The sequence below is a fragment of the Taudactylus pleione genome, unplaced genomic scaffold (assembly GCF_031769625.1).
Source record: "Taudactylus pleione unplaced genomic scaffold, aTauple2 ptg000479l, whole genome shotgun sequence".
Taxonomy (NCBI): domain Eukaryota; kingdom Metazoa; phylum Chordata; class Amphibia; order Anura; family Myobatrachidae; genus Taudactylus; species Taudactylus pleione.
The window spans coordinates 8,074,644-8,129,656 of NW_028284881.1; the positions used below are offsets into that span (position 1 = coordinate 8,074,644).

Here is a 55,013-nt window from a genome sequence, read left to right on the forward strand (position 1 = left end):
ATCTCTTTAACATTGCAAAATGAGGCCGTCCTTGTCTTGTGAGACAGAGTTCCCTCTGCGGTGTGGAGAGAGGTTGGGGGAGGCCCCCTCTCACCCACTCACCCACTGCTCTGCTTAGCAGAGCCAGCGGTAAATAGATGCCATGCACACCTGCAAGGCAAGCAAAGGTCCCATTCCACAATTTTAGAGAGCCCCTGACAATGATGAACAAGTCTGGCAGCGGGATGTAAATGATGCCAGCTAACAGAATCCAGGTAAGTTGTGATGGTGATGAGGTACAGTATATCAAAAGTTCCCTGTCTCCTTGAGACTTATAATGCCCTCCTCAAGGTTGTGGTCCTTCCCCCCTTTATGTTGGAGGCTCTCATAGTTGTGCTTCCCAATCCCAGTAAGGACCCCCTTCATACAGGCTCATATAGGACTATTTCCTTGCTAAATACTGATTCTAAGATGTTAGCTATTCAACTAGCACACCCTGACCACACTGGTTTTATTCCAAGTAAGTCTACCGCCCAGTATCTTAGGCATCTATTTTACCACCTACAGTAGGGTTGCTATTTTTCTAAAATAAAAAACTGGGAAACATTTGTGGGAATTCCGCCGGTACAGTCAATCCGCACCGCACCCTATTATATAACCCTATAATATGGTCATTTTGTTGCCATGAAGGCAAAATAAAGGATGTCCATACTGTAGAATTTGGTTTTGTTTGGACATTTAACGTTCACAATTTATCCTGACTATGGGCCTGAATCAGAGTTATAAGCTAATGCAAAAACATTTACAAATTTTGCCACTTAGAAATTGCTAAATTATGCTAATGCATCAGCTGGCAGAATTTGTAGCTGTCTGCAACTGCGTACATAAACGCAGCATCAGACGCAGATACTCAAAACATCGACTCCTCGAGTGAGTTTATGGTCACTTAGAATGGACCCTGGGGCTTTGTTCTCTGCATGCGCAATAGCAGATGCTGACTAGTACATGCCCAGGAAATGGCCACGACACGTCCGCATTTTGGCCGGTACTCCCTGTAGCCACCTACAAAACAGTCTTTTCCTGTCAATCAATTGTGAGCGTGATCACAATTCATTTGCAAGGCATTTGCAAAGCAGCTATGATGCATGCGCAAACCACCGATAATCGCTCAACTGCGTATAGTGTAATTGCAAAGGATCGTGCCTTGTGATCCAGGAAACAAACATTTGCAGGGAAATGTGAGCGTTGCTGCTGTGACATAAGCTTAATTGTTGAGAAGAGGTCACATTTTCTGCTGTAATTCTGGCATCAAGGGCTAAATGTAATAGAGTGCGAGCCGATGCCTCTGTGGGAATACATGCGAGTATTTCTGTATTTTTAAAGCAACAAGCATGTTAAAGGCTAAACCAAGCTGGTTTAGCCTTTAACATGCTTGCTGCTTTAAAAATACAGGCATACTTGCATGTATTCCTGCAGTGGCCAGGGGCGCAGAGAGGGGGAGAAGTGGGTACTAAATACCCGGGCCTGGGCTTGCTGTAAGGGCCCAAGTCTAGCGCCGCCCCTCACCCTCTTACCTTACAGTAGCCCAGCACACGTTGTTGTGTGCTGGGCTGCAGTGGGAGACTGCTCCTGGTGGCTGAGCAGCAGCCACAGCAGTCTCCTATGCCTGTGGGGAGGAGAGATTACACTAACTGCGCCCTCCTTGGCTTTGCGTTGGGCTGAAGGGCTCACAGCACCCCCATCCCCGTCGCGCAGCAAAAATTATTATTATTATTTTTGTCCAAAGGGGCGTGGCCACACATCCCTCGATTAGGTAATGCCCCTTCCACCCAGGCCCAGCGTGGCTGTCATAGATAAGGACACGACAGGAATGTGTGAGAAATGATGTAATAACAGGAAGATGGGTGAATGGATCGAGTGAGTCCACCCTACAAACTAATAGCATTATAGTGTAATCATAGTGATGATGACCGGGGACATGTGATGTGAAACAGGGACATGTTCGGAGGGATGTTAAGCTGGATAAACACCTGGCCGACGGGTCGACTGCTCACCCAACCAGCAAATCTATCAATCGGCAAGTGCATACAACGTCGTACACACCCGCTGATGCACTACAGATATATTTCCCGTTCAATGGAATATGCCATATATCTGTCAGCTTAACATAGATGGGCAGACGAGTGAGTCCATCCTGGATAAACGACATCCAGAGTGGCCAATTCTGCAGCATTAGAAAAATTCTACAGATACCAATGTTTTTATGGGTCACTGGGAGCATCATAACATTTGGAACAACAACCCATATCATGCGAACCTGGTCCTATGCAATTGTTACATAGACAATATAATGTATATTAGGAAAGCAGAAGCAGATGTTTTAGATTAATTTTCATCTTACATCATTATGAATGATCTTAATTTGACATTTGTGTCCAAGACTGACAAAGAGAAAGTGACATTGTTAGACTTGGATTTATATATAGAAGATGAAATCAAAACCAAAACTCACTTAAAAACTGTAGACACCGATAACTACTAATTGCCCATGAGGCATCACCACACCTTATAGATAAACAACATTCCGAAAAGCCAGTTCTGCAGAATTAGAAAACAATTGCACAGAAAGGGGATATTCTGATAATTTGATCAAAAAATGTGTAGAAGAAGCAAAAGCACATTGATCAAAATCAGCTCATTGTCAGAAAAAAAACATCCAGAACGCTCTCAAAAACTTTCCTTTTATTACTGAATTTAATGATCAATCTAAAAGCATAAAAAAAGTCAGTGATGTTCGATCAGGTGAGACACGTGAGGCAGAGCCTTTCCTGTCATACTTCAGTATACTCCAGAGTTTTGACTATAAAATGTATAAGAAAAAAAAATATTATAAATATCTTCTTTGTATTATTCTAATCATTTTTATAGTCAAAACTTGAGTAAAAAGTGTATGGCAGGTGAGGCACTGCCTCCCCTGTCTACCTTTTCTGCACATCCCTGATCAAAACGCACCAAATATCCAGCTCTATATACTGCTGCACCTTTGTATAATGCCCACATGAACCCTGGGTTCATATATGTATCTGTAAATCTGGTTCTGATACTAGCCAGAGCCTCCCCAGTCATTTATCTCACCGCACGTCACTGAAAAAAGGTATCGTGAAATGTCCCTGTTCTTTTTTACCCTAAATATTTTCTTCTTCCTCTGGGTCTCCCAGTATTATCCAGACACCAAAAAAAGTTAATGCGCCATGTTGTTTCTGCTATGACTTGCCAAATTGCAGCTGACTGGAAGATGCCCACACCATCGCCTATGCAGTCAGTCCTTTTACGCATTTGGTATACTTATAAGATGGAGTGCATGACTAGTATAAGTAATATTTCAGCCAAATCATTTGATAAAGACTGGGGTTCTGGTTTGGCCTCCCAAAACGCCCCATCCCCGTTTAGCAGATAATTGCTCATATCTACCTCTACTTTATGTAGCTCCCAGCTGCAGGCCTCACCCCATTGGTTCCCTTTCTCAAACCTGTTCTCTTTCTTTCTTCCTATTTTCTGCCTTTTTCTTAATGGTTCACCACACCGTTACATTTGTTATACTTAAAATTTGATAATTTTTTAGCTTATACTAGATATGACCAGGTACATGCTGTGTGCATTCATTTTGTTCTTTTTTCATTTCCGTATGTTTTGGTTGTACAATAAACAGTATTTAAAAAAAAACTTATCATAAAACATTGGCCCATTTTAAAGAATGACCTTATTTTAAAACCTCTGCTTCTGGATCAACCACAGGTCGTATTGAAGGCCTCAAATATTGAAAGTATGCTGGCACCTACCTAACCCCCAACCACCACCATGGGAGTATCAAACTGGTTGAACATCAAAAGTAATTGCTTCTTTCCTTGCATCAATTGCAAGGCTTGCAAACTTGGGATAAAATATGCTAACTTTACATCAATGAACAATCAGATGGAACACACCATCAAACAAAACATTAACTGCCACTGTGATTATGTTATCTGCTGGGATGCCCCTGCAAATTAGTATGTGGGAAAGACATCCAGACCACTAAAAGTTTGCAAAAGAGAACATATCATAAACATAAAAAATTGTTTTAACATCCACACTGTATCAAAACACTTCTCACACGTGCAATTTTTTAAACAATTTGGCCGTTTTCGACCGATTGGAACGACAAATCTTTTAAAAAGTGCCATGTGTGGCCGGGTGTGGTATAAGAGATAGACAAATATTAGTTAGACAATGTCTAGATCTACCCCAGTTGTTAGACAGTCAATAGATCGACAGGTACAAAAGGTTGACAGGTACAAATGGTCGACAGGGACAAAAGGTCGACATGGAAAAGGTCGACACGGATATGGTCGACACATTTAAAAAAAATAAAAAAAATTTGGCATAAATACCATTCGGCCCCTTGCGGGCTCGCTTTGCTCGCCATGCTGCGGGCATGTTGGCTCGCTTCGCTCGCCACATGGATTTATTCCCCCTCCATGCGCACTTGGATGGTAGGGAATGACGTTGGACACTGGCTCATCTTAAGAGCCTAACTCAAAAAAAAAAGTGTCGATCATTTTGTGTCGACCATTTCCATGTCGACCTTTTGTACCTGTCGACCTTCTTACATGTCGACCTTTAGTGTGTCGACCTTTAGTACCTGTCGACCTTTTGTACCTGTCGATCTATTGACTGTCTAACAACTGGGGTCGATCTAGACATTGTCTAACTAATTTCTGTCTATCTACAGTCCGGCATCCGTGTGGCCATGATAACGATGCCAATGCGGGCTCCCGCTGTTGCTGATCGTGGTCGCTGATCAATTGAACCTGCAGAAAGATATCGACCTATCTTTCACAATTTGGCACACGTTGTTTCGTGTGTGTGCATGATGAACGATGAACGATGCGATGGACGATGGATGATTTGCCGTCACTGATCCTGGCCACACCCCTCCACTATTTTTAAATATTCCAGCAAATGCATCGAGAGGTTATTTACTGCCAAACGATATATCATTAAAGATTTGCGATCGTTAACAATCCATCTATATCGTTTGGTCATTTGTACAATCGTTCGATGTGTAGTTTTGTCCGGGAGTGTTCAGGAGTTCAAGGGAAATTGTAAACGATATAGGGTCGTTTACAAATCGTACTGAGTGTGGGGGCCTTAAGTCATAGGGATTGAATGCATCTCAGAGGGAAACATTTTGGATATACCAAATGAAGACTCTCTCACTCCTGGTCCTTAACATATCCATTGAACCTTTTTATAAAAAATATATATATTTTTTATAATTATTTTATTTCTTATACTTTTTACATGTATACTTGCACTAGATTGTTCTTTCATATAATTTTACCCCAGCAATAAACATTTTCTATAAAAGGTTTTTTGATCCATACCTTTTATTCAAGCTTAGTAATTTTATCCTATATGCATTTATGAGTATATTTATGCTCTATATGCCTTTCATATGCCTTCTATATGCCTTATTTTTTTTAAAAAGTAGCAAAATGCTATTCTTCACCACCTGCTCAAAAACGCTAAATAGCTCCTATTGAGACCAATTAGGGACAAGGCATGCAAGGTGTACATTGGGGCTAGCATTGCCAGGAGTGCTTGCATGGATGAAAGGGCTGGCTGGGACCTGTAGTTCCACGGTTGAAAGTAGTGTCGGGAGATGTGCTATTAGCGGGCAGCGTCTTAAGCTAGATGGCTGTGCCCATGTCCAGGCGTCCAGGATAGCGGGGAGCACGGGTGCACTGCAGCGCATGGGGGTGCCCAGCAATTAGGGACAAGGCCTGCAAGGTGTACGTTGGGGCTAGCATTGCCAGGAGCGCTTGCATGGATGAAAGGGCTGGCTGGGACCTTTGGTTTCTTGGTTGAAAGTAGCGTCAGGGGATGCACTATTAGATGGCAGCGTGTAGGATATGTATTTTTTGTATTGTCTAAAATAATGTGTCGATCTTTTATCTGTCGATCTATCAACTATCAATCTAGTTGCCATCAATCTTGGACTAGTCGATCTTTTATCTGTCAATCTATTAACTGTCGATCTTTTATCTGTCGCTCTATTAGCTGTTGATCTATTTGATTTCGATCTGTTATTATGTCTGTGTGGGGTCTATATATTAACTGTCGATCTATTATTTGTCTACCTATTTGTTTTTGAACTTGGAACATTGTTTAACTATTAGTTGTCAATCTACATTGTGTCACCTATATATACCCCCCTATTCGATATATTACATATTGATCTAATGTCCCGTTCGACTATATTACTGTCTGACTATTGTTACTGACGATCTATACTTTGTCTATCTAAACTACATGTCGAACTAATGTGGTCGACCATTTAATGGTTGAACAAGTTGCGTCCGATCTAATAATCCACACCCACAGCACTGTAAGCAGCAGATTCAAGTTCAGATGATATAGAGAAAGCAATGGAGACCATAGGCTTAAATGTACAGCAATACGAGTACTCTATAATACATAGGAAAGAATCAGCAAAGGACATGTGGACAGCGCTATAAGCAGCATATCAAGATGAAGGTCTCATGAGGAGTATAGTATAACACAAAATTGAATGAATGCAGCAGCATGAGTAATTACATATACGAAATTATGTCTTTCTCAGCAACTAACATCTGTTTAAATGGATGAGGAAGACATTGCTATAGCAATGCTGCAGAACTTGATGCCTGAGTTTGAATTCTTGGTTGTGGCATTAAAGGCAAACACACCAAAGTTAGCAACAGATACAGGGGTCCATTTATTAATGATCGCATTTTGCATGCGATCAGGGCATGCAGTACCGCCCCTGATCGCATTGCAAAATGCGATCCTATCTGCCAGATGTATTATCCGGGACATGCAGGGAGACGGGCTCCGAAAAGAGCCCGTCCCTGCGATGTCTCCGGAGGGCAGTTGGGGCTTCTGCGCATGCGCAGTCCCGTGGACTGCACATGAGCGGCGCCCATTGCCGGCGGAGGGATCTGGCAGATCCCTCCGCCGGCTGATATGCGGTAAGTCCCCATAGGCTACAGCGGCTAACGCTATCTTTAGATAGCGTTAGCTGCTGGGGCCAATATCGGGAATGCTTCGCATTCCTGATATTGATACATTTGGCAGCATCGCATCCCCCATAGAAACCTATGGGGGAGGCGGCTGCTGGCGGCAATGGAGGGATCGCAGCAGGTATCGGAGATACCTGCTGCGGTCCCTCCTTCATACATTCGGGGGATACTAAGTACTTGAGGTAAACCCCCGAAAACAGGTGTTTTCGGGGAATTTACCTCAAATGCACTTTGATAAATGGGCCCCACAGTCAGAAGAAAGTTATTGCAGCTTCAAGAACTGTGATTTGAATGCTGATGCAGCAGCCCTACATAAAAAGAGTGAAACATTCAGAAAACAATTAAATTCAAAGACTAAAATTGTCACAAAATAGGTCACAAACCATTTGAGTGCTAACAAAAGAATGTAAATCCTAAGCAAATCAGATGGTCACTAGGACCCAGGGTGACCGCCTGCCAAGAAATACAATGGCAGAAATGAGTTGGCACTTAGGGGTAAATTTACTAAAGGGAGAGTTTGGGAGAGTTTGCAAACTCTGGAGAGTTTGGTCATTTTTTCCCACTCTCAAATTTACTAATGTCAAACTCAGTAGAGAGATCTCCTTTGCTACGGGAAAATACTGGAGAGTTAGCAAACTCTCTTCAATTCACCATCAGCAAAACTTGAGAACCTTTTAACTGGTGAAGATAGGATTCTGGAATTTACCAAGCAGAGAGTTTCTAAACTCTCATGAGATGGAAAAACTCTCCTGTAAAAACTTGTGAAATAAATTCACTTGCCTATGATCTGCAAGTTTGGCAGAAACATACACAGATCACTGTGATCCATGTATGTTTCTGCCTGTAAATTGTGAAAAAAAGGTTAAAAGTAAAAAAAAAATATGACATAGCGCCCCCTCCAAAAGCTTAACCAGCCCCAGACTTGCCAGCCAGTCCTGGTTCTTAAAATTTCAGGGAACAAAACAAGTAGGGTTAAGAACCAGCACCAGGCAGCAGGGCCAGACCTGGTTTTAAATATAGGGTGAAAAAATTTTTTGTGTGAGGTCCACTATATTTAAAACCAGCTCTGGACCCTTTCTAGCGGGGGGCTGATGCCACAGCCAGGGGAGCCCTTTCACCAGGCCCCCCAGCTGCAGCATCAGTCCTGACCACTAGTCAGCCCAGGCCAGGGATCCCTGGGGAGTTGGGGACCCCCCCAATAAAGGGCACCCCTGGCCTAGGCTATCCCCGTTATCTCTGGGCGGTGGGTTGATAGTGTAGGTGCAGTGTATAAAAATTAGAATTATTCACATTGTCTTTAAAGTGGAACTACAGGTCCCAGCAAGCCTCCCCAGCATGCTGGTACTTGGAGAACCACAAGTACCAGCATGCAGAATAAAGACTCTGAAATCTAACAACGTTGGAGACAATTCTTAAGAAGATATGGAATAGATCATCAATTGACCAATGCCTATATTCCTAAGCAAAATGGTTTCAGTAAATAAGAGAAAGAGCATGATGCATGCTAAATGGCACAGGCCTAGACAAGCAGTTTTTGGCAGAAGCTGTGTCCATAGCAGTTTATATTAAGATTCATTATCCTACTGTTGCCCTAGTGAAGCATGGTAAAAGTGAAAATTAAGTGTAAAAAATATCAGAACCCATGTGCATATATCAAAGGAGAAATGATGAAAGCCGGATTCAGAGTCAGTAAGGTGCATCATGCCTGGCTACTGCCATGAGAGCAAAGGCTACATATTGTGGAATCCAAATACCAGAAAGCTTGTTAAGTCAACCGATGTCACGACTTGGTGTCTTAGCCCCACTTACTGTACCTGGCAGTGCCACATCATTGTGCTCAGCGCATCTACAGTGTCCCAGCAGCAATCCAGCTCTCCACAGCACATGTGTAAACAAACAAGCTGGCTGCAAGGGTGTGGCCATGTTGGATTTCCCTGTGTGACTTCCCAGTCCAATCCCTGTATTGCAGCTGTGGTCACATGATCCTGGCAGCCTATGGACTTCCACTGCTGCCTATTTAAAATCCTTCAGAAGAATAGCACATTGGCAGAGCAACACATTCTTTAGTTTCTGGTCCCCAGGCTTAAGTCATTCCTGTGTTGTTCCTATCTGTTATAGTGCTTCTGTGTCCTCCTGATTGGACTCCTGTTATCTATCAGCGAGCCTGTGTCTGCAGTCCTCAGCAGTCTACTGCTATCCTGCCTTCCTGGCCTGAACCTGCTGTTACCATCTGTTGCGGTTTTTCCAGGAGGTTCCCTAAACATCGGTATATCTGGACACTCACTCCATCTCTCTGGCTGCTAAGCATAGGTTGGTACTGAGGTTTTGTTTATCCTCTTCTGGGTTTCTACAGTGGGGCTATTCCTGAATGTTTTGGTCCAGTTCCATGGCGAAGGTGGGCTGCGACTTCCAGGTTCGCCTGGCTGGTGTAGTCGGGGTTCGGGGGTACCGCATCTCCACTTCTAGTTTCTGAGTTCCAGTGCCAGGACTGTGAATCAGGCAGGCCTGACAACAGGGGGTACTAAGGGTGCCCCCGTCCCGGGCCCCAAGGTTTAGAGGGGCCCCGAGGTTCCAGTGTTCAAAACGGCATTACAGTGCCGCTGCCAGCCTGGGTAACCCCCCCCTTCCTGGTAACTCCTCCCCTCTGGTGAGTGGCCCCTCCCCCGGCTACCCTTGTCATCTAGTGCGTGCCATATTAGGAATGACCGACCTGATGATGCTGTGCGACTCTGCGCCGGCCGTTCTGTCCTTGCTTCCTTCCCAGCAGCCGCTGCTGCCCACGGCCACCTAAGAGGAGCAGAGGGAAACAAGAGAAGTGGCTGCAAGCTGCTCAGCAGCAGCACCCCCAGTGTACACTCTACAGACTGCAGGCATCCCCGAGACAGTTTTATGGTAAGAGGACGTGGACTTTTGCTTCATTTATTTATTCATTCTCATTCTCTCTCTCTCTCTCTCCAACATATATGCCAATAGAGGGGCCCCTCTTTTATTCATATTTTGGCAGAATTTAACCTGTGGGATAGCAGGACTTATTGAAGAGGGGAGCTGCGGTCTATATAAAAATGGACCTTGGCATACTGTATTTCTGTAAGAGACTCCTACAGTTTTTATGTGTGTGGACTCAATTTTAGCTTGGAGTTTGAAAATAAGCTATGAATGCTGTCTTTTAACATATATAAATATATATAAATATATATATACCAGACGTATGAGGCGGCACTCGGAGACAGTGCAAATATGTTAAAGAAGCAATGTGGTTTATTGCATATTAATCGTCATGACTATTAATATGCAATAAACCACATTGCTTCTTTAACATATTTGCACTGTCTCCGAGTGTCGCCTCATACGTCTGGTATACAGTGGGGACGCAGTTCTCCTTCAAGGAGGGCACCAGAGCAGCAAGTAACGCTGCATTTGTTGCTTTTGTTTCCCTGTGAGTGCCGGATCATTGATGTTCATGTAAATATATATATATATATATATATATATATATGCGCACACACATATAAATATGCAGAGTAGTTGGGCACCACTCTGGACTTATATGAGAAATAATCACCACACAGTCACAGCATAAGTGTGTCCGACAATTCAGCTTTAAAAATCTTCTTCAAGGACCGCAACATCGGACACACTTATGCTGTGACAGTGTGGTGATTTTTTTCTTTTAAACATCCCTTGAGTGTCGTCCATCTTTTCTGCATTTGTTTATTATCTTCGTAAAGGGGATGCATTCAATATCCCAGCACATGGGATACCAACACTTAGAATACGGGCTCCCGACACCTGTCAGAATCTTGGCGCCGGCATCCCGACTGCCGGCATCCCGAAGGTAAGTAGCGGGGTTAGGGTGCGGGTTAGCATTAAGTTTAGTCACTAGGGGGAGGGTTAGAGTTAGGCACTAAGTGGGGTTAGTTGGCGGGGAGGAGGGTTAGGTTTAGGCACTGGGGGGGAAGGGGGATAGATTCAGGCACCAGAGAGGGAGGGAGGGGTAGGGAGAGGGGGTAGGCAAGGATACCTATCATCAGGTGTCAGTATCCTTACCTTAACAGGATGTTGGCATCGGGATTCTGACTGCCAGAATCACGAGTGCCGGCATTCCGTTCCCAACCCTTGGGAAGGCACCTGGGCATCTAAACAGAGCTGGAGTTTGTGCATCTATATCAATATTCATATATTAGCAGATGCAGGGGAGAGATATGTGGTTGTGGGGGTCAAGGTTAGTGGGGTCAAAGGTGGTGGAGGGGGGCCCCTAGAGACATCAGTGTACCGGGCCCCAAGATTTCTGCTGCTGGCCCTGGAATCATGGTGTGGGTCCAGGGCAATTTGACCCTTGTGGTTGATCACTCTGAGTTATTTCATTATGACACAGAGTTCTGAGTCTGTACACTCTATGGTTCTATTCACCTCTGATTTTCTCCGGTCGTGTTAGTCTGAGTTCCTAGCAGTGGGTTTCATTTTTTTTGTGTGCAGTGTTACTGTATATTTATCATCACAGTTACTGAGAAAGAGACAGTATACTACAGTGGTGGCAGGGGATTATCTATAATGGATGCAAGGTGTGCACCGCACACGGGCCCCTGGGTCCAGGCGGGGTCCGCACCACACACCCTGCACCCATATTATCTAATACTTACCTTTCCGAGGTCCAGCGTCGGGTGTTTCATCCCTGCACAAAATGCTGGAAAATGGGCGCCATGGCCATTTTTTCCAGTGTTTTGCGCATTTGCAGTGAGGAAATCGCCCAGAGTCTACTGATGCTGTGGTCGGCAGACGCGTCCATTTTGTTGGCTGTACCAGTATGCAGCCTATCAATATCAAGGAGCCACAACACTGAGGTACATGCCAGACTAGAATTCATGATGTTTTTATAATATTCATGATGTACTGTATATTCATTGACTCTAATTAAATTGATTAGCTGATTTCCCATGAATATAAATTCAACCAAGAAAGTGAATTCCTTGACTTCAGTGGTTTGTGATTATTTTATGTGTACGGCCACTAGTGTTGCACCTACTTTCTTCCCAGGCCACCAGGAGAAAGAATAGACAATAGAATGTGCCTATGTCCTACGGCTGGCAGCTGCTCAAACATTGACCCATTTTCTTCGGCTCACTAGACCTGTCTCACACTGTTATAGTGAGGTTTCAATTTTACAGCAGTTTGCATTCATTATCACTAATTATTTCTGATGGCTCTTTTATTAGTGTTTGTCTCCTGTCATGTCTACAAAAACAAAGGATTAAGAAAAGTGTACTTTAAAATATTTTTTTCTCAAAGTCTGCACCCTTCAATACTTTAGGCTTATTTTATTTGCCAAATTAGTAGCTAATCCTTTTTTTTATGTAATAAAAATAACATTTATTCTTTTTTAGGTACATTTTGTACCGTAATTTTAAAACTTTTTTCGAAATGCTGATTAGAATATATAGGCTCATACAATTAAAAACACAGGCCTGCAATGGAAAAATTGTCTGAAAACAAATAGCTGATTTTTATAGATTTTTGGGTGCTATTTTTAGAAAACATACTAAAAAAGTTCTATCATGTACCATTTTTCCACAAACTCAAATTTTTGTTTTCAGTATTTCCAGAATTACTCCATTAAGCTTTAAAACAAAAATGTCATTATAGCGCTTTGAGAATGTTTTTTTTTTTTTTACTATCATTTGATCAAGTTTGAAAGAAGAAGCATTCTGGGAAGAGAATTCCAGAAAAATTAGGGTTCAAACTGGGTCTTCCTAAAGATTTAGCAGATCTGTTAGGTTCTAGGTTACAGGAAAATAACTTATGGCCCCTGGTACCTCTTACTCATGGTTTATAAACAGAGAAATAGACATAACACTATACTTTTCCCAAAATGGTGACCTGGTTTGCTGTAACAATCCCCCTGGGCTGATGGAGAGGTTTAACATACAGTATGACATGAATGAGTGGAGGCTCTTCATTGACTCAGCCAAAAGAAGCCTCAAAGCAGTGCTGATCCACAATAGCAGCAAGTACACTTCGGTACCAGTAGGGCATTCTATTATTCTGAAAGAATGCTATGAGAATTTAGCCTTAATTCTCACCAAACTGAAATAGAAGGATCATGGAATGACTATATGCCACAATCTAAAAGTACTTTCCAAGCTTCTTGGACAGCAGGGAGGATACACAAAGTACCTCTACTGTACGTCATATGTGAATGGGACAGCCAGGATAGGGACCAACACTGGGTTAAAAAGGAATGGCCGCATAAGGTAACATTACAAACTGGAAGCAAATATGTAGTACAGCAAAGTTTGGTAAATTCAGAGAAAGTACTCCTGCCTTCATTTCATATCAAGCTTGGATTAATGAAACAATTTGTAAAGGCTCTGTCCAGATGTCGCTGATACTCTGAAAGTGGACAAATGCATAGAGAGAAGCATGAGACTGCTAGCCGACTCAGTGGACCACTAGCTGCACATTGGGGACTGGTCTATATCATACTAGGCATAAGATCGCCGACGGGCCACTACAGCGGATTTATTATCTTCTCACTGGAATGTGAGCACCGCGGTACTAGAGAGCCTAAAAGAAAAATCCCAGCAGGGAAAGTGGATCCAAGGAGGGCATGCATAAAGTGTTGATTACCCTCTCTGCCTTGAGCAGCCACCTGATTTGGAAATACTGAAATAATATACCCTGATATAGGGAAGACTATTTGCGTTTTACTGTGAACAGTATTGAATATAAGAGAAGCCCTAAACATTTCAAATCAGAACTGTGTGATACTAAGTTCCGTTTAGCAACATTGTTTCTTTGGAACTGACATTGAAACTAATCGCCACAGCAAATAAGGGACATTCAAACAAAGTGTGGCTTATAGCACATGGAAAAGAATGATTATTGCTAAGTGCTGATGTTCTTTGTGTGCATATATGGTTTTATGATAAGGGCCAACTTGTGCATATTAAGTGCTAAATTGTTCTTAAGCGTTTTTTTAATGCCTTATCTGTATGCTTCATGTGATCATATTTATTTTCATTTTTATCGCTATTTTCATCATTGCTGATTTTTATTTGCTATTTTTTATGTGTACCTCTAAGTTGCATATTAAATATTTAACTGTTTAGTGCCTGATAGTATGTTTTCTTGATAAGCTAATCACTGGAGGGTCCAGTTTCCTCCAATTTGACGGCTGCTGTCAGTTATTAGCACATGCATTATAATTTGTATATATATATATATATATCCAACTGTGACCCGGCACTCACCAGTCCTCTCAGCTGTACATGGCTCCGGTGCCTTCCAAAGGGGAAAGGTTCCCCAAATGCATGTACGGAATAAAGGCGGCACTCAGAGGACCAATTCTAACGAGCAATGAAAATAACTTTAACAAAATATTTAAAGAAAGTTAATGAGGCCAAGGTTTTCATTAAGCCCTCGTGGAGATAGAGTATCTAAATGAAAAATCCATTGGGATTCTATTTGCAGAAGGCGTTTCGCTCTGTCACCACCTCTAATAGATAGTGGTACGTGATCTATGATCTTGTACCGTAATGTGGCTAAGTTATGTTTCAACATACAGAAGGCGCTTGGCACACCTGTTTGGAGTTATGTTGGTGAGTTTTTTCACTATTATAAATGCTGTTTTTGTATCATTCACACTATGTTGTCTTGAGAAATGGGACACGATCCCCGAAACGTTGATGCTGTGATGTTGTCACATTAAAGTTACTCCATAGTGGGTACTTGTTTCACTTCATACTGAAGCCTCTGAGTGCCGCCTTTATTCCGTACACACACACATATATATATATATATATATATATATATACTTATATTGATCTTTTTGGTTATTATTGATAAGGCCTGAGAGGTCCCGCTCTTATTGTTTTGTGTGATATTTAAAAGGAGAGTGTTTTCAATACCTCAGCAACAAGGTTCAGGGACTGTCAGAAGCAAAAGTGAAAGCAGGTGTTTTCATCAGTCCAGATATTCTGAAACGTTTGAAATATAGGGGGCTAAATGTAATAGTCTTCGCGTTTCCAACTCTGCATGGAATTATGCGAGTCTCCCTGTATTTTTAAAGTGGTAATCATTTTATAGGCTAAACCAGCACTTAATTCCCCAAAGAATCGGAAAACGGAGTGTATTACATTTAGCTCAAGGTGCTTGAAACAAAAATGGAAACAGTTGAAAGAAAAGCTTTCAAAGAAGTTGTAAAGAAATTTCTAGAGAAAAGTAAGGACTAACTTTAAGTGTATCGTGGAAGACATTGATGAAATACAAAGACTTGGGTTGCTCGATGAGTTTAAAGTAAGGATGTGCAGGCTCGGATAGGTTCAAGTTTGCACGCCGAGTTCCGATTTTTCCCTCCAAAAAACGGGACTCAGAAAGAGGCAAAACGTCATATTGCATGGACAAACATCATCATTCCTGGACTTTTGTCCAGGAATGATAATGTTTGTCCATGCAAGATGACGTTTTGCCTCTTTCTGAGTCCCGTTTTTTGGAGGGAAAAATCCAAACTTGGCGTGCAAACTCGAACCTATCCGAGCCTGCACATCCCTAGTTTAAAGGTTTAAAGGTGCATTTCCTGAATTCTCATTTATACTATTTCCTCAAAAATCGTGATGCTGTAAGTGAAGAGCAGGGGAAAAGATTTCATCAAGATATCAAGGAGGTGCATTTAATTACAGATTTGTGAAACTCTGCTCTAATGTCTTAATATTCATCAAGAACTGTAAGCCCCTGTTTTCCTATCAGATTCAGTCAAATTTTAGATATATTGTAGTAGAATGCTGCTAACTAGGACAGTTAGCTTCTGGCACTTAAGGGTTTAAGTGTATTTCAATGTATAAATGAAAGGTGAAAAAGTGTGTGTAGAAATATAAGCAAGACATTTATTTTGACATTGTGATGTGCAGTACTGCATCCAGGAGATGACCTGCATCAGCCTATCCTGCACTGAGACTGCCTGCTCGCAACCGGGTCGATGGGTAGCCCTGCGCACGCGCAGCGGCCGAAACTGCGTGTGTGCGGAAGCCCCGGAGCGAGAGAGGAACTCTCTCGCTCCGGAGCTCGCTACAAAAGGGGCGGCTGTTGATGTTGATCGACAGCTTGCCCCTTTTTGTAGGCAAGCCGGGGGGATGGTTTCCAAAAATGGAGGCGTTCCTTAAGGAACGCCTACCGTTTTGTGGTCGGCCACACTGACATCATCAGTGATGTCAGTGGGGAGCTTCCTGCTCCATCAGAGCAGAAAGCTCCCTGGGGCTTGCGAGTGCCCAGACCCAACCTTAGGATCTGGTCGCAAGCTCCGATGGTCGCGACCATCACCCTGGTCGCTAGCTAAGCTGTGGGTGGTAACCCACAGCTTAGCTTGCGACCAGGAGGCCGCACCAAAAAAAAAAGTGCCCGCCCTCATTCAGAGAGAGCGATTGCTTCTTGCGGCCACCTCTGAATGAGATCCTATGTTTCCTTGCCAGGTCAACTTTGCTTCCTGCAAGCTCCCTGACTCCTGTACAGCACCTGTCTGCAAAAGACTCTCAGCATTTGTCTACAACAGACCTCTCAGCATTTGCCTGCAAATGCTTTGTCAGTATTTGTTTGCCTGCAAAGACTTCTCAGCTTTTGGGCCGTATTCATTTAGGCTGCAAAAAGTCGGAATCAGTGATAAATTATCGCCGATGACGTCATTTTCGCATGTTTCAATTATCCTCGTATTCAATTTCAAAGACTTTTCGCCGGTGTGAAAAGTCTTTAAAAAAAAAAAAGTGGATAAGTTTTCACCATGTTTTACATGGTGAAAAAAAGTGCAGAATTCTGGTTTAGGGGTGCAGGCTTAAAAAAAATAGCCTGCATCCTTGTCATTAAAAAATAAACTGTGTCAAAAAAACTTTCAAAAAAAAAATCGGGACACCCCAAAAACTGTACTTTAAATTTGGGGTAATAAAAAAAAATAATTGGGGAACAGTGTTTAAAAATAGCCTAGTAGGTTCGGGACTGTTCTACAAGTATGCGGCAGGTGTTTTCTACAATAGGCTATTAGCGGCAGGTGCATTTTTGCAGAATTTAAAAAAAATAAGTTTAGGGACTTAAAAATATGCTAGTACCCATTTTCAAGTACCCCAAATTTGATGTGACCACTTAAAAAAACGAAAAAATAAACCTAAGTGCTCTTCTGTATCACTTGTTCTAATGTCAGGAAAAACACCTGCTATGGGTATTTAAAAATGCAGAACACAATTCTGCAGGGCTAAACGGATGTACCCAGAGTGAACCCCCATGTCTGGACATCTTTAGGGGGGTCCTAGGAACAAAACCCGAAATTCCCGAATTTTTAGCGATACCTTTCCGCAGGCTCCCGTTTTCGCTGCTTCCTAATTGAATACGGAGATAAAGCTGGGCGCGCACGATACTTTATCTCCAGAAAAGCTACGATGTGGAGCGAAAAGTCCAGCACGGACTCCCAAATTGAATAACCCCCTTTGTCTGCAAAAGATTTCTTAGCACCTGTCTGCAATACAATAACCTTGTCAGCACCTGTCTGCAATAGACTTCTCTGCACCTGTATGCAAAAGTATTGTCAGTATTTGTCTGCAAAAGACTTCTCAAGCATTTGTCTGCAAACGATTGAGTCTTGACACAACTCCCCACAGCTGCATGACCGGTACTTTACTTATTTACTTATTTACTCAATCACTAATTAGCGCCTATGCAAAGGGGTTTTTCTTAATTAGTGTGGATCCAGCCTTTTGATTATACTTAATATAGACCCAGCTTTTACCCACATAAAAGCATGCACATACAGCAATAAGCATGCAGCAATAAGTGCAAACAATAATTCTATAGATCCCAACTCAAAGAAATGTACTGCTTATCAGGGGCGGTACTACTGTTATACCCCTTTTACACCAGAGCTAAAACCCGGGTTATTGCAGGGTTAACCCGGGCAGCTCCCTGGTGTAAAAGGGGAAAGGGTTGGATCACCGGGTCGAGTGACCTGGCAATCCAACCCAGGTAAATAGCAGGGTTTGACACGGGCATAGCCCGTGAAACCCTGCTGTTAGAACAGCGCACTCCGGGTCACGATGACCTGGAGTGCGCTGCTAGCCGGCCGATTGGTCCGGCTTCAGTGGCGCTTGGAGATGACGTCATCTCCAAGCAACCACTTTCACTCCGGAAAAGCCGGATCTATGCAGACCCGACTGCGGTGTGAGCGGCGCCAACTCGGGAATATCCCGGGACGGCGCCGGCTAAATTCCGGGTCTGATCCGGATAGGAACTCTGTTGGTCAGACCCGGAATTTTGGTGGAAAAGGGGTTTTAGGCAGCTGCCTAGTACGCCGGGATCTGCGGGGTGCCACAGAGTCTGCCTATCACAATATTAGGGATGTCTCTGAGAGAGACATTTTGTTGTACTAAATGCAAGTGACGGCTCTGGAACTTCTAAGACGCCACCTCCTCATTTTTACCTGAGGGGCTGGAAAGTGGGTCTCGGTGTAGAGTGGGGACTGGACAGTAGGCTGAAGTTTTGCCTAGGGTGCTGAGACACCTTGCACCGGCTCTGCTGCTTATATTGAAATTGCTTATTACATAAAATGCTTCTAACAAAAAAGCGAAATGACATTGTAGTGCTATGCTGCTCCTTACTTGATAGGACAGGTAGCAGGGTAGAATAACAAAATAATATTACAAGTTACCAGGGACATATTGCTGCTGAGACATTGCACAATCAGATAGATATTGGACAGCTGGTCAGTATTTAAAAAAAAAAAAAAAAAAAATAGAGATGTTTGTTTCCACTTTCCAGTAACAAATCTGTAACTGTCCCCGGAATTCAGGCAGCATTAGCAAGTGAAATACTATCATTTCCATTGCAATGAGCAGATCTCAGAGACCCCTCCATATCCACAGTCCATGTCAGTGTGTCACATGATGGGCAGGGAGTGTGAGAGCAGGCACGTCACATGATCCCATCTCTGCTCATCACCAGCCTTTGATCTTGCTCAAAAATCATGTCGGGAGGAGTGTCGGCTCCATGTGCAGTGCTTGTGGTGCTGCTAGCCTGCAGCATCGTGCTGCAACACTGCTGTGCACTGCACACCAAGGGTTCCTTGTCTCTGGACCAGATCACCTTCTATAAGGTAATGAGGGGGCTACAGTAACAGTCCTGCCCATTCATGTCCATTGCCTCGACAAGCACGCACTGCATGTATTATGGCAACACTATAATATGGTGGTGAAAGGGAAACGTGTGATAGGACAGGACAGCACAGCATAGCATAGCACCCTTATGCTGATGTATTGTGTACTATTATTTATCTGAATCTGAATGTAAATGTGTAAAAATTGAACTTCATGTTGTATATTCCATATTGGCTACAGTGTTAGTGTTTTATGTCTGTCTAATAGATGCATGTGTTTGCAGGAATCAAGCTATATAGAGAGGAGTTATTTATTTGTATTCATTGTTTTAGTGTTTAGTTAGTGTCATCCAATTCTGTGCTACCTATGTAATTATTATGTATGTATTTAATCATTAGACTGTGGGATTTGCATAATACAGGTTCCCCATAGCTAAGAAACAAAAATTATGGGAGAACCAGGACAACACACCCTTTACAGCTTGACCAATCAAATGAGGCCAAGTGTCAAGTGCCTTTTACATGATTGGTAGATAGAGGAAAAGCCCTCATATCTGTTTTGCAAAACTTGAAGGAATGTGAAAATGTTGTTAATATACAGTTTTTAAAATTAAATAAATAAATGAACAAATTAGGATGGATTTTTTTTATGGGGTTCTTTGTAAACAAGTTATCCACCACATACTTATTTAAGTTCAGAACATATTTTGTAAAAAGTATTTAAATATTTAATTGAAAAAACAAATACAAAACAAAATGTTTGCCTAGAAGGCATCCCCCATGCCATAAGATGGGATCCGGTCATAATACCGACAGTCGGGATGCCGGCCCGAGAATGCTGGCTCCGGAATCCCGACACCTGTCGGAATCCCGACACTTGTCAGAATCCCAACACTAGCATCCCGACGGTAAGTACTGAGTTTAGGAGGAGGGTCAGGTGTCGGTATCTAAATCCTGTCTTGGTGCCGGCGTCAGAATTCTGATAGCCTGGATCCAAGCACCGGCATCTCATACCCAACCCCATAAGATTACCTACCATCCTGTAGTCACATGCAGTGGTGTCACAAGGTGGGTGTGGGCCATCCGAGGGGGTGACACCAAAATAGCAGAGCTGCTCTGCTATTTTGTTGTCACCCCCTCGGATGGTGTCTCCGAGCAGCACTGATGGATGACACACACGTCATACACTGTGCTGGGAGAGGCTGGGGGCTGCCTAGCAGCTCCCAGAGTGTGATGTGTAACATTTTCAGGGATGACCATGTGCCAAGCCTTGAGACTATGCACTCTTTCAACCACGTGCCTTGAACGCATGTGAGAAGTCCGTAAGTACCGCACTGGGTGTCACCACCCATACTGACATCACTGGTCGCATCCCATGAGACCATGCAAATTAACTGGTCTATGAAAATATATATAAATTGGGACAAAAAGACAAAAAGAAACCAACCACATGACTTGTAGTCTGTCCAAGTGATGTATGGCTATAACTAAACCGTGCTCACTTTGTACTCATTACCATGAGAAGATTCAGAACAAATGATGGGAAAAAATGTTCTACAGTACAGAATACAAAGAGGGACAGTCATAAATTCAGGTTAAAGCAAAGTTTCCATATATTTGTAGTATAACCCAATTTATTAATGTTTTACATTCTGCACAGTAGTGTTCCAAATAGTCGCTGCACAAAGATTGTCATACACAAAGGTTGTTATACACAAAGGTTGTTATACACAAAGGCTGAAATCAGGGCTGACAGTTGTCCTAGAGAGGGTGGTGGAATGGTGCTTTGCCACCGCCAGAGATGCAGAGTGCCTGCTCCTATTCACTGCATCCAGGGCCGGTGTAAGGTCTCTAGTAGCCCTAGGCAAAGCTACATAAATACCGCCCTTGCTCCCCCCAATACCATCCGCTCAGCTCGCCCCATACACACCTACTTCAGTCCGCCAGTCGTATACATTCACAAGTCAGACTAGAGGCTGTGTAAAGACGTGCCATGAGAAAAGACACTCATGCACACTAAAAAACAATGCAACTCTACCAACCCTAATTCCCAGTACTGGAGTTTCTTCAGGTCGTACGAGCATAACACAATCCTGACTCATATACACAGAGTTACACAGACACACATAAACAATTACACAGACACATCTAAACAGACATATGTAAACCATACTTGCCAACTCTCCCTGATTGTCACGGAGACTCCCTGAAATAGTAACAATCTCCCTGATTCCCTGAAGAGTCTATCAATCTCCCTGATTGCACTTTAACCCCATTATGAAGCTGTTAATAAAATAAACCTCAGATACAGTATATACATTCAAATGGGATCATTAGAATCATTTAAGGCACAATGATCCCTATGGCTACAGGCATTTTCTAAAAAAGTATCAGTGTGTTTTCATCAACAAGTAGCTCTTACTGCTTTGGGGCCCGTTTACATTTGGTTGTAAATCAGGTTTATGGCGCCTCTCACATGTATCAGTACACGTCCACTTTATCGCCACGCTCATAGGTGCTGCTTTCACAATCTCCCTGAAATGCTTTTTCAAAAGTAGGCAAGTATGATATAAACACAGATACAACTTACACAGACACATATCTAAACAGACACAGGCTGGGGCAATACAATATCATTTAATATCCCTCACCCCTTATAGATTGGAAGTTGTCACTGATAGGGGACTGTTACATTGCAGGAGTCAGTGTTGTATCCTCTGCTGGGAAGCCCCGCCCCCTGCTGGGACACTGCCACATCCTTCTAGTCATCCTTCTGTCTACAAGCAGTTAAGCTGAAATACTGACTGAGAGGGGGTCCTTGAGGGAGAGTGACCCAGGACATGCCCCCCAGAGCCCCTTTCTGTGACCCATTACTCTTACGTCTGGGAGGCGGAGCTCCTTTCTGGCTGGGAGGGAAGAATAGGTGCTGCAAGAGCAGGAGAGGAGACGGCTGGTACTCAGGAGAAGCTGCAGTGCTGCTGCTGCACTGGTGCTGTACAGCACACATGTAAATAAGGGCAAGGGAGCTTAGAGCAGGGAGAAGTGTTTAGATAGCGCCAGCTGCGTCTAATAAGACTCGCAGCTGCCTGTCGCAAGCAATGTCACTCTAGAAGAAGGATGTTTCAGAAACTTGTGGTAGGCAGTCTCAGCAGCGCCCCCCTAGTGGCCAGCACCCTAGACAGCTGCCTAAAGCTGCCTAGTGGTAGCACCAGCCCTGACTGCAGCCGCATGACATCTAACATCATACCGCAAAAAGGAACCACCAGGACTTGAGGAGGGGGGGGAGGCCGACACACACAACACCACCCGTATCATCTATTGTGCTGGGTGGCACACATCATGGCGGGTTCTTTGTTGGACTCTGAGAGGAGGAGTCTCTGGCATAGCGCAGGCAGCAACTGTGCATGGCCGCGGCTGAGGCGGAACTAGTTCCACCTACCAATACAAGTGGCGGAACACAGTTCTACCTTGTTCCAGGCCACTTTAACCCCTGGTTGAAATTATAACAATAACAAATAGTTTATAATTCTGGTCTCTCAGTACCATTTCTCAGGGCCTGATTCAGAGCCGCACATAATGCTGATCATGTTCACAGACTTGAACAATTATTTGCTACTACGCATGCACGAAAATCCCTAAAAACGTGTACAGCACATGCGTTACACAGTGTGTACACACATATGGGTGTTATGGACGTTTCGCTGAAGTGTTAACATACTAAGGGCCTGATTCATTACGGATAGTAACTGCAACAGCTTACGCAGATCGCCCAATAGTGCATACTGTGCATGCGTATGCACCGCAGTGTGCGTGCGTGAGTTACCATTGCAATCGCACTGTGATCACCTACACAGATTGGAATCCGTCGCAGAGTGAGTGAATGGCTGTGAGCCTTTGGGGGCTGTGATGGGGGAGTGGTTGGAGAAGCGCAGGTGTGTCTGTCCATTTGAACGCCATTGCATGAGCATGCATAAATTGCGAAGGCATACGCATCTTGAGTACTCACTGCATGCCACAAGGTTACCAATTTCTGAGTAAGGTCAGACCTGTTGTAATTGTGTGAGGGGCTGATGTTACTCGATGTTCCCGATGTATACGCAGGACTGCATGGTATTATGGATGTGTGAAAGCGGTAGTGGGCGTCTATGCTGGCTTTGCGATTGAAAACATTAGCATATTTTCGCAGCAAGTCTGTGTGCGTAATCGCAGCTGTGATCACAATCGTGATCCGTAATTAATCAGGCTCTACTCAGACAGAAAATCACCACCTGCCATAGGGCTGTTGCAAGTTTCGATGGTGCGACCGATGGTGGCGTCCCATGCAGTATTACAGCACCTACGGGCGCTCATAGTGGGTGTCTCAGTCCTTGCACATTCATGCACACAGATGTTCATCGGGAATGGAGCAGTATTTACATAATGTCGCAAACCTCTAAATCAGACCCTCAGTGTCAGGCTATATATTCTCGTTTCTGTGACTAAATCATATATTTCCAGGAACTCTGCACTAGTAATAACAACAAAATGTAAGGTATTTAAGCTATTTGTTTTAAATGAAATAATTCAGACATTGAATTCTAGCTCCAGGCACAGGATTATTTGTAGAGCTATTGTTATCATATGTAGGGTTTGATGGCAACAGACCGGTTTAATAAATGCTGTAAATCCCTACAAGGAAGTGCAGTTTGCATGTTAAGTCTGTGTTGTGTTCATTCTTTTTCATGTCTATTATTGCCAATCATAAGCATAATCAGAATAAGGTGGATATAAGCACAAATAAAACTAATGCAAAACTTGTTGAATTTTAAATACCTCCAGAAACACTGCAATAAAGTGTTCTTCAGTTAGGACAGAGAGAGACATAGGGGCTTATTTATTAACATTAGTTTTACTAAAATAAAGTGAAACATATGATGACTATCGCCAGCACTTTGGAATAGACACTCAAATACGATGGTTAGTACATCTTGCATTTAGACCCTGCAAACCACCAGCGATGTCCAGCGTTTTGGTGTAGAAGACAAACACGATTCTTAGTAAATTTACTTGAAATCTATATATTTTTCATGTAAGAGATACAGTAGTAGTTGGGGTTATTGGCGTCTTGCAAAATAGCATTTCCCATCTTTTTTTTCCTCACAGGTTATCCCAAAGAGCAAGTTTGTGTTGGTGAAGTTTGACACTCAGTATCCGTACGGAGAAAAGCAGGATGAGTTCAAACAGTTGGCAGAGAGCTCGTCTACCAGCAAAGAGCTTCTAGTGGCTGATGTGGGGATTTCAGGTAAACCTAAACTGATGCACAGGAAATAGCTGGTATTGGCAATAGCAACCAAGCAATCAGACTGTCATTTAAAAAATTAAAGCTAACGGTGAACTTGTTGCTGTGAGTATCACCAATATTTTCTTGTGTGACAGTTTTTATAAATAAAATGTGCCGGTAATATTCTCCTCAGAATTGTACTGGTCAGAATTGAGCCTCTGTTTCTGCCTCTTCTTGTGAAAGCACAACCTATAATGGGCAGAAACTTTCAGAGCTTGCTGCATACAGGGACATCGCAGCCCCGTAGATTCCTGTGGCGCGGGCTGTGCCGTAGTGGATATCTCCAAAATTTGCTGCGGACCCTTTTTTATACAGAAAGGGAAATGTATTGCAGTAAATCTACCATTTTCAGATTCACTACTGAGGGTTTCTCAATCCTAGGCCATTTTACTGCTTGTTTGCTAGTCACATTCCAACATCAATATCATTATCTTTTTTTATGCAGTACGCAAACAAATTACAGCTCGTTTTTTCCCCAGAAGTCTTTGCATTTACAGAAAATATCATTAGTCTTTTTGCTCCTTCTAATACGTCAAATAAAATGTATCCCAAATGTGCAAAAAAGTATTTTTTTTCTTGAAAATGAACTAAAAGCAAATGTGTATGTTTCAAACAAGAGTGCCATGACCCACATGGGTTCGAGACAGTATGGGGGCATAAGGCACAGTCAGACATTCCACATCTATAAAAAAATGTTTTTTTTTCAAAGAGCAGGATGACATTGTCTGGTGATCACAAGACAATAACTGGTAAAGGGACGCATCATTTCAAAGAGGGGATTCCCCTCTTTTAAATTTGTGGGCATGGTAATTATTGGAAGCCAGGTTGGGGAAATAATAATAATAATAATAAGTGTATTTATAATGCGCTATTCTCCATCAGGACTCAGTCACTTTCTTCACCCATCCCTGGACTACATTATTTTTCTGTAGTGTAGGGATTCATGTCTGTGAATAACACTGATGACCAGACATTAGCTTTCTTGGGGTTCCTAGTTCAAAACAAGGGACCTCCCCTTTTTCAAACAATGGTGCCCCTATCACTATAGGTCCTGGAATAGGGGAAATAGGGAACATAGAGCCCACCCCCCTTTCATTACTTGCTGTTCTGTACTCTTGCTCACTTCCTGCGAACCTTCCAGCTCACACCACTTGTCACTGCTATTCTGTAACATGGGGAGCAGGTAAGCTTTTCTTTTTCTCTACGGCACCTGTAGCGGCAGACCACAAGTGGAATTTGTCATATGCAGCCATAAAATACAGTCAGGTGCATAAATATTGGGACATTGACAGAATTTTCATATTTTGGCCTCTATTCACCACCACAATGGCTTTGAAATGAAACAAACAAGATGTGCTTTAGCTGCAGACTTTCAGATTTAATTTGAGGGTAATTACATCCAAATCATGTGAACGATGTAGGAATTACAACGGTTTCTATATGTGCCTCCCACTTTTTAAGGGGCCAAAAGTAATGGGACAAACTAAACAATCCTAAATCTAACTTTCACTTTTTAATACTTTGTTGCAAATCCTTTGCAGGCAATTACAGCCTGAAATCTGGAACGCATAGACATCACCAGACGCTGGGTTTCATCCCTGGTGATGCTCTGCCAGGCCTCTACTGCAAATGTCTTCAGTTCCTGCTTGTTCTTGGGGCATTTTCCCTTCAGTTTTGTCTTCATCAAGTGAAATGCATGCTAAATCGGACTCAGGTCAGGGGATTGGCTTGGCCATTGCATAACATTCCACTTTTTAGCCTTAAAAAACTCTTTGGTTGCTTTTGCAGTATGCTTCGGGTCATTGTCCATCTGCACTGTGAAGCGCCGTCCAATGAGTTCTGAAGCATTTGACTGAATATGAGCATATAATATTGCCCGAAACACTTCAGAATTCATTCTGCTGCTTTTGTCAGCAGTCACATCATCAATAAATATAAGGGAACCAGTTCCATTGGCAGCCATACATGCCCACGCCATGACACTACCACCACCATGCTTCACTGATGAGGTGGTATGTTTTGGATCATGAGCAGTTCCTTTCCTTCTCCATACTCTTCTCTTCCCATCACTCTGGTACAAGTTGATCTTTGTCTCATCTGTCCATAGGATGTTGTTCCAGAACTGTAATGGCTTTTTTAGATGTTGTTTGGCAAACTCTAATCTGGTCTTCCTGTTTTTGTGGCTTATCAATGGTTTACATCTTGTGGTGAACCCTCTATATTCACTCTTGTGAAGTCTTCTCTTGATTGCTGACTTTGACACATATACACCTACCTCCTGGAGAGTGTTTTTGAGTTGGCCAACTGTTGTGAAGGGGTTTTTCTTCACCAGGGAAATAATACTTCTGTTATCCACCACAGTTGTTTTCCGTGGTCTTCCGGGTCTTTTGGTGTTGCTGAGCTCTCCGATGCGTTCTTTCTTTTTAAGAATGTTCCAAACAGTTAATTTGTCCACACCTAACGTTTTTGCTATCTCTCTGATGGGTTTGTTTTGATTTTTCAGCCTAATGATGACTTGCTTCACTGATAGTGACAGCTCTTTGGATCTCATATTGAGAGTCGACAGCAACTGATTCCAAATGGAAATGTCACACCTAGAATCAACTCCAGACCTTTTACCTGCTTAATTGATAATGAAATAATGTGGGAATAGCCCACACCTGTCCATGAAATAGCTTTTGAGTTGATAGTCCCATTACTTTTGGCCCCTTAAAAAGTGGGAGGCACATATAGAAACCGTTGTAATTCCTACACCGTTCACCTGATTTGGATGTAATTACCCTCAAATTAAATCTGAAAGTCTGCAGTTAAAGCACATCTTGTTTGTTTCATTTCAAAGCCATTGTGGTGGTGAATAGAGGCCAAAATATGAAAATTCTGTCAATGTCCCAATATTTATGCACCTGACTGTATATGTGGATGACGAGTCCCACTCATTTCCAGTAAAGGGGTTCAAGTATTATTTTGCAAACATAAAAGAAAAAAAAAGTCTCATGATATGTATACTGGAACATGGTCTCAGGGGTAAGCAGTCGGGAAGCCAATGGACGCAATCCCAACCGCCGGCATCCCGACTGTCTAATCCCGGCAAGGTACAAATGACAGGCGTCGAAATCCCAATGCCTGTCATTTTACCTACGCTGAGCCGACGCCCGGCATCCCGATCGAAGGTAAGCCGGGCATGGACAGCCGCGGGGAAGGGAGGGTTAGGTATAGGGTTCCCGGGGGGGACTTAGGGTTAGGCACCCCCCTGGGAGGGTTAGGTTAAGGCTAGCGAAAGGGGGGGTTAAGGTTAGGCACCCCCGGGGGGAGGTAAGGGTTAGGCACCCCCCGGGAGACTTAGGGTTAGGCAGCGGGGTGGGGGGGTTAGGTTTAGGCACTTAGAGGGAGGATTAGGGTTAGGCACTAGGGGGGAGGTTAGTGATAGGTACCCCTAAGGGAGGGTTAGGGTTAGAGGGGGGGGGGGGAGATTATGGTTACTTACCTTTAGCAGCAGTCAGGATCTTCATCCCTGCCGGGCATGCGCTGTCGGGATTTGAACAATGCAGCCGGCGTTAATACATCCCGATCCCGTTTCAGGATCTATATTCAATATAAAGCCAACTTTACCTTTGTGACTGTTAATTTACCTTTGTACCTGCAAAGAGTGCATCTGGCAGCCAGCCGGCCAGCCAGCCAGCTGTGCAGTATTATAGCTGTGTTGATTTATTACTTTCTATCAAATGGAAGGCAGCCTGACAAAGCTGTGAGGGTGAGCCAAATTCAAACGTCTGCTTCCTTATAGTCACTGCGCATCAGCAATCAGATCCAGCAATCAGATTGTGTTTTTTAAGATTGTGCACTTAAGGTTGCCTACACTGTCCCTTCTCCGTCTTAGGGCCATATTCAATTAGGTGCGAAAAGCTGTTTTTGGTTATAAAGTATCGTGAGTGACGTAATTTTGCCATGCGAAAAGTTTCCTCCGTATTCAATTCCGAAGACTTTTCGCCGGTGCGGAACTCAATGTAATGGGGCCGGCGAACAAGTTTCGCCTATGAATAGGTGTCGAAAAAAAGTGCAGAATTGGGGTTTTGGGGTGCAAACTTCGGAAACCCCCCCTGCAGTCTTGGGACAGTCCCCCTAAGAAAGATAAACTGCATCAAAAAAAGTTAAAAAAATACTTTAGATCTCCCCAAACAAGTACTTTCATTTTGGGGGCGAAAAAGTCCAAAGTTGGGGGACAAATTTAAAAACTAGTGAAATAGACTCCAGGTATACCCCAGGTGTTTTTAAGTTTTCAGGTTCTTGCGGCAGGTGGATTTTTAAAGTTTTTCAAAACTTCACTTTAGCAAGTTTAAAATATGCTAGCACCCATTTTCGTGTACCCCAAATTTGCTGGGACTACTTATTTTCAGCAAAAAAATATGCTAAATGCTATTCTTCACCACTTCTGCAAAGAAGCTAACTAGCAGATATTAAGAGCATTTAAGTACCCCAAATACTTTCATTAGGCCTATTTGGGGGTATCTATAGTAATCCCCAATGTCAGGCTGATTTCCCCAAATCTGACAGAACTTTTCGCCAGATCCAAATTCGCCAGGTCCCGTTTTCGCCGATTTGTAATTCAATACGGGGATAAGCAGGGACGAGTGCAATACTTTTTCGCATGGAAAATCAGCGATGTCGGCGAAAAGTCCGGCATGCGAAAAGTACGGGACTTTTCGCGTCTAATTGAATATGCCCCTTAGTGATAAAGCATTTTCCCAACACAGTATACATTGTGCATAGGATTTCACAGAAGAGGTGTTTTAATGTTATACAACCAGATGGCTCATTTAAACAATGAAAAGCATGTATACACTGCTTGTCATAGATTGCACCATTTACTGGGACACTTTTCTCATGTCCCCAGAATATATTTAGTGTAGGGGTGTGCACCGGCCACTTTTCGTGTTTTGGTTTTGGATCTGGATCTTTCTTCGTGTTTTGGATCTGGATTGGTTTTTACCAAAACCACCCTTCCGTGTTTTGGGTTCTGGGTTTTGTGTTTTGGATCTGTATTTTTTTGAAAAAAAGCATAAAAACAGCTAAAATCACAGAATTTGTAGGTTTTTCTGCTCCTATGCTATTATTAACCTCAATAACCTTAATTTCCACTCATTTCCAGTCTATTCTGAACACCTCACACCTCACAATAGTGTTTTTATGTCCAAAAGGTTGCACCGAGGTAGCTGGATGACTATGCTAAGCGACACGAGTGGGCGGCACAAACACGTGACCCATCTAGGAGTGACACTGCAGTGGCAGACAGGATGGCAGTTAGAAAAACTAGGCCCCAAACTGTACATAATGCAAAGAAAAAAAAGAGGTGCAAGATGGAATTGTCCTTGGGCCCTCCCACCCACCCTTATGTTGTATAAACAGGACATGCACACTTTAACAAATCAATCATTTCAGCGCCAGGGTCTGCCACACAACTGTGGCTGAAATGATTGGTTCGTTTGGGACCCCACAAAACAAGCTGGCAATTAATGTGTCCCTGCACAAACTGGCTCTACGGAGGCAAGATGTCATCCTCATCCTCCTCATCCACCGATTCCTCACCCTCTTCAGTGTGTACATCCTCATCCTCACAAAGTATTAACTCGTCCCCACTTGAATCCACCACCACAGGTCCCTCTGTACCTTCTGGAGGCTGGTCTCCCTGGAAGAGCTGATAATTCATTTTGATGAACATCATCTTCTCCACATTCTGTGGAAGCAACCTCCTACGCCTTTCGCTGACAAGGTTCCCGGCTGCACTAAACACTCTTTCGGAGTACACACTGGAGGGGGGGCAACTCAGGTAAAATAGAGCCACTTTGTACAGGGGCCTCCAAATTGCCTCTTTTTCCTGCCAGTACAGGTATGGACTGTCTGACATGCCTACTTGGATGCTGTCACCGATGTAATCCTCCACCATTCTGTCAATGGTGACAGTATCATATGCAGTGACAGTAGACATGTCAGAAATTGTTGCCAGGTCCTTCAGTCCGGACCAGATGTCCAAACTTGGTCCTGCCTGCCCTGCATCACCGCCAGTGGGTTGCTTAGGATACCTAAGTTTTTTCCTGGCAGCCCCAGTTGCGGGAGAAAATGAAGAAGGAGCCGTTGACGTGTCACGTTCCGCTTCAGCTGACAGTGTGTTCACCAGCAGGTCTTTGCACCTCTGCAGGCTTGTGTCGGCCGGAAAGAGAGACACCACATAGGCTTTAAACCTAGGATCGAGCACGGTGGCCAAAATGTAGTGGTCTGATTTCAACAGATTGACCACCCTGGAATCCTGGCAAAGCGAATGAAGGGCATCATCCACAAGTCCCACATGCCGAGCGGAATCGCTCCGTCTTAGCTCCTCCTTCACTTTCTCCAGCTGCTTCTGCAAAAGCCTGATGAGGGGAATGACCTGACTCAAGCTGGCAGTGTCTGAACTGACTTCACGTGTGGCAAGTTCGAAGGGCTGGAGAACCTTGCACAACACGGAAATCATTCTCCACTGCGCTTGAGTCAGGTGCATACCCCCTCCTTTGCCTATGTCATAGGTGGATGTATAGGCTTGTATGGCCTTTTGTTGCTCCTCCATCCTCTGAAGCATATAGAGGGTTGAGTTCCACCGCGTCACAACCTCTTGCTTCAGGTGATGGCGGGGCAGGTTCAAGAGTGTTTGCTGGCGCTCCAGTCTTCGGCACGCAGTCGCTGAATGGCGAAAGTGGCCAGAAATTTTTCGGGCCACCCAAAGCGTCTCCTGCACGCCCCTGTCGCTTTTCAGAAAATTCTGCACCACCAAGTTTATTGTGTGAGCAAAACATGGGACGTGCTGGAATTTGCCCAGATGTAATGCCCGCACAATATTGGTGGCGTTGTCAGATATCACAAATCCCCAGGAGAGTCTAAGTGGGGTAAGCCACTGGGTGATGATTTCCCTCAGTTTCTCTAAGAGGTTGTCGGCGGTGTGCCTCTTACTGAAACCGGTGATACACAGCGTAGCCTGCCTTGTAACGAGCTGGCGTTTCTGAGATGCTGCTACTGGTGACGCTGCTGCTGTTGCTGCGTAAGGTGATACATCTACCCAGTGGGCTGTCACAGTCATATAGTCCTTAGTCTGCCCTGTTCCACTTGTCCACATGTCCGTGGTTAAGTGGACATTGTGTACAACGGCATTTTTCAGGACACTGAGGACACTTTTTCTGACGTTTCTGTACAGTCTCGGTATCGCCTGCCTAGTGAAGTGGAATCTAGACGGGATTTGGAACCGGGGACACACTACCTCCATCAATTGTCTAAATCCCACTGCACTAATGGCGGATACCGGACGCACGTCTAACACCAACATAGCAGTCAAGGCCTCAGTTATACGTTTTGCTTCAGGATGACTGCTGTCGTACTTCATCCTCCTCGCTAAGGACTGTTGGAGGGTCAATTGTTTAGTAAAAGTAGTGGTGTTCCTACTTCCTCTCTGGGATGATGAACGACTCCCAGCAGCAGCAACAGCAGCAGCGGCAGCAGTAGGCGTAGCAATGCAGGATCCTCCGGAGGAATCCCGGATAGGAGAGTCAGTCATGCCAGTGACATGGCCTGCAGGACTACTTCCGATCCTGACTAAGGAGGAAATTGACGAGGAGGGAGTTGACGGTGTGGTTTGCAGGCGCTTGGATACAACAGGACAACGGGATTTAGGTGTCCCTGGACTGCTTACGGTCTTAGCCAAAGTTTCTGAACTTGACAGTAACTTTTTATGAACGCGCTGCAGGTGCCGTATAAGGGAGGATGTTCCTAGGTGGTTGACGTCCCTACCCCTACTTATTTCACCTTTACATATGGTACATATGGCAAGACAGTTGTTGTCCGGATTTGGATAGAAATATTGCCAGACCAAAGAGGTGGAATGTTTGGTCTTCTGCCCAGGCATGACCGTGATGGGCTTTTTCATCCCACGGACAACAACTGTCTCCCCCGGAGCCTGATTTAAACAAACCACATCACCATCAGAATCCTCCTTGCCAACTTCCTCCTCAGCGCCAGCTACACCAGTATCCTCATCCTGTTGTACTTCAACAGTGACATCTTCAATTTGCATATCAGCAAGTGGACTGTGGGTGCTCCTTTCAGCACTTGCAGGGGGCGTGCAAATGGTGGAAAGAGCCACCTCTTCCCGTCCAGTGCTGGGAAGGTCAGGCATCGCAACCACCACCACACTTGGACTCTCCTTGGGGATTTGTGATATCTTCTTAGAAAGCACAGTTCTTCGCTGTGCTTTTGCCTGCTTAACTCTTTTGATTTTTTTAGTGGGAGGAGGGCTTCCATCGTCATGTGAAGCTGAACCACTAGTCATGAACATACTAGGGATCGACCTTAGCCGTTCCTTGCCACTCCGTGTCGTAAATGGCATATTGGCAAGTTTACGTTTCTCTTCAGCTGATTTAAATGTCTTTTTCAAGGTCATTTTCCTGAACTTTGCCATTTGGGATTGTATGTGCCCTCTACTATGACATTGGGCATCGGCCTTGGCAGACGACGTTGATGGCATGTTATCGTCTATGTCATGACTAGTGGCAGCAGCTTCAGCACTAGGAGGAAGTGGTTCTTGATCTTTCTCTATTTTATTTTTATCGGAGAAAGTTTGGTCCTCCATTTATGTTATATCGATTTGATATATACGTGCGGCTAAACACAGAAAATAATTTTTTTTTTGGTGTGGACTGGAGTGTACTTTCGGGGGTTACAGCACCCTTAACGGTCAAGCCAGCCGGCCCTTTACTTATGACACAGGCGCACGCTTGGCACTACTTTGTTGATGCACGTGCGGCTACTGCGCACACAATTCACAAACACAGAAAATAATTTTTTTTTTGGTTTGGACTGGAGTGTACTTTGGGGGTTACAGCACCCTTTAACGGTCAAGCCAGCCGGCCCTTTACTTATGACACAGGCGCACGCTTGGCACTACTTTGTTGATGCACGTGCGGCTACTGCGCACACAATTCACAAACACAGAAAATAATTTTTTTTTTGGTTTGGACTGGAGTGTACTTTGGGGGTTACAGCACCCTTTAACGGTCAAGCCAGCCGGCCCTTTACTTATGACACAGGCGCACGCTTGGCACTACTTTGTTGATGCACGTGCGGCTACTGCGCACACAATTCACAAACACAGAAAATAATTTTTTTTTTGGTTTGGACTGGAGTGTACTTTCGGGGGTTACAGCACCCTTAACGGTCAAGCCAGCCGGCCCTTTACTTATGACACAGGCGCACGCTTGGCACTACTTTGTTGATGCACGTGCGGCTACTGCGCACACAATTCACAAACACAGAAAATAATTATTTTTTTGGTTTGGACTGGAGTGTACTTTGGGGGTTACAGCACCCTTTAACGGTCAAGCCAGCCGGCCTTTTACTTATGACACAGGCGCACGCTTGTCACTACTTTGTTGATGCATGTGCGGCTACTGCGCACACAATTCACAAACACAGAAAATATATATTTTTTTTTAGCACTTGGGGGAGCACCCCTGATGGACAGAGCACCCCCTGGACAACACTACAGCACCCCTTTAGGACTGGGACACTGCACAGGACTTTGGAGTGGACACAGCCCCTATGGAGAACTGACTGCACAACACAGTCCAGCCAGCCCCTATGGACTTTGAAGTAGTGGACACAGCCCCTATTAACAACAGCAGCACAGCACAACACAGCCAGCCCCTATGGACTTTGAAGTAGTGGACAACAGCAGCACTACACTACACTACACTACACAGCCCTAACTCCCACCCTCCCTCTTCACTGTCCACAGCCGAGTGAGAAAATGGCGCCGACGCGGGTACCTTATATAGGATCCAAAACCTGCGAGACTCGGGATGATGACGTTTTGCCTCGATTTCAGATCCGAGTCAGGCGGGAAAAGTCGAGCCTGACTCGGATCTGCCTCGGATCGGGGGGGCTCGGGGGGGTTCGGATTTCAGAAATCCGAACCCGCTCACCCCTAATTTAGTGTCTATCAGATTTAGACTAAATACAATCTTAACTTATTTGCCTACTTTCCCAGAGTGCCTGGAGACTCCAGAGATAGTAGACCAGTCTCCCTGTTCTGCACATAATTATTATCCTTTATTTATATGGCACCAAAAGGGTTCCGCAGCGCCTAACAGAGTACATAACTAATTGAGCACAGTGTCTTGTAGGACAAGTACATGGTATATAAACGTTGCTGCAACAGCTGTCTCAAATAAGTAGCATAGTGGCAGAAGTCAAGGTTTAGGTGCCGTAAATAATAGTAAGGGAAGGAAAAGCACATGGGGGAAGAGGGCCCTGCTCATGAGAGTTTACATTTTAAAGAGTAAGGGTAGGCAGACAGGTGTGACACAGATGGGGTAGATAGTGAGCATGGGATAGAGCGTTAGGATGAGAGATGGAAGACTTTGAGTTAGAAGTGGGTCTAGAGGTAGAGAATTCCATAGGTAGGGAGCAGCACTTGCAAAGGCGGTTGTGGGAAGAAGTAATCAGATGGCATGGCAGGAGAGGCGGTATTCATTAGCGGAGCGAAGATGGCGGACGGGAGTGTGAAGGGAGATAAGGTCAGAGTGGGAGAGGAATGGGTAAGTGAGTGTGAGAAGCTTGAATTTGGTTCTGAAAGGGAAGGGGAGCCACTGCAGGGCTTGTAGGAGAGGGGAGGCAGATGTAGTGCATTTGGAAAGGAAGATGAGCTGAGCAGCAGTATTTAGGACAGACTGGAGAGGAGAGAGATGGCAGTCAAAGAGGCCAGATAGGAGGAGCTTAAAGTAAACCAATCTGGAGATGACCAGTGAGTTGATGAGGGTCTTACTAGTATCCAGGCTGAGAAAGGGTCTTATCCTGGAAATATTTTTGAGATGGAAATGGCAGGACTGCGACGGGTTCTGAATGTGTAGTTTGAAGGAGAGGGAGGAGTCCAGGATACTTCCAAGACAGCGCACTCGGGCTAGAGGGGATGGTTGTGCCATCAATAGATAATGAAATAGCGGGAAGTGAGGTTATGCGGGAGGGTGGGATAATAAGTTCAGTCTTAGACATATTCATTTTAAGAAAGCGCTGGGAAATCCAGGAACAGATAGCAGAGAGACAGTTGGAGATAAGAGTGAGGAGTGAAGGGGGAGAGATCAGGGGAGAAAAGGTATTATCAGCATAAAGATAATATTGGAGGCCAAAAGAGCTGATGAGTTCATCGAAAGAGGATGTATCGAGGGAGACTAGGAGGGGTCCAAGAACAGAACCATGGGGCATACCTACTGTTAGTGGAAGTGATGAGGGGGGGCAGAGTCATGAGAGGTAAGAAGACAGCCATGTGAGGGCAGTATCACGTAGACCAAGGGAGTGAAGGATTTGCAGGAGGAGGGGGTGATCCACAGTGTCTAAAGCAGCAGAGAGGTCGAGAAGAATGAGCAGAGAGTAATGGCCATTGGGCTGGAAGCAAGGAGGTTATTGCTAACTTTATTGTGGGCAGTTTCAAGGAGTAGTGATAGTAGAGGAGGTAGAAGTGGAGAAGATGAGAGCAATAAGTTAAAGAGAGAAGGTTATGGTCAGAGATGGGGAATGGAGAATCTCTCCCTATTGTAGATGTGGACAGTCTGGTGGTGTAATGCAGTGAGTTGCAGCATTGTGTGGTGGTTAGTAATTCATGGTGACACCTCCCACCTGTTTCTTCCCCTTCAACATCTCCCGTGGGCCCAGATAAAAAGAAGTCACCAAGTAGGACTACTATACAAAACCACAAGCACTAGGAAAACCCTAAAAAATGTAAAAATGTACCAAACTTTACAAAAGTTCAATAGTGGTTACAAAAAGTGTGACTGGGGAATTGGCTTAAAAATGGAGGAAGTTGGAAAAAACCCAAATCTATTATTACATTATACTTCTAATAAGTGGCAGAACTACTGCTGGCTCAGAATGTCTTAAGGGCAGATGTCTGTTTTGACATTATTCAGCATGCCAGTCTAATGATTTAAAGGGTTTGTTTCTCTGATGAGCTCCCTTTCTGCTGAAATTAACAAACACAATAATGTCCTGGAGCCTTTGCTAGGAGTTAGCTCAACTTTTACAAGAATTAACGAGTTGTCTGCAGGATATTGTTTGAATGAAAGAACAGATAATCAGCTTCTAGCAAGATTGGTTACTTAAAATAAAGAGGCCACCTGTCGTTATAATTTGTTACTGACTACATATAGCGTTTAGTGCATCTGTCCTCATGTGCTCCTAGAAGAGCATGTTGTAAATACGGAAAGCCTTTGAGCATATAATAGATTTTACTTCACATATTTTACAACTTATTTACACTACCTGTCCAAAGTTTTAGAACAACCACATTTTCCAGTTTTTATTGAAATTTCCACAATTTAATGAGTCAGGTCAGTGTGTATCACTTCACACTATGGGCCTGATCAGAGATGGACACTAATGCGATCGCAGCTGCGATTTTGTATGGAACACAGCTGCGAAAATATGCAAATGGTTCAAAAGATCACCCTAGCATAGGGACGCCCACTGCTGCCTTCTTATCTGCGTACGACGTCGCTTACCTGTGTAAATATGGGTAACATCGATGCACATCGAACGGCCATCTTACCCTTTAGGCAGGTCTGACCAGCCGCAGACTCGGAAGCTCTCCTGACATGCTGAGAGACTATAGAAAAAAAAATTGTTGATACAACGTACAAATAATAACAAGTAAAAATGATCAGCTTTGAGTCAGATGACTAGTACGTTTCTTATAAGAATTAAGATTTAATAAACATCCAAACAATATACATTAATAAGGGAATAGAAGCAAGTAAACATAACATTTGAAAAATGGTACTATAAATAAAACAAATAGATGAGGCAGTTTCAGGCTGTATTATAAGATGAGACTATGGGGCATATTCAATTAGGAGCGAAAAGTCCTGTACTAGGAGCGAAAAGTACTGCCGGACTTTTCGCCGACATCGCTGGTTTTCAATGTGAAAAAGTATCGTGCTCGTCCCCGCTTATCTCCGTATTCAATTAGAAATTGGCGAAAACGGGACCCGGTGAATTCGGATCTGGCGAAAAGTGCTTTCAGATTTGGGGAAATCAGCCTGACACCCCCCAAAAGATGCACTGACACTGGGGATCACTATAGAAACCCCCAAATAGCCCTGCTGAAGGTATTTGGGGTACTTAAATTCTCTCAATAGATGCTAATTAGCGTCTTTGCACAAGTGATGAAGAATAGCTTTTAGCAGTTTAAGTGCTAAAGTGAAGTTTCAAAAAACTTAAAAAATCCACCTGCCGCAATCACCTGCAAACTCTAAAACACCTGGGGCATACTTGGGGACCCCCCTGGAGTCTATTTAGCTAGTTTTTAAGTTTGTCCCCCAACTTTGTACTTTTTTGCTCACTTTTTCAAAGTAATTTTTTGGGGTGTTAAGTATTTTTAAATTTTTTTTGACACAGTTTACCTTTGGGGGGGCTGTCCCAAGGGTGCAGTATGGTTCCCGCAAGTTTGCACCCCAAAGCCCCAATTCTGCACTTTTTTTCAACAGCTTTCATAGGCAAATCTTTTTCGCCTATTCCAATGCATTGACTTTCCGCACTGGCGAAAATTCTTTGGAATTGAATATGGGGATAAGTTTTCACCTGTTGAAATTACGTCACCGGCGATACTTTTCCACAGAAACTGACTTTTCGCACCTAATTGAATAGGGCCCTATAACTCTTATGTGGATAAATGAAAGTCCTGTTGGGAGTGGGGTCTAAAATAAAGATGTGGGTCCAATAAGGTGGTAATGTTCTCCAAAATGAAGTGGTCCCACAGGTAGGTCACAAACAAATGTCTGGTTAACATGGTGTAAGCAGCAGGCTCCCATCTCTGACAGATATTAGTAAAATCAGTGTGCACTGCTGTAGCAGATGGGAGATCACCAGGCGGCAGTTGGAATCCTCATTCCCCAGAAGGCAACGTGCAGCTGGCTAACAGATGCAGACGCGATGAGATTTCAGTGCCTTAAACACAGAGGTCTCTAACCCAGAATGTGGATACAGAATGTGGATCTGTCACAGGAGTGGTGCCAAGGTCTGCAGACACGCGGGGATAGAATCATTTTGTTTAACAAAATTGAATCAAAGAAAGTTTTTGCCTCTTCAAAGTAGTCAACTTTTGCAGATATAAGAGAACAAGCAGAAACTGCGCTAGTATACACAAAGAAATAATTAGGCATAAATTTAATGTACCGGTCCTAACATCAACCTGCCGGTCTGTCCAAAGCACCCACAGCCTTTCCATCTCCTGGATACTATTAAGTCGCGGCCGCGCGTTCCAGCTCTTGGTAACTTCCCAGCACCTCTCAGACGTGTGGGTCCTAACGGCGCTCCTATACAACGAGTGAGTACAATCCTCAATACAAGCCGTTTTCATTTACCTACAATCTATAACATTCATGCTCCAAATTGAGGTGCTGTGACAACGGATGGGAGGCTTTGTGGTTGCCAGCCTTTAAAGTGGCTCTTATGAGAACTTCTAACCCTGCAACAATCTAATTGATACAGACCATGATATGGACAGCTGATATATTGTATCTACCATAGGCAGATTGATTTCAATTGGGGAACTCAAACAAAAAACAACAAATAAACCCCCTCTTCTTTTTCAACTGTGACAATTTAATTTTTGTACGCTGTACAATATTTGCGTTATTCCGGAACACAGCACAGCTGGACATTTATTATCAGTGGAGAATATTTCACCAATATATAAAATTTTTCAACAATTTTCTACAATTATATATCTCATTTTTTATTTTTTCAATTTTTCATATTCTATTGCTCCTATTGCTCTTCATATTGTTCGCATTTCTACATGTGTTATTTGATTGTGTATTGTATATTTTTATGTTTTTTTTATCTGATTTACATTAAATTCGTGCCTAATTAATTCTTTGTGTATACTAGCGCAGTTTCTGCTTGTTCTATTACCATTTGTGGGGTTGCATTTTCCCCTTTTTTTAACTGCTGCAGATACACTTTAACAGTGTATGTCAAAGCGCCTTGGTACTTTTCCTGTTTTTTTGCAGATATAACTGTCGAACAAAATGGAAATCAAATATTGTTCGGGAACACCGCTGCAGAAGTTCCCACAAACGTGTTACACTTACAGGCTGCTTTACATTCACTCTTCTGTCCAGTCTATCCCAAATCAGCTTGATGAGACTGTACTGGCCATTCTATGATTAAAAGCATACTGTCCTGTTCTTTTCTTCTAAGGTAGTTCTGGAGGTATGTTTTAGGTCATTCTCTGCTGTAGGGTGAACTTTTGATCAACTAGGTGTAGAGGATGTTGCTTGGTGCTGCAAAATGCTGTGGTAGCCCTTTTGGTTCTGGATACCAGTCACTCTGTGCAAGACGCTGACTTGGGATCCAGAGCCTCATACCATCACACTTCCTCCTTCATGTTTAACAGGTGGCGTTACTGAGCATTTAAGCCCAACATTTAGAAGTGCAATGGAGTGTTTTGCTATTAATAGCATTGACCTTTTAAATTCTGGGCTTAAACACACCAGGAACCTGCTGCTCTTACCAGCCGCCACTTAAATAAACCCAACACACTGAGAAACCATTCTGTCACCTACTCAATGATGTAGTGATAAAACAAATTTTGATTAATCGGTCTATAAGACATCGCGGAACTGCCCCCAGCCCAAATAACAGCCACACACCCGCACCTACCCACTGGACATCCTTCTCCAGGATCTCGCAGCCTGGTAATGTAAAATGTACAGATGTGTCCTCATACTCATGTGACTTCAGTTGCACCAGACAGTCCCTCTCAGCGAGCCAGGTCTAATTCGCACAAATAAAACAACTGGAAGTGTCATAACTACTTTGCTAGATTTTCACTGATCATTTTGAAGTGTGACATAGTTCTACGCTGCAGCGTCTGCGGCTTATTCTCATGCTAAGTTTTGCTGTGTCTCATATACAACTGTGTACATGTACAGTATAAAGCTTATTCATGTGTAGATAAAGTCCCAGTCCAGCATCTGTAGTACACTTTGGGCTTGATTCAGCAGCGGACGCAATGCAAATATTTACGCAGATTGGGCGATTATTTTACATTATGAGTGCATGTAAGTCTCACTGCACATACGTCGCGATTGCTATGCGATTACGTGCTCACAGAGGATCCATTCGCAAAGTGATTGTCATGTGGTCAGCATTTGGGGGAAGTAATGAGGGGGTGGTTAGGTGAATGTAGGTGTGTCTGATTGTTTAAACGCCGTTCCATGGGCGTGCATAAATTAACCATTGCAATCGCTTTCGCACCATGAGACCTCTCTGTGTGTGAGGAGAGCTGCAGTGCTTTGGCAGGCATTAGCCTGAACCAGGACCCTTGAGTGGTGTTTCCCTGGGTCTGCAATGTGATGCCGGGCATCTCGTGTCGTATGGCAGATTGAGGCTAGGTGTATGAGGACACATCTGTAGGCAAGAATGAAATAATGACATCTCTGAGGCATAAGGCAATGAGGTCCTGGCATGCCATTATGCTGCATTCTCATTAATATTCTTTCATCTAACAATATGCTGCTTAAATTAGTAAGAGACTGGTATATATTGAAGCAAACTATATGTGATTCACGGAAAAGAATCTGTTTAATATTCATTTTATTTTGCTTTCTTTCACTACAAGGGCCAAATGTATAGTAAACTCTCACACTTTTTAAACTCTGCCAGTGTAATAGAGGGCCTGATTCATTATGGATCGCAACTGCAACAGTGTTTGCAGATCGGCTGATGGTGTGTACTGCACATGCATCAGTTCGCATTGCGAACACCTACGCAGATACAAAGCCATCGCAGATCAAGGGACGGGATGTTAGCGTTTCGGGGTGGTGACAGGGGAATGGTTGGAGAAACGCAGGCGTGCCAGTCCATTTGAACGCTGTTGCATGGACGTGCATAAATTAGCCACTGCGACGGCATACGCAGCTTCAGTACTTACTGCATGTGACGAGGTTGGCAATTTCTGAGTAAGGTCAGACCTGATGTAATTTTGCATGAGCGGCCGATGTTACTCGATGTTCCCGATGTATACGCAGGACTGCAAGGTATTACGGATGTGAGATAGCGTTAGTGGGCGTCTCTATGCTGGCTGTGCGATGGCTTTGTGATTGCAGTCATTAGCATAATTTCACAGCAGACCTGCGATCCGTAGTAATCAGACCCAGACTCTGGGAACAGGCAAACTCGCATGTTTTTCATACTCAAACACCTCTCACGATTTAAACTCTCATCCAGATGTTTTCCCATTTTGAAAATACAACTCGACCAATGTAATAGTGTGTTTACTGCTAAACTCTCACATTTTCTAAACTCTCACCCTAGTACATTTGGCCCCAGATGTATTTTTGTTTGTTTTTTAAATTCTGGTTCATTTCATCCATCATTCTTCCTCTTCCCTTTGTTCTCTTTTGACAGTGTGTATTTATTATTTCTGTGACATTTCCAAATTATGTTATTGTGTCAACTTGAAAAGCTTGCAGTCCAAGGCAGGAAGTAAATAATGTCCCATTCACCCCTTCCTCAAATAAACATTATTAGGAAAGTGTTACCTATCATTTGAACTACAAATAGCATCTGTTTCATCATTAATAGATCTGTCACCAAAGTGGAAATTACAAATATAGAAAATTAGCTTGCTTAAATTACACATTTTCTACTCCTATGTCCCCAATATTCTTTCCCAGAGAGGCCTCATTAGACCCATCCATGTTGCTGACAAACACTTTTATGGTGTGGATGGGATAACTGTATACTGCTATGAAGTCTATAGCTAGCAAATGAATACATGAGGGATACCATACCTCCCAGCATCATTGGTCTCCATCATGGATGGGGGCATCGCCATATCAGGTATTTTAATTAAAGAACAAAAATGCACAAATATAAAGCGCTCTTAGGGTATCCACATTAACACAAAAATGTGTGGCTCTCCTGTTATGTTTTGACTCCATGTCTGACTATCTGCTGGTGTTGTGTCACTAAGGCAGACCTTAGTATCCGGAATAGAGTTTCAGCCAGTCCTTTTTACACCTTGGATGTTTGGGACCAACCAGTTGCTGTTTGCCATCTATGGAGCTTTGTTTATACACTGTTATTAAAATCGGTATGAGATGTTGGCGGCTGAATAGCCCCCGGTTCAAATATCGAAGCTGGAAGCCCGAATGGTACAAAATCACGACAGGGGCAGGTAAGTACACGAAAACCCCTAACCCTCCCTTAGTGGTGCCTAACCCTAACCTCCCCGGGGGGTGCCTAACCCTATCCTACCCACTGTGGTGCCTAACCCTAACACCCCCTTCCCGCACCCTAAACCTAACCCTCCCAGGGGGATGCCTAATCCTAACCTCCCCCAGTGGTGCCTAACCCCCCCATCCCTGGCTAACCGCGCATACTTACCGCCGTCCGGACGTTCAGGATTCTGGCGGTCGAGATGCCGACGCCGGTATCCTGATGTCCTTCGGGGTGGCGGTATTCCAGCGTCTGTATTTTGACTGTCGGCAACCCGCCTGCCGGCAGATAAACTGCATCCCCTGTTATTCTACTTTGTATTGTAAGTGCAAATTGTTATGAAATAGATATTTAAAAGGATTTTCTGCACTACTTGTCTGTTCTCTGTGTCCCTTGTCCTGACCTATGTTGTGGCAAACCTTTTTCTGATCGAGTACAGAGGAATGTGAAGGATTGTACTGTATACCAATTTAGGCATCAGAATAAATTACAATCTAACCTGTCTACTAAACATCTACTGGAAATGTTTTATTCTGATTTAACATTTAAGGAGCATATTATACATATGGTGATTATTATTTCATTTCTTTGTGTGATAAACAAAGGTTTATGTGCACCTTGGCTTTTGTGTTAATGTGGATAACCTAAGAGGGCTTTATATATGTGCATTTTTGTTCTTTATGTATGTTTTGGAGTATTTTTGGATGTATACTCATATGCACTTATTTTAGCTGCATTTTTGGTTTAATTTATCTAAAACTTCCTTCCTCCATAGGCATTTAAATTAGGAAAACACCATTAGATCGGCCCTAACTGTGTGGAGTTTGTATATTCTCCCTGTGCTTGCGTGGGTTTCCTCCGGGTACTCCGTTTTCCTCCCACACTCCAAAAATATACTGGTAGGTTAATTGTTTCCAAACATAAAAATTAACCCTAGTGTGTATGTGTGTGAGCATGTGATAGGGAACATAGATTGTAACCTCCACTGGGGCAGGGACTGATGTGAATGGCCAATTATTCTCTGTAAAGCGCTGCGGAATATGTGTGCGCTATATAAATAACTGGTAATAAATAAATAAAAATAAATAATTTGAAATCCTGATCGCAGGACTGCCCTCTAAAATCGGAACTATAACACCAAAAGAGAAATAGTTGACAGGTAGTGAATACGAGTAGGTCATCCTTGAACAATACAATTGAAAAGGTTATAAGTTATTTATATGATGAATTGGGATTACATTGTTGGGAAAAGAATGATGAACATTACACAAGCTAAATTAATTACATATAACATGGTGAAGTGAAAACTGGTCCTTAAATTAGATCTTATATACAGCAAAGGTTTATGCATCTCCCTAATACAGCTATGAAAGTTTTCAGTGTTCAGCTTTTTCGGAACAGATGTTTTATCCAATCCATGAGCTATAGGAACATGAGCTCTGCTTTCACAAACAAAATGGCTACATCTGTGAATGGTATTATACATTGTAGCTCTGCATGTGGGCATGTCGTAACAAGTGATCATAAAGACACATTGCTGAGATACAAACCCATCATTTCCCTTTTCCTATAACGATGCATTAGTGGTATAGCCCTTCCTTCTGTTCTCAAGGCACCCCAGCAGTCCTTGTTTTCTGGATATCTATGCTTGAGCACAGGTGATTTAATTAGTACTGCATTCATTTTTATTTAACCATCTGCGATCAGCCATGGATATCCCTAAAACTTGGACTGCTAGGGTACCTTGAGAACCGAGTTTGGGAACCACTGCTGTAGAGCATTAGACACAATAAATAATGACAACAATCTCAGGGCTTGTTCTGTACTGTCCTTGTTCCTATACAGATTATGGAGATAAACTGAACATGGAGTTGGGAGAGCGCTACAAGCTGGGCAACGAAAACTTCCCATACTTCTACTTGTTTGTGGATGGTGACATTGACAATCCTATCCCTTACACTGGAGTGGTTAAAACAAGCGCGATCCAGCATTGGCTGAAGACTCATGGGGTGTATTTGGGCATGCCGGGTTGCCTGGAAGAATATGATAAATTGGCCAGAGAATTCCTAAAGTCCATAAAGAAAGAAGAGAGAAATGAGCTACTGAAGAAAGGCCAGGCTATGCTGGCAGATGTTGGAGAGCAGGAAGAACAGTCTGCAGAGCAATATATAAAGATCATGAGCAAAATCTTGAACCAGGGGGAGAACTTTGCTAACAGTGAGTTTGAACGTATCACAAAACTCATTGACAAGAATAAAATGAGTGACTTTAAAAAGGAGGACCTGCAGAAGAGGCTCAATATTCTCAGCAGCTTCCAGAGCCACCACCAAGACAAAGAGGAACTCTGACCGGGGCTTCTGGTGCTTGTATCCTAACAGCATTTCTCCACATTCCATAACCAGTCAGAGACTTGCACCACATATTATGGTCTATCAACAATATATATATATATATATATATATATATATATATATATAGAGAGAGAGAGAGAGAGACTATATACTGTATATGAAATAGTATTGCATTGCATCAAATGAGAATATTATGTATTTGAAGAATTTATCAATACATATGTATGTATAGAGAGAGAGAGAGAGAGAGACTCAAACTGACGGCAGCACTCCAGGGACTTGAGAAAGAAGTAACGGTCATAACGTACGACCCAAGGTGTACCGTCGGTTTGAGTCTGCATGTGAGGGGTCAGTTCTGGGCTTCTTGGAGTGTGCACCTGGGCCATTTAATTGTTTCTATTTGGAGTGCCAGCTGCTGCCACTATTTATATATATATATATATATATATATATATATTTACATTCTTTTTTATATATTTATATTATTTTCTCTTTTTTTTGCACAGCAATTTCTATCAAACCACCTAGAACAACAGTAGCACCTCTATGTTCAGTGCCTCCACTATTCGATAGATACTTACCCTTACCTACAATGAGACCTGGACTGGCAATCTATTTACCAAAAGGGTTGTTTTGCCATGGAGAATAGGAGGTCTGATATGACATCTCAGACATTTATTAAAAAGAGCTGCTCAGCCTCCAAGTCCTATACATCAAAACTGCCAGTAAATATACAGAATTGTGGTGGCGATAAAGTACCAACCAAGCTGATTGTTTTGTACAATGCCCCGTATTCAATTTGAAGCGAATACCCGAATACGTAATTTTCGCCTGTTTCAATTATCCCCGTATTCAATTTCAAAGACTTTTTGCCGGTGCGAAAAGTCTTTGTAAAAAAAACGGGGATAAATTTTCACCACACAATAGGTGGCGAGAAAAGGTGCAGAATTGGGGTTTAGGGGTTCAGTCTTAAAAAAAAATAGCCTGCACCCCTGGGAATGTCCCCTAAAACTAATGTGTGTTTAAAAAAAAGTTAAAAAAAAAAATCAGGACACCCCAAAAAATTAAGTTTAATTTTGGGGGGTAAAAAAATAATCATGGGGGACAAAATCCTAAAGTAGCGAAATTGATTCCAGAGGGTTTTCCAAATATGTGGCAGGTGTTTTCTTCATTGCAGCAGGTGCATTTTTGGAGAATTTTAAAAAAATCATTTCAGGGACTTAAAAATAGGCTTGCATCCATTTTCATTTACCCCAAATTTGATGGGCATAGTTATTTTTCCACATAAATAAGCAAGCATAAAGCTTAGACCAACGAGTGCTCACAATCAATCAACTGTATATCACTCTACACAGTACAGACCTATGTATGTCGTGGTTCCCCACATCAATCAATGAAAAACCATTAGTAAGATGAATGGGATATATAAAATGACAATAACTGATCAGTCAAGAAAATAAAATTTTGTGTCATTTTAAGTACAGTTCAGACAGTGCAATCCAAATGTACACTGATTAAAATAGATAAAATGAAATGAAATGAACAGAATAAAATGTGCAGTATCAACAATGGGTAAATAATAAAATGAAAATCACCTAAATTGAATACATCTAGCGTAATCCACTAACTAAGTGGAACTGATCGTGGCATGACACTCTATATGCAATATATCAATGAATATGGATACAATGAGCAGACACTTGTACGTGACACATAAGGAAGGGGAAGGAAAGTGGACAAGTGAGGATGATACAGTGGTTTGTGTATCAACAAAGTGGGTGTTTAGGTATTTCAATCGATTAGCAAATAATTGTTAATGTCAATAATAGCAGAGTCTTGTGGTTTAAAAGATGATTGACCATATAACTTAAAAGTAAGTACTGTAGTGGTTACATTATTCTTGATGCACCATCTATTGTCCATGTCCTGTAGACATCAGGCTAGAATGAATAGTATAATCCAATATGCAAATAATTGTCAGTCCTGAAAGGCACTTGAATCCGGATGGCCTGGTCTGTGGGGTAAGAATAAGGGTGACCCTGGCTCTGCAGTAGCAAAGGCCCACACAATCTGCTTTACTGTTGCCCGGATATGTGCTAGAGGTGCCCTGGCAGGAGCGTACCTTGTCAGCCTGGAGCAAAAGCGAGCAGGGGCAACTCACCAACACCCGCAACCCTTAAAAAATATTTTGTACACCAACCAGGGGAGAGAGAAGCTATACAACTAAATCGAAATCATGAATACCAACACCAATTTACGCCCACCATCCACATTCTACCCGAGGCACATGAGAGGGTGCCCTGGCAGGAGCGTACCTTGTCAGCCTGGAGCAAAAGTGAGCAGGGGCAACTTACCAACACCCGCACCCGGGATGGTAAGCCCGCTGACGGTGAGGTGGGCGCCCTAACTCGCTGTGTCCCCCGTGTACGTACAGGCTAACAGGCGCGCCTGACACCGCCGTGACCGAGGGTGCGAGCCTCAATGACAGCAGGGCAGGTGGACGCCATTCGCCAGAGATGGAAGGGGGATATGCTTACTGGCTGGAGCGATGGTAGGCGCCACTGGCAGGGATCCTTACCAGCTAACTCCGGCAGCTCGTGGCAGTGTACGTGCGTCGCAAAGTTTTTCCTTGATCCCGAAGTCCACAGGGGTTGATGTACACCTGGTGGTCAGTGTGCGTGTCTCCAACGCGTTTCGGCCGATAATGGCGGCCTTTTTCAAGGATACTGGTCAGTCATAGTGTATCTGTATTTGTATAGCTGAAAGCCACTCCTCGATCTCCTGATTGGAGGGAACTGATAGTGGTTGTCATGGAGGCACGGAAAACATATTACTTGAGAGCAGTACATGCAGTGAACCACAGTGGAGCGACACAAAACAGTGATTTTGAAAAACTAGATCAGAGAGTGGGAGGGAAATGGACCCTTGTTGACATCAGGAGCCCAAGGAATCCCCTGTTGTTCAATGCTATCATTAAAATGGGTATTGCACAAACATTCCCTACTGATAACAATGACCCTAATGATAATATTGCACAAGGGTGTACTATGTCTGCCTGGAGACCCAGGATCTCAATATGTATAAAAATATAGAAATCTAATACAGACCCCGTAGAGCCTGTCTATATGGTTAGGTGTAAGGGTACTCTATGTCTGTAATTAGATCACATACATACTACATTATATAGTCCCCTTGTAGATAATGGACTTCTATCAATGTGTTTAATGCTCAGTGGGAAGTATTGGCTATATTAGGATGTCAGATTGGGATCTAACTGTGGTGATGTTATGTAGCGGAAAAGTATAGTTAAAAAGAACGTAGCCTAATGTAAGCAGCATATAGATTCATAAAATGGTCTGGATCTCTAGATCCACATTAAGTCCTAGGGGGGATATGGTCTTAAGTTCGATTATCCATTTGATCTCTTCTCTACTTAATTTCTTGTTGTAATCTCCTCCTCTCCAGCTGGGTTTTACTGTTTTGATACCTATGAATTGTAGCTTGGAGGCATCCCTAAGGTGCTGGGTTTTAAAATGCAATGACACGCTATGATCTTCAAATCCTTTCAAGATGTTCCTTCTATGCTCCCCTATTCTTTGTTTTAGGCTTCTCGTGGTCTTCCCAATATATTGTTTGCCACATGGACAGGTGAGAAGATATATCACACCCCTGGTATCACAAGAGATCATATCTTGAATCTTGTTGGGGATACCTGTACTGTTTTACTTGAAGGTTAGAGTAGGTTTCATATTCTAGTAATGAGATGTTTTACAGTTCAGACACCTACCACAATGGAAAAAGCCTTTATTCTTCCCCATAGAAATTGAGGTTTGAGTAAAACTTGATGGTGGTTGGTGATTGTGGACCAGTTTCTGCATGAAATCTGGTGCTTTTTTGAAAATAACTCTTGGTTTTTTGGTAAAACCTGTGGCAGTGCTTTGTCTTTTGTAAGGATATTCCAATTCTTACGTAAAATATGTTTAATCAAATTAGATGAAGAGTTATATTCAGTGATAAACCATAAATTGAACATGTCTTTGTGATCAACCTTGTCAATATTGTAATTAAGGAGTTTTTCTCTATCTCCATCCAAAACTGTCTGGAATGCTTCTTGCACTAAAGTCTTATTGTAATTTTTCTGAAAAAATTGCTTCTTTAATTCGTTCCCTTGAGAGATGTAATCTTGTGTGTTGCTGCAATTGCGTCACAGCCTGGTGAATTGACCTTTCGGTATATTCGTGAGCCATGGTGGATAGTGTTCACTGCTGGACAGAATAAAACTATTGACATCAACCTTCTTCCTATATGTTTTGGTCTCCAGCTTCTGAGCTTTAATAAATATTTCCAGATCCAAAAAGTATACTTTTTCTTTACTGTAATCCACTGTAAAAACAAGGTTGTACGTATTGGTGTTGAGGTGTTTCAAAAACCAATCAGTGAATCTTCAGATCTTTCCCAAATGAAGATGATGTCATCTATATAGCGTCTCCATAGAACCAAGTTCGCTCCCGTCGCTTCGTTGTTCCAAACAGACTCCTCCTCCCAAACACTCATAAAGAGGTTAGCGTAACTGGGAGCAAACTTGGTACCCATCGTGGTGCCTTGTTGCTGTAACACAAAACGACCCCCGAACCAGGAATAGTTATGATTTAAAATGAACTTGATTCCCTCTAGTATGAAAATGATTTGTTCTGTTTGTAGAGTACTGTCCTTCTTAAGGATGTATTCCAAATTCTTCAACCCATCATGGTGGTTAATAAAGGTATATAATGCAGTAACGTCACAAGTAACCAGCCATCTTTCTTTGTTCCAGCTGATTTTCTTGAGTTCATTCAAAGTATGTGTGGTATCTTTCAAATGTGATTGTTGTACTTTGACCAGTGACTGCAGAAAGGAGTCAATGTAATGTGATAAGTTGGAACTGATAGAATTAATCCCGGATACAATTGGCCTACCTGGTGGTTTGGTGGGGTGTTTGTGTATCTTCGGTAATACATAGAACACCGGTATGACCGGGTGGGTGTTATAGATAAAATCCTTCTCATTCTTAGTGATGATACCTTTTTCATGGCCATCTTGCAAGAGTGTGAGTAGCCTTGCATTGTAGCTTGTTGTAGGGTCTGAGGAAAGTACTCGATAGGTAGACTGGTCTCCCAATAATCTTTCAACTTCTTCATTGTAATCAGTTGTATTCTGGATTACGATACCTCCCCCCTTGTCTGCTGGCTTAATGATGATCTCTTTATTGTCCTTAAGTTCTCGTAGGGCCTCCTTTTCTTGTTTGGTAATATTCATATGTTTCTTCTTGTTCTATATGGAAAAACCATGTTCCAGATCGTCCAATACTAGTCTCTCGAAAGTACCAATAAATTCCCCTCTCATGTGCCTCGGGTAGAATGTGGATGGTGGGCGTAAATTGGTGTGTTGGTATTCATCATGATTTCGATTTAGTTGTATAGCTTCTCTCTCCCCTGGTTGGTGTACAAAATATTTTTTAAGGGTGCGGGTGTTGGTGAGTTGCCCCTGCTCGCTTTTGCTCCAGGCTGACAAGGTACGCTCCTGCCAGGGCACCTCTAGCACATATCCGGGCAACAGTAAAGCAGATTGTGTAGGCCTTGGCTACTGCAGAGCCAGGGTCACCCTTATTCTTACCCCACAGACCAGGCCATCCGGATTCAAGTGCCTTTCAGGACTGACAATTATTTGCATATTGGATTATACTATTCATTCTAGCCTGATGTCTACAGGACATGGACAATAGATGGTGCATCAAGAATAATGTACCACTACAGTACTTACTTTTAAGTTATATGTCAATCATCTTTTAAACCACAAGACTCTGGCACATAATTGTTAATGTCAATAATAGCAATCGATTGGAATACCTAAACACCCCCTTTGTTGATACACAAACCACTGTATCATCCTCACTTGTCCACTTTCCTTCCCCTTCCTTATGTGTCACGTACAAGTGTCTGCTCATTGTATCCATATTCATTGATATATTGCATATAGAGTGTCATGCCACGATCAGTTCCACTGAGTTAGTGGATTATGCTAGATGTATTCAATTTAGGTGATTTTCATTTTATTATTTACCCATTGTTGATACTGCACATTTTATTCTGTTCATTTCATTTTATCTATTTTAATCAGTGTAAATTTGGATTGCACTGTCTGAACTGTACTTAAAATTAAATTAAATTTTATGTTCTTGACTGATCAGTTATTGTAATTTTATATAACCCATTCATCTTACTAATGGTTTTTCATTGATTGATGTGGGGAACCACGACATACATAGGTCTGTACTGTGTAGAGTGATATTCAGTTGATTGATTGTGAGCGCTCGTTGGTCTAAGCTTTATGCTTGCTTATTTATGTGTTGATTTTTGGGTTGAGTGGTGACCCGACCATTTAGCTGCTCCTATCTATATTACCAAGTTCTGTCGATTAGAGCGCACATACCCAAATTTTTCTACTAATAGTTATTTTTCCACCAAAAAATTGCTAAATGCTATTCTTCATCACCTTCTTCAAAGCCGCATTTATGCACCTGCAGCGGCTATTTAAAAACCTGACTTCCCTTCAGCAGGCAAAAACATGGGTACACATAGTGATCCCCCATGTCTGGACATCTTTAGGGGGGTGCAAGCATGATTTCCCGAAAATTGACAGGCCTTCTCGCCTGTTCCAGTTTCGCCGGGTCCTGTTTTCGCGTCCTAAGAAATTGAATAAGCGGGCACGCGCGCGATACTTTTCCTCCTGAAAAACCAGCGAAGGAGGCAAAAAGTCTGACAGGCGAAAAGTCCGGACTTTTCACCTCAAATTGAATACGGGCCTTCATCTCTGTTCACTTATCTCTCTCCAAGGCTTAGTACATAGACCCCTAAGTTTGAAATCAAACGGCGCTCAGTGAAGAGTTATTAATGAATCTGACTTGTACCATCAGCAGTATTGACAGCCTTCTCAGAATAACATTATGGTTGCAGACATCAGTGGCTATATCTCCCACGCCGCTGGACTATTAAGGATGAACCTGAGTCTAACCTACAGTAAATGGTAGAATATAATTTCCTTAAGTATGGCTTGAAACTAGGCAAATGTCTCCTAGCTCATACCACACTCTGCATATCATATACTGGACATTAATTATGGGCAACTTTTCAACTTACATTTGTAACTTGTGATTGAATCAGATTTTTACATTTCTGTTGCATACTTCAACACTTGTTTATAATTTTGAGTATTTAATTTTTTGATTTGAATTTCTATAGTGTCAGCTTCATATCTGTACATAGATTAAATTGTGTATTAGAAATTGAGGTTCCTGTTTATTCTTTAGATTTTACAACTTTTGGACCTGTATAATTTTCCACCTCTCAACTGGATGATTGCAATTGTAAGTAGTATTTTAGTTCAGTATGTGCTCATATCGCTGGAAATAAATTGTCCCCAGGAAACACAGTACATTTTGGAGCCTATGTATCAAAGTTTGATGAGAGATAAAATTGTTAGAGAAAAAATATTACCCAATCAGCTCCTAACTGTCATTTTTCAAACAAAACTGTAAGTTAGAAGCTGATTGGTTGGTGATTTATATCGCACAATATTCTCTCTCATCAAGCTTTGATACATAGGCCCCTATGTGCGTCATCTTGAATACGGACAACTATGTATGTCTATTGTAGTGTAAATATATTTCATTTTTAATGATGTTTTTGGCTGGTGTCACATCAGTGATTGAATGCTTGAATTCAGTTACTGCAATGCGGCACCATTTCTAAAAAAGCGTTTTTCCTTAGATACATTCCGCTTTACCGCAGAGACCTTCACATATGACCAGAGGCCTTACACCAGGTTACAGATGAATAGTAAATCATACTAGGGAATTCTTATGCTACCCACTGGTATGTACACTATATGTATGTTTTTGGCCAGTTTGAAGAACGTTGATTTCTGCTCTGTACCAAGACTATGCTCTAATACAGAGGTTCCCAATCACTGTCCTCAAGGCTCCCCAACAGTTCATGTTTTAGTGATATCCATGGTCGAGCACAGGTGAATTAATTAGTACCTCAGTCAATTTTATTTAACCACCTGTGCTTAACCATGGTTATCACTAAAACCTGAACTGTAGGAGAGCCTTGAGGACTGCGTTTGGGAACCTCTGCTCTAATATGTATAATAGGATGTTGTGAAGGCTGAATATTGCTTCCCCTTTACAAGGCATGTGTACATTAAGGTAGGCTTGCATGGTGTGCAGATGGTGCAATCAGTGAACAACTGTCCGGCATTTCCTGTCAGTTGATGAAATGTTCAGTTGTTGTTTTTAAGAACTTTATTTGCATTTTTCGCTACAAACGTAACAGTCCCAATCAAAGAAATGTCACCTCCATCATGGACAGAGTAGTCAACTAGCTCCAACTTCCAGGGACAAGGTCACGTTTTACAAGAAATTTTCCTATTCTTTTCAATATTGATCAACTTCACAGTACATTTTCTTTTTTTCTGGTTCTGTAGTTATTGATTAGGATTATTTGAAAGGTAAAAAAATATACATGTATAATGAATGTTACTAAATATACCATGATGGGTGCTGTGATGAGCAGCAAAGTGCCCCTGAAATTTTCCTTACATTTTTTTCAACTATCCATGGGTGGTTCCTGCTTTTGCTTGAGCCAGATCACTTTCTAAACATCCACATCTGAAATTGCATTCACTATGAACACAAAGCTGCTTTTTGGTCAGTTAGAAATTGCAGATATACTGTGTGTGTGTGCTTTGCAGAATGATATGGTAGAACAGACACCGCTAGCTAGGTTCATCTGTCACACCACTTTCATCATGAGAAACTGCTATAATTTGTGACATAGAGAAAATCCTTCTTGATTTCTGTGATTTCTTGTAGCAATGTTGGCGCCTGTGTTGTTAATCTGTTAATCCTTATTATTCCAAAAGGGTCTGTGACCTTTCACTCAGAAAGTGTTTAAGACATCTTTTCAGTGGCTTCAGATAATCAGGTTACATACAGCAGAGACTCCAAAAACTATCTAGTGAGCTGTTATAAACCTGTACTTGCCAGTTTGATTTGTGCCGCAGTCTGATTGGGTTATATTGATGGCAGAAGTTATATTTATCTTTAGTACTGTTCCTGATGTGCCAATCAACAAATAAAAAGCAATAAAAGATTCCATGCTCCTGTCTGCATTCTTATCTGGATGAGCTGACTGATGTGCTGTGTGTAATATTCTCTATTTCACTCCATTGCAGGAGATGTTCCTTTAAATAAGCAGAAAGGCTTTGAGTGACCACTTGTGTGTGTATTTGTTTTATACACAGGGGCTAGCCTGTACTTTCCTACTCCCGATTTTCAGGGAGTTCTCCTGGGCACGCCGTAGACCACACTTTATCACTGGGGAAGTGGGCGGGGATTGATTATGTGATTGCGGCGAGAATCAGCCAATCATTGAACAATATATTTTACCTCCATGATTCATATTTGAAAATTTAAATGTTGGGGTTTAGTGATCCTTTAACATAAAACAACACCTACATATAGTACTGTACACTTGTGCTGCTTATTCACCTTTAGTTGTTAATATTAATAGAACAGCATAAATCAAGGTTTAAGATATATGACCTGAAAAGCACTAAAATGATGTGCAGTGCAACAAGGTATGTGAGCGAGGCTATATCTCATTTCTCCTGTGAAGATCACCTGAGGCCAAATATGTTAACCTTCAATTACAAGTATTTGTTCTGTTAGTCAGTAGAGGAACATTCCCTCTAGCTAAAATAGTTCAGAAGAGCCAAGAAAGCCATTGTAATGTAGTATAAATAGTGGC

The 55,013-nt window shown here is 42.7% G+C and overlaps 1 protein-coding gene across 1 annotated transcript; it reads left to right on the plus strand.

The window, feature by feature from the left end:
* Positions 1-19,071: 19,071 nt before the first annotated feature.
* ERP29 (endoplasmic reticulum protein 29) lies at positions 19,072-45,169 on the plus strand. The gene is made up of 3 exons (XM_088449093.1): positions 19,072-19,200; positions 24,343-24,481; positions 44,660-45,169. The coding sequence occupies exons 1-3, from the start codon at positions 19,072-19,074 to the stop codon at positions 45,160-45,162; spliced, it is 771 nt and encodes a 256-aa protein (XP_088305219.1). The 3' UTR covers positions 45,163-45,169.
* Positions 45,170-55,013: the final 9,844 nt, after the last annotated feature.

What these genes read in the sequence shown, in the direction of transcription:
- ERP29 (XM_088449093.1), top strand. Translation starts at nt 19,072, where the DNA reads ATGTCGGGAGGAGTGTCGGCTCCATGTGCAGTGCTTGTGGTGCTGCTA. An exon ending in ACCAGATCACCTTCTATAAG is followed by an intron (nt 19,201 to 24,342) that starts GTAATGAGGGGG and finishes TTTTCCTCACAG; the next exon opens with GTTATCCCAAAGAGCAAGTT. An exon ending in GGCTGATGTGGGGATTTCAG is followed by an intron (nt 24,482 to 44,659) that starts GTAAACCTAAAC and finishes GTTCCTATACAG; the next exon opens with ATTATGGAGATAAACTGAAC.